This window comes from Pinus tabuliformis, chromosome 4_1 (genome assembly GCF_031772625.1).
Source record: "Pinus tabuliformis cultivar Carrire ecotype Pingquan chromosome 4_1, CPIR1, whole genome shotgun sequence".
Classification (NCBI taxonomy): Eukaryota; Viridiplantae; Streptophyta; class Pinopsida; order Pinales; family Pinaceae; genus Pinus; species Pinus tabuliformis.
Window position 1 is genome coordinate 323,114,422 of NC_142303.1, and position 72,089 is coordinate 323,186,510.

The following is a 72,089-nucleotide window of genomic DNA, read 5'->3' on the forward strand; positions in this document are numbered from 1 at the left end:
GTGCACAAGATAGACAAAATGTTAAGTGTGACCTAGCAGTAGGTACTCATCCTCTTAGGTGAAGGCCTAACTCCCCTTACCCAAAATCCTTCATTGACTGACAATATAACTCACATATAGAAAAATATACCCACTCTTTCTCACAACCTTGGGCAACATAGAAATTTTGTAGTCTTATCCAATCAGGAGTGGGCCAAGGTCATGCTAGGGGAGGGTTGGACTTACAAATCCTACAATATATTCCATCCAGGAGAGGCCACATGCAACTTAAAATGAGCTCTAGATATGTTTAAGCTACGAGGAAACGTGTTATGGGACAATACATGCTAGTAGACATGAGATTTTTATGGAGGATGTTAGTGCTCAACCACCTATATCTTCTTCATTGTGTGTGTGTGTGTGTGCGCACTTTCTTTATATATCTAATTATATGTTATTTACAATTGTTACACCTATATAGCACATCCTCAAACTTGACATATGCATCAATGTCAATTTATGTTGTTGATGTAGTAATAGCTATGACATGTGCTCACTTGGTGTATCACACACTCAAGTATTATGATCCCTTGAATATTTTTTCATATGTATCTATTCCATATTATATAGTCTTTTAGTTTGAATGTGCTTTTAATTTGTGTATATAATTACAACATCCATTTGTTGTTCACATATTGTGATGTCATTTGGTGAGGATCCATGCCCACCTAGAATGGACATATTACCACTTTCCCAAGTATCATGTGTAAAATTAATTTTTTCTTAAATGTGATTTTGTTTATATTTTTTTGGTTAAGTAATTAAAATAATATAAATTTTTATATAGGTTGGAACATTGTTTTATAGGTCTACAATATCACCCTAATACCCTTCACCACCACCCACTATATGCCCATCATTTTCCCCAAGCTATAGGGAAAGTACAACCTTTTTCCATGTTGCCCCATTTATTTATATATCATTTTACTCCCATAGGGTACTTACATATTTATCAAAACATGCGGGGGCTTATCACCACCCACCCCCATTGTGTTTTCCATCCCATCTATTCATAGTGGCTACATCCATACACAATCCCCCCCTCCCATAGTAGCAAACATTGGTTCATCTACCATGCTTTACACCACCTAGCACCCACACACATCCACAACCATCATCCAATGATGCTAATATAGTGGATAAAACAAAATATATTTCCTCTAAGTAGGTTATGTAATTGAGGGCTCCACCTACTAGTAAATGTTTGTCATGTCCTTAGACATTCATGCTGAGATCACTAGTAAATAATTTTTTTATATATAATTAATTAAATTTATTTTAGGATTTTTTATTTAAATTCCATTCTTTGATTCTTTTAATTTTTATAAGGGGAAATAGTGAAAATAGTATGGTTGCAGAAGAGGGTAATTCCCTCGCAATTGATAGTATCATCTACGTTCAATTTTGTTTATATTGAATTAATAAAATTATTTATAAGTGTGGTAATTCATTGTGGAAAATATATTATGAAAATACTGTTTCTTTGTGTAGTTTCTAGAGAAATGAACCACACCCAAGAAGAAATAAATTAATCTCCTTCTTCTAGTAAGAGAAATAATTGACTTGAGGGATGTAGTTGATAGTGTCGAGGGTGGAAGTGATCAATGAGTAACCAATTAGTTCCATTTTGTATATAGGGAACCATATTCGATACTTCCATGTTTGGGCACAAGCTCCCATTCTATAAAATATGTATACTTGAAACAATTTTGGATATTATATATATAGATATATATATGCACACACACACACATATTCCATGGCACATGTTCAATGAATTGAAGTCTTTGTTTATTTGAGCTTGAACTGTTGTATTGCTAGTCTGAATTTGCATGTATGTTAAGTTAAGGTTTCAAAATTGAACTTGATTTCCTTATCAATATTTCAAAACGCTAACCAAAGAATCAATTTCCATCAAGACAAATACAAAATTATATCTATGACATTCACTCTTTTGTAAGAAATAGCAAGTGGAATTATCATCATGAGATCTATGCAATGTAAGTGTATACTTGGATAAAATAGCATTTTTTCCGCCTTCTATATGGATGCACGACATTATTAATGAATTGATGCAGGAGAATCCTTAGCCTCGGGAAATCCTCATCAACCAAAAACAAGTTTCTGTTGTGTTTGTAATAAGTGTTGTTACTCCCATCTGTTTTAAGTTGTTGATACACCGAGTTGTTAATTGTTGCTCCTCCAGTTGTTAGTTCTTGCTACAGAGAAGTATCACAGCATGGTTCACCCCTCGGACTGGATGGGTTGTGTGTTGGTCATGTATTCATGTCGGTTGCATATGTATTTCTTTTGTTGTAAGACCATGTGCTTATTGCATTTGTATGGTATGGTTTATGGTTAGAGTGAGGTCGCTATGGGAGGTTGATGGTGTCATTGTGGAGTGTGTCGCCATGTCAGCTAAACCAATGTATCCTAGCATAATTCGAGGAGGATACCTCGTCTGCAGGATCAACAAATCAATGTAATACATGTATAACATAATCATGACAACATATAGAAATGTAACACATAAGAATATACGTATATAACCATCATTCTATCTAGATTCAGTGATCAATGCATGACCATATCAACTACACATACCATGACCTAGTGCATGACAACAACCACCACATCATTATACACTTGACCACATGTGAATACTAATGTGCATAAACAATGCATAATCAACCATACACTCATGACGACCCACTCTCCATGATGATGGGTAATCCTTTCTCAAACTCCACGTATGAGTAGTTAGAGCACAATATTTCTCTTGAACTTTCCATATACCATTAGTTTTTAAATCTATCTTGAGTTATATGTTTTAATAGTTTCAAAAAAATTAATATGAAAACCACCTATTTTACAAGAAGGTATTGATACAAATAAAGTTTATAATTAGATGATAAATGAAGAAAGTAGTCTCCACTTTGGCAAGTTCATATCCTGGACAATGACTTGGACCTCCACCAAAAGGCATAAATTGTTTTGCACTTGATATCTTCCAAATAATATGTATGCTCTCTTTCTACTAACATTGTATAATATAATTTTATTAATGAAATACATATAAACCTAAAATTCCTAACCTACCATCTCAAAGGGTTGAATTTTGAAGATTTTTTATAAAGATATTCATCCAAATGCACCATAGTTAATAGGGGAAGCACCTTCCACCTTGAAGAGATTTGGAATTCTAAATAGAAAACTAAATCATAATATAATCTCTTTATTTCTTAAAAAATGTAACAACTAACATCAATAATGAATATAGTGATTCAATATCATCAAAGAAAAATGTCTCTAATCAAGGAGTAATACCCTTAAATTTGATTTCCTTCAATGCTTTCCTATGAAAAAATATGACTATATTGCTTAAGGGTTTGACATTTTGCCCATATATTTTTTTGTTATGGAAGGAAACCAATAAGGTAACACAGTCCCATCTCTTGAGCGAAAAAACTATTTTTGATTTAATTACTTCTAACTTTGAAAATTTAAAGTGTCTTATAGATGCTCCAATCCTTGACCTCTCCCATCCTTGATTGTGTAGCTTGTATATGTAACCCAACCACATTTGTGATATCCAAGAATGCTTGTTGCAAGTCTTTCTGGCCATCAACTGATATACATCTTCCATGTGAGAAACATGTGGAATGAAAGGGCTAAGATATGGTAACTTAGCTTTTCTTGTTTACCAAACTTTTTTCTAGACCCTAGCTTTGTCTTTAGGGAGAGGCATTTTATGAAATTGTTAATGTTTGTTGGGAAGAAACCAAATTATGTATCCTTGGAGTAATGCTTGTAAACCTATAATTGTGTCATTGTGTCCAATTATTAGACATCCATTAAAGTTGATGAAATAGACAACAATGAGTCACATCCTTTCTTGCATATTATTGATCCACAAATAAGGAATTACTGAGTTCAAATCCTTCATTGGTTCAATTTCTAAGTATAAGTTTCCCATCTCATCATGTTTCTCGGGGTTTTACATTCTCCAACCCATGTGTTGAGGTAACTTGATGCTTGTTAGCATTGTCAATGGTCACTAATTTGATGGAATCCCAAGCATTAAAATGTGTTGCATTTATCTTTGGATTGAAGCCATGGTTGACAGAACCATAAGAAATATCTAACTGCTAAACTTGAAGTGATCCCTCTTAGCCTTGATTGTGTATTGGTGGATATTTCGCAACCAAGTTTCCATATCCATGAATGCTTGTTGCAAGGTTTTCTATCTATCAACTAAGAAACATGTGACCAGAAAAGGCTAGGATATAGTAATTTGACTTTGCTTATCTACTAAATATTTTCCAAGGCCCATATTTATTTTTAGAGACCTTCTTTGTGAAATTGTAAACATTGGGTGGGAAGGAAACAAACTTTATTTATGTGGAAAAATTGCTTGCAAACATATAATTGTGTCCTTGTGATGTAAAAATTGCACTGGGTATGTCAATAACTTGGTGGAATATTACAGTGGAGTTAATATGCATCTAATAACCCTTTTGGGTGATCACTATGCTTACACAATCAGAAATGTTGATGTTGGCATTGATGGAGTCTAACTTCTCCAATTCAGTAATTTGATTTTGGTTATCTACTGAATATTTTTCCAAAGCCATTTTAATCTTTGGAGATATTCTTTGCACATTGTAACATTGTGTCGGAAGCAATCATAAATATTGATGTTCACATCGATGGAGCTTAAACTATTTGATTCTTTAACACCCATCAATGTTTATGAAATAGAAACCAATGGGTCTTGCTTCCTTCTATATCATAATCCACAAATATGGACCTGTGTAAATTCACTTCTAACCACAAATTCAACTTCAATTAGAAGCTTTTCATCTCATCAATCCTCTCTTATGAAATTTGATATTTGTTATCCCATGTGTCAAGGCAACTTGATGCTTGCTAGCATAGTTAGTGGTGACTAATTTGATGGAATCCCAAGCATTGATATTTCCTCCTTTAATATTGTTCATTTTGTTGATATAACAATGTGTAGCTCCTTTCTATTTATGGATTGGTTTGTTTCCAAACAATAGGTAACATCATTTTTCTTCACTAATATGATAGTTTTTTTGGCTCGTCGATTTTTATCTTTTCTAATCGTAATAACACATTTCTTTAAAGGGTGCTAAATCGATGGAAGAGCACATGCCTTGCAAGAAGGTGATTAGTGGTTCGATTCTGTCGTGCCCTAACATGAATAAATCATTGAAGGAACAAAAATATTCACATTCTATATTTTGTTTCTAAAGAGATTTTTTTATTGTTTCTAGAAAGACAATAACTGTGATTAGAGACAAATTGTCTATATAGAGACATTATGCCTTTAATCGTAGTTATAGTATCTTAGAGACAAAAAGTAATTCTCTCTTAAGAGACAATACCACTTGTGTTCTATATTTTCTTTATAAAGACAATTTTTTAAGACAATAATTTGAGACACTCACTTAAAGATAATATTTAAGACAATTTACAAAAAAAAATTGTCTCAAGTTAAGACAATTTGTTCAAAAATAGTCTTAAATATTTTCCTAAAACTCCCCTCTGTAGTAGTGAGTCAACAAAACTATAGTAGTGTTAGAATATTTCTCTTAGTGCTTTTCCATCATTAAAATTAAAATGCTAAATAATCTAGAGTAATCTCTTACCTTCTTCAAGTCCAATAAACCCGTGATGGATGTTAATTATCCTCATCATTTTATAAGTAGATATCTTTTAAATATTAAATATATCTAAAATTAACATAAATATATCTTCATATATATCACATATAGTTATTTCTATGTAAAAATATATATTACATATAGTTATTTTTGTGTAAAGATATATATCACATATATTTATTTCTATGTAAAGATATATATATCACATGTAGTTATTTCTATATAAAATCTTTGAAATATTTAATAAATCTAATCTTGAAATAGATTTATCTAGTTTTCACTTCTTTTATATATGTGTTTGATTTCTTCTAAATAATTAATTAATAATTTTTACTTAATTTAGTATCATTATATCAATGCTTATTACATATATCTATATATTTAAAAGGATTTTTTTCTTTATTAGTTTTTAGTAGTCTAGAATCAAAATCTTTTTATTTTTAAAAGGAATATTTCACCTTTGATATATTAAAGGTGAAATTTTTATTTAATTCAATTCTAATTGATGATTAATATTTTTTTTAATCAATTGTATTAGGAGAATGGGTGATAAGAAAAAAACGCACTTACATAACTGAGACCAATTTTTTCCACTGTTATTGCAACACTATTTTCACATCCAAAGCCAACACTCACATGAATATGTTGATGAAACTAACTCGGTGATTGGTAAATTTACACACTTGTTAGCTTAATTTTTATATCCAAGAAAGATCATTTCTTGCACAATCAAAGGAAATTCCAAGTTTTGCTTTTAATATTATTTGATTATAGTTAGTATTGGGAAAAAGATCAATTTTCCTGGATCAAAACCATATGCTATAATTAAAATAAGAAGACAAATTTGATGAATGAACCACGCATCTCTCAGATGATAGAACCTAAATTCTACCAAACAATATTTCCTCTTCATTAATTAGAAAAAAAATCAATACATATCTTATAGAGTTACACTCGATTAGGGAGATCAAACCAACCCCTAAAATATATGATCTAAGTTCTAAATAAAAACAAAATCGAACAACCTAACAGATTATTTCTCCATTATTTTCAAGTCTCCCCTTTAATGGAGAAATGATTTATTTCCACACCTAATATCTCCCTAAACAACTCAGATTTCATCTTCCCAAGAGGTTTGCTGAAAATGTCAACAACATTTTCACAAGTATTACAATATTCAAGAAAAATATCTTTGGACTCTGTCTTCTCTCTAACAAGTGAAACTAAGCAAAAACATGTTTTGTTCTTGCATGATAAATTGAATTATTTTCCAACTTTGAGCTTTGGTTATCACATGTGATCACTATATCCTTCTTTTGTTCTTCTCCAACATCTTGAAGAACTCTCGTCAACCAAACAAATTCACAAGTTGTTGCACAAAAAGATTTATACTTTACCTCATTGGATGAAAAAGATACAGGGGGATCCTTGTTACTCCTCCATGAAACAATCTTGAATCCAATCTTAAAAGCATAACCTGTAGCAAATCTCCTATCATACAGATTACCAACCCATCTGAATCTAAGTAACCTGTCAACTCAACATCAAATGAATCAGTGTACTTAATTCTAAAATTAATTATTCATTTACGATACCTAATTACTTATTTCACCACTCTCCAATGGATTTCTATAGGTCTCGCCATAAATTGACTTAACACACTAATAAAGTATGCTATATCAGGTCGAGTTGTAGTAAGATAATTCAAGCTTCCCACTAGTTGTCTATAAGTTGTACCATAAACCTCCTATGAGCAATCATCACTGTGAAGGTTCACATTTTATTGCATTGGAACAAAAGAAACTTTACACTCATCCATTTTAAACTTCTCAAGGAATTCTCTGGCATACTTACCTTGAAAAACAAAACATTGAATGACATCTCTCCAAACCATTAGACCTAAATAGTAATGTAACTCACCAAGATCTTTCATCCCAAATACTTGTGACATCTACGCCTTAATTCCATCAATTAGTTTAATTGAATTTCCTATAATAATTAAATCATCAACATACAAAGAAATCAATACAACTTGCCCCTTTGAATAAAATTTGATATATAGGTTTGGATCACTTTGACTCCTATTAAAATCCTATTGAAGAAAGAAGGAATCTATCTTCTCATATCACGACCTACGTGCCTGCTTCGTCCCATACAATGCTTTCTATAATCTGCAAATCGAATATTTCTGCCCCTTTTTCACAAACCCTTTAGGTTGTGTCAAATACACGTCCTCCTTTAAGTCACCATTCAGAAAAGTAGACTTTACATATAATTAGTGAAGATTCCAATGGTACTTTATAGGTAATGCAATTAACAATATTATAGTTTTAAGATTAGCTACAGGTGCAAATGTTTCTGCATAATCAATGCCTTGTTTTTGTGAGTACCCTCTTTCCACCAATCTATCATTCATGCATAATGACATATATAATGAATGATTGGATTCGAGAGCGTAATTACTGCTATAATAACAGCATTTTCTGGTGTAATGACATATATAATGAATGACTGGAAGAAATGCATAATGACATATGCCCATATATGCATTGTCTGCTAAGGCATAATGACATATATAATGAATGATTGGAACGCGGAGAAGGTGCCGTAAGGCCGCTTGCCTGTGAAGGGAAGGTCCCGGAGGGGCTTGCGCTTCCTAGTGCAAGGACCCGACAGGGGGCTCGACTGATAAGGACCCTTTAGGGGGCTCGACTGAGGTTACGAGCTTTGTATTTATCTATACTGCCATCAAATTTAAACTTGGGTTTGTACAACCATTTACATCCTATGGGCTCTTTACCTTTAGGTAGTTCATTCAATTCCCAAAATTTATTTTTCATTATTGAATCATATTCTTCCTTCATTGTTTTCCTCCACACTTCATATTCATTAGCTTCATTAAAATTCATGGGTTCTATGACATTAAAAACACTACCCATCAAGGCATAGTCCTTATACCTTTCAGGTAGGTGAATCTAGCGTGAAGATCTCCTTGGAAATTCATCATCTTCATCTTTGTTCTCTGAAGGTCCTTCTCCATCTCTAGATGATCTTTAACTATTGGTAGTATCCATATCACTGAATTCTTCCTCAAGCTTCTACTACTCTTTGTCTTCAACTTCTTTTGTAGTGTCTTCAAATTTAGGAAATATCTGCCACCTTTCATAGTTGTTTTCCTTGTTGCCTTCATTTGTTGACTCATGCAAAATTACATCTCTGCTTGCAAATACTTTATGAGTAGAAGGATCAAACATTTTGTAAGCTTTAAATCATGAATAGTATCCTACAAAAATACATTTGATAGATTTAGCATCAAGTGTCTTTCTATTCTCCTTTGGAATATGTGCAAAGGTTTTAGACCCAAATACCCTCAAATGATGAATTGTTGGTTTAAAACCATATAAGGCTTCAGATGGAGTCTTGAGATCAAGATACCTTGTTGGACTTTTGTTCTCTAAATAAATAGCAGTGCTAATGGCGTTAGCCCAAAAATCATTTGAGATATTCTTCCCTTTAATCATACTTCGGGCACACTCTACCAACGTTCTATTTTTCCTTTTTGCAACATCGTTCTATTATGGAGTTGTAACCACCCTCCTCCCACATTTACCTACATTAAATGTTCCACCAGTGTAAACATGTGATGAAAGGCTACTATGATGTGATTCAACTCCTCATGTATAGTTAAGGAAGTGGAACCCACAAAATAAAACCATTATGACCTTCCACACATCCTATAGAACCTTTAGGAGCCAACCAACCCTTCAAGGTGACTAACGCCCGAGAAAACTTGACATTTCACTGCCATAGAGCCTTAGTTGCTCCCATGACAAGGCATTCATGTGACTGGGACCCTCCATTCGCTCCCACAGCAAGGCATCCATGTGACTGTGGACTTTTCTAACTATTTCTAGGTCAGCAACCCCAGATTCCGTGCCACTTTTTTAGGGACAGGAGTGAGGCTACTGCCCAAAACTTCATGAAAAATTCAAAAATGATTAATAACATCGAAAAAAGAGTAATATTGCAAAAATTGTATCAATGAATTGACTGGAACCCTACTAGACATGGCAGGAATTTTGTCAAACATGTCACAAATATTTGAACTACATATTATAACAACAAATCTAAGCATAGGGGTCTCATACTTATATGATATTCGTAAAGAAGCATTGTTTCTCTATCACAATAGATGCAGTATCATTTATTAGGTCATTTATTCACTCTACTTTCACTTACTAATCTAAACATGATAAGAGCCATACATTAAGACTATCATAAAATATCCTCTTAACCAGCATATATTCAACAGAAATAACAAAAATATAACAGCCATAAAAACCACATATGAACAAGTATATTTATCCATCAAATATAAGAGGAAATGAGTTCTTATTAACATATTCAAAATGCAACCAGGTTTGGGACTTCCACGTACCGACCGACCATAGATTGGTTGAACCAAATTTTTCTTTCAACCAATCACCCATGTGCCATATTCCAAGCATGAATATGGGATATCATAAAGAAACTTAATCAAAACCAAACCAGGGCTTCCAAAGGCCAAACCAACTCAACCCTCAACCAGTGATTCCACCTCATAGTTGTACATCACTAACCATCACTAGATTTGTCTCAACCCAAGTTGTCAAGGCCTCTAGAGCATTTGTTCCAACCAGAGCTTTTAGGACTAGGACTAGTAACTCAACCCACAGATGTTGTTGAGCTTCTAGAGTTTTTTTCCAACCAAGGCTTCTAGGACTATTAACTCAACCCACCAAGGGATTCCAAGTCATTTTTCCAACCAAGGATTCCAAGACTTGTAACTCAACCCAAAGTTGCAAAAGGGCTTCTGGAGCATTTGTCCAACCAAGGCTTCCACTAACTAATAACTCAACCCACAACCAAATGAAAATGGGAACCAACCATAAAACAAAGATAAAACCCACAACACCATGTCTATCCAGGATATGGCAAGGCTAAGAAAACCCATTGTCAATCCAGGCAATCCTTCATGCTAATGACAGATCATAACCAAGAAACCACATGCATGTTTCATGCATGCTAAACCTAGCAAGGAAATCATATATGAAACTCAATACCTGCAAGAAAAAACCACTGTAGTTGTTGATCCCAATGTCCTCTTGTGTTTTACTTCTCTTCCTTTTCCTTCTTTCTCCAAATCCCAAGTATGCCACACTTTTACCAGGGTTCTCCAAGAAAACTTTGTGTCCAAGAGTACGAAAGAGAGAGTAGAAAATGAGAGCTCCAAAATTGAACTAAGAAAAAGGTTGTGAATTGATCCTCATAAGCCTTTTTATTAATGAGGCCTCTATTTTATTCAATTTTCCATTATTTTCTTTCATTTTCCTCCTCACGTCCAACCTATGACATTTCACCTCCCTTTTCTCCTAATTTCCATTATTTTCATAAATAAAATGTCAATTAATACCACTTTTCCTTTCCAAATCCTTTGCCATTGCCTTTGTCAATTTCCATAGCCATTAATTAATCACAAGGGATCCCCATCACTATGTTTTTTTCCCAACATTCAGCTTGGAATACATGTTCGATGACCATGGTTATTATTTTTCCTTTATTAACTTTATTACATGGATTTTTGACCAGGGTTGTTACATGAGTGTCTGTTATTGTAAATTTTTGCACTACTCCATGATCCTTGAAATACTTCATGAAGTTCCCCAACCTGTACCCTCTCCCTTGATATGAATGGAGAATTCTTATGAAAATCCTTATTTGCTTCTCTACCATGTTTTTGAATTCTTTAAAGTACTCAAAAATAACACTCTTTCTCCTAAGGAAGTACACCCAAGTGTACCTTATGCAATCATCAATAAACAACAGAAAATAATAAGCACCTCCTAGGGATCTAGTCTACATGGGTCCACCAACTTCAGTATGCACAAGTTCTAATATGTCTCTTCTTCTCCTATTAGAATTAGATGGGAATTCATCTTTGTGCATTTTCTCTAAAGCACAGCCCTCATATGAATCATATTCATTCTTTAACATAGGGAGTACTTCAACCATTCTTTATTTCTACAACAAGAACAAATCATGAAAATTGATATGACCATACCTCTAGTGCCAAATACTTTCTGTTGACATAGCTATAGAAGTCAATGCTTGATGACTCTTAATAGTGACATCAAGTTTGTACATGCCTCTAACTCTGACTCCTAACACAACCGATTTGCAGTGATTCAACAAGTCCTTTACTATGCAATGTGTTTTGAAGAATTCAACCCTTAGATTATGATCCGTGATTGTGGACATAAAGATCATATTTTTCTTGATCTCAAGCACATACATAACATTATGAATGCAGTTGACACTGCCATTTGGTAAAGTCGCTGGAATATCTTCGTATCCCTTGATTTATGTGCATGATCATCTCCAAGATAAATGTTGCCACCATTGCTTATTTCCTTGAAGTTCCAATACCAGTCCTTATTACATGTCATGTGGATTGAAGCTCCATAATCCACAAACCATGCATTGACATCATTGGTTTCAGCATACAAATATTATTAGACACAAACAACTTTAGATTCTTAAGATCATAGTTCAAGGATTCTCTAGAAAAAAGTCTTAAATGTCTTATTTTTTTATGCCTCACTTCATCACTTTCCTTATTATAACAGTCCCTAGAAAGATGCCCACTTCTACCACAATAAAAACATTTTATTCTAGAATCATTTCTAGCAAGTGGCATACCTTGATTTAGCTTTGGAGATTTCCTTCTCTAAAACGTACTTCCACCTTTACTTCCTTCTGTTTGTTTCCCTTTGAAGAATTTCTTCTTCACCACAAGTGTTCAGTCTGGATTTTGAGGCTTCAAATTCCTACATCTCTCTTCTTCCCGCATCAGTATCCCTGTCCACTCATCAAAAGAGGGAGCTTTCTCCCTTGTTGCAAGACATTTAATGAACATTTGATAGTTCTCTCACAACCGATTTAATGTAATTGTAGCAAGATCAGTACTAGGTATTGATTCTCTTGTGTCTCCAGACTTATCTTTCAAGTCTTTGATTCTTGAAAGAAAAGTACTAACAGATTCATTTTCTTCGATTGTGATATAAAGGAGCTTACTTTTGAGGAAGAGGATGTGATTGGTATTTTTAGTCTCATATAGATCCTTAAGTGTAGTTTAGGTTTCATTAGAAGCCTTGCAGTCACAAATGTTAGGATTTATATTATCTTTCACAAACATTCGTAACAGTACATTTTCTTTAATCTAACCACTTCGCCCAGTCTTGGATCGAGCAGTTTTCGTGCCTCCGACCACACTTGGTTTCGCTTCTTCTCCATTTGTAATCATCTATATGTCATAACCATCCATTAGGGTTTGTAGCTTGAATTTATAATTAACATAATTAGATCCATCTAATTTACTGGCCTCATTTAGATATGTTTCTACAAGGACATTTGTCATCTTCAAGAAAGCAAAAAAATAAAAAATCCTTAATCCTCCATTATAACCAAATATGGAGGACTCGAATCCCTTTTGATTTTATTTCACTTTTCACCTAATTTTCTAATTGGGATCATATTAGCTTATCCAAACAAAAAAAACATGTTTCTAAATGTTGGTAGAGACTCTATGCACACAACAACTATGCCCTTGGCTCACACTAAAATTATTCATGGCCTAGACACCACCAAACTCAACGGATCCAAACAACACTTAGACTCCATGGCTCAACACAACGCTCAAACTCCATAGTTCAACAAAATAGGCAACACTACACCTTCAAAGCATAGCTCCAACATGGACAACCCAACTTAGATTTCACACTCATACATCAATCTACTACTCTTGCAGGCCTTGAGGTAGGGGATTAAACCTAAGGCTCTCTCCTCTGAGACCAAATTAAAAATAGAAGACAAATTTGATGAATGAACCATGTAGCTCTCAGTTGAAAGCACCTAAAAGCTGCCAAACAGTGTTGCCTCTTCATTAATTAAACAAACAATCAACACATCTCTTATAGAGTTGCACTCAATTAGGAGATCAAACAAACCCCTAATAAATAAGATAAGTCTTAAATGCAAATAAAATAAGAACAACATAACAAATGATTTCTCCATTATTTTCAAGTGTTATTCATTATGTTGCGGGGCCAAAAAAATCCGCTAACAACGGTTTTTTTGTATAGGTTAAGCCCCCGCTCATCCAAGCAACCAGCATAGTAGATAGTAAATTGGGTGGGGAGCCATCAAAGTGGGCTAAGCCCCCGTTTTTCCAAGCAACCAGCATAGTAAATTGGGTAGGGAGTCATCAAAGGTCATGAGACAAAGACAAAGCATTGTAATAACTTTTTTAATGTGAATTAAAAAACAAATTGTCATCTAACCATTTTTTATCTGAATTAAAAAGCAATTCTATATGTGTAATTGTGGAATTTTAAATATAATATAGCTAATTCAAAATAAATTGTCATATAACTTTTTTCTATTTGAATTAAGAAATAACTCTATATATGTAATTGTGGAATTTTAAATATAATGTATCTGAATTAAGAAATAACTCTACATATGTAATTGTGGAATTTTAAATACAATGTAGCTAATTCAAAGGAAAAATATCTAAAATAAATAATATAAAGATAAGAATAGGTGGTTTCAATATATTGGAAAAAGAAAACAATAGAAAAATTACCCTTAGATTACACAAATTTATAAAAAACAAAACAAAACATTTTTAGATTTCACAGTAAGTTATATTTGTTGACATAGAGATCATGTTTGCAAACGATGGTTATCTTTATTTTTTCAAAAGTGTACCTGCAATCTTTTTCACAGTCTAATCAACCTTAAATGAGCGAGATTGTATATGCTTATTATTATTAGATTTTACCAACAGTGGGCCTATACATCGTGGGCTAGGCTCATTTAATGCTGAGGCCACAGGTTTGTTATCACATACCCCAGTAACCTCGCATGTAAAAGTAGGGAGTTATAATTTTTCTATACAAATTACCCACAAGTAATTATCCAATTCACAACTCCTCAATTCATCATTAACCATTAGATATAATGTACATTACCACATCAAGTAAATTGCAATAGAAGACAGTAAGTTGCTTAACCATTAACCACCACTGTGGGAGTGTAATAACATAAACTGTCTCATGAATTCTTGCATCCATTTCATGATTTCCTTAACCATATTAGTTAATCACATACTTGGACAATATGATTATGCCATCAAATAAAGAACCATCAACATCAAGGATTCATCATCATCAAACTGACATAAAAGGCAAACACACCATTGAACACCAATATACCCTGGAAACCCCGTAGGTGAAAACTAGCAAACATTTAATCTCATTATTAAACGCTCGTTAGGGATTTCACCCCACTCAATGGCTTATAAGAGATTCCATCTCTTAACCATTGTTATAAAATCCTTACAATGAATTATCATTAAGTTGTCACATAACTAGCTAAAAGCTAATACAGTTTCCATGTAATCTTTTACTTACATACCTAATCTTTTACTTACATACCACCACATACAACATTCCTTGTGGCATGATTGTTCTAGCAATGTACGATCCTGCAACTCAAACTCATCTGCATGGACCATTAATCCTTTTCCTACCACAAGGTTAAACATCACTTTCCTTTGGCACCATCCACCATCGTTTCCTGTCAATGTAGTTGTCAACAAGCTTGCCAACAAGATTATATACCATATTAATCAATCAATAAGCAACCTCTAAAAGAGATCTTTTAACTTCTACTCATATGCATGAGCAAGCATGGCATACTATATAGATAGTACATATACTCAAGTATATATTGTTTGACCTCCATAATGTTTATTTACACTAATGCATAAATCTCTTTAAGAGATCTAACTCTTTAGTTCTACTAACATGTATAACATAATCGTTATATCTTCCTACATGTAATACACTGTTATTTCCATGCTTAAGCACACATGTTCTTTTCACGTAGTTATTTTTCGAGAACTCAACATAGTCTCTCTAACATACAAAGAACATAACTCCGTATCACAATGACTATTCCTTGTTCATACCATTGCTTATCATATTAACCCTTCTTTAATGTATGCAACACATATTCACTTCACTAGAATACTACCATCATTTCATGCAACAAACCACATACTTCTTTTTTAAAGGAAGTCATTATAACCTCATTTCTCTATCGTCCTATATGAGGGTTTCACAAGCTTCCCTTTCAAGAAATTATTAAAGATATCCATCTTTATGCATAAAAAATCAAGATACAAAAACAAGGTTAACTTACCCTTTATGCATCAAAATCAAGAAGTCAACACAACTCATCTAACAAGACAATATTTTCAAAAGATTACATTTTTCAAGAAAGTTAACATGTTCGCTTTCTCTATGTACACGCAAAATCATATCTTCAAAATCACAATAGCTACCCTTATGTGCATGCAACATGTGCTTTTTTTCCTAACACAGTTACTTTTACTTCAACGCACAGTCTTTTCATGAAACAAGTATGGATTGTTGGTTCTTGTATGAACACTATTCATATCTCTTTTAAGAAAAGAACCTCTATTTTTGTTTCCAAGAAAACTCTCATAAAAGCCTTCATCTTCATACATGAAGTATGCACTCTTTCTCCGAAAAGAAACTATAGAAATGAATATCTATGTGCCTAGAAACACATCATTAACTATTTCTATCATGCATGTAATGCATAATCATTTTGCAAGAAACTTAGAGATTAACTAGTATCACTATGCAATAGCATATATCCCTTTTCAAGAAACCTTTATTAATAAAAGCACACATTTTAATTCAAAGAAGACTTGGCCACTTTTCACACATTTTAATTCAAAGAAGACTTGGCCACTTTTCACGCTATGTCCTCACGAAGTTTCTATGTCTCATCTTCTTTTGTCAAGAAGATATTTTGGCTATATTTAGCAAGGATTTTAATCCAAGAAAATGACAAGAGACAAGCATTTCACACACAAGACTCACATGTAGTTTTTCTAAGAGGAACTACCTATTTTCTTCACCAAGAAAACATATATAAAATAATCAATCTTTAACATATTTTCTTTACCAAGAAAACATGTTAAATATTCAATCTTTTACTACATGCAATAACATATTTTCTTTATGAAAAAAACATACAAAACAATCATTCTTTCACTGTATGCATTAACATATTTTCCTAGACATACAAAACAATCATTTAATATTTTCTTACCAAGAAAACATATAAAACAATCATTCTTTTACTACATGCACTAAAATATTTTCTCTACCAAGAAAACATATAAATTATTCAATATTTTACTGCAATGGGTTGGTGTGAAACAATCATTCTTTACTACCTGCACTAAAATATTTTCTCTACTAAGAAAACATATAAATTATTCAATATTTTACTGCACATAAAATAGAGTGGGTTGGTGATCGATGAAAACTCTGCGGTAGGGAGCATAATTGCCCCTGAATGCAGTTGCCATATAGTTGTTGATGCCCGGATCAACGGTCGATTCATCAAACACAAGGAGAGCCGAAACCTTTGGCGAGCTTGTAATTTTCATATGATTCGACTAAGCAAACGAAAGAAGCCAAGAAACATAGGAACGCACGGTTATGGACGGCCAACGCCATTCTCTTTCCTAACAGGCAAGCTACAAGAAATCTGCTGAAGTGGTGAAGTGGTGGAGGCAATTGAAGGGAATCCGAATTCCATTATAATCTTAGCAGTGCCTGCTTAAAAATAAAACAAATCCTGAACAATGGAAAATGTGAATCAACGCCCGAAAATGGTCGAGGGCACGAATTCCTATCCATCGCAGGGCCAGCGACAGTATTGGCAGTCTCTGTAATCTGCGCTCGCTTCCCAGGTCTAACATTCTAGTTTCCCCAACGAATGTCAAAAAATTCTTAACCCTTTCACCGTAATTTTCCTTATTGATTTCATCTACATTTAATTTCATGAAAATCAAGAATTAGTTTAATAACTGATTTGTAACTTTTCGAATTACTCCTTCTCAACTGTATAATTTTACACCCAGTTACATTTGTTGCCCTGGATAGTAGAGGACGGTGGCACTGCAATTGGTCTGCGTCTGATTGCAGCTTTCCCAACTCGTGTGGCAGGGCTTTGACAGGCTTTTTCAGATGGAGGCAGGAACATGGTCAGCTGCACTGAATTCATCTCCACCACCCATCTCGATATCGGCCGCAATTTTAAAGCCCTCGGTCTTTCGACCTTCTTCTCTGATTCCTTCTCGCCTGGGATTCCCCTTTCTATAAATCATGTACACGACGAGCTGTGCAGCTCCAAGGCCGAAGCCGATTCCATTGGGGATCTGTACATTGAATGGCCGGATTTGTTCGAATAATTTACATCATATACAATATTCTATCTGAATAATTCAGCTCTTAATGAAAAGTTTGAACACTAACCCCAACATATATATCATGATCAAGCACTGCCCAGACTGCCCACACTCCTGCGTTAAGCAACAGGAAGAATGACAGGAAAAAGGGCATGAATTCCACGCTTTTAGTTGTTATGACTGTTCCCTGTTATCATTCAGATGCAGGCGAATAAGGTAAACTAATTTTGATCGAGTTATTGCCATTATAACTGCGCATAAAAGGTTCAAAGCTTGCTCCAAGAATCAGGTTTTTTTGGAAGGCCTGGAGTGGAAAAATAAGCTTACCATGGCTGCTAGCGGGGAAACATACATGCCTAATGTTAGACACACACAGAGAACTCCTATTACAGATATTCTCATATGTTGATCCAGTGCCAGAAAGGTGACCAAAAACGCAGTGATAAAGAATACTATATCCACAAGTACCACCAGCACAACAGTCTTGACCTGCACAACAATAACAAGCAGATATAGCATGAATCATATAAGTTATAGAGGAGAGGAGAGGACTAAAAGTTAATATAGAATCAATATTGATTCATTTAACTGTGGGATCTTGTTGAGCTGCACAGCAATAAAATTCAGATATATCCAACGTGTCCAGGAGACTAGATAAAAGCCAATATACATTTATTGGTTCATTCTAGATGGGGGATGTTGTGCTGCACGTCAAGCATAATCAGATACGGAATATTGAAAAATATAAATTCACATTAACTGTAGAACCGTAAGCTCCATAACAAAAATTATGGGATATATCTATATCCATGAATCATATAAGTTATGTAGAGACTAGGAATTTTAAAATTCATATATATTATTTCTATATCCATGAATCATATAAGTTATGTAGAGACTAGGAATTTTAAAATTCATATATATTATTTTTATTGTAAAATTTGAATGGATATTATTAATATTAATTATATAAAGGATATTTTATAAAACTAAAAATAAATTAAATTAAAAAGATTTTATATATATATATATATATATATATATATATTTTTTGAAACTAGGATTTATTAAGTTAAAGTATAAAAATTAAATTTTAATTTTAAAATAATTTTTATTTTAATAAAAAAAGATAATATCTATATATATAATAATTTTTCATCTTAAAAATATTAAAAATTAACTAATTTAAATAAAGATTTTATTTATTAAATATAAGCATTTTATTTATGGTTAATGTTAAAAATCAAAATGAAGTTTGGAGAAATGAAAAAGACGTGAAATAAAAATTTTGAATAAACATTTTATTTAAGGTTAATGTTAAAAATTAAAGTGAAGTTTGGAGAAATGAAAAAAATAAATATAAATTTATTTATATCTGTAAAGAAATAATAACAATGTAGTTTAACTTAGGGATGTGTTTACTCTTTTTATTAAAATAAATGTATTAAAATATGAAAAAAGATAATAATTAAATGAATTAAATTCTTTAGAAAAACAAAAACTAAATTCAAAAATTAATTAAGTTAAAATTTTAAATAAATGAATAAAGTAAATAAACAAAATAAAGAATAAATTAAAAAAAAAAAAAAAAGAGATTATATATATATATATATATATGTAAGTGTGTGTTATTTGAGGTTGATGATTTAAATGTAAGGGTGAAATGAAGGTTTTTGTAGGATATTGAGGAAAGTACAAGAGTAGTGGTTTTAAATAAGATGACTATGCAACAAGGGTCCAATGGGTTAATTTTTTAAATCTCCACCAAATGTAGTATCTCTATGGAGACTAGGTATTAATCAATGGGGGGAGATTGAACCACTTCTCCATTCTTTAGATAATGTAAAATTAAGGGTTTTTTAAGTCCACAGTTAAGTGGCATAGTAATGATAAGATCAGTAGTATAGATGCCAAATCTTGCCATATTTTGGACCATTGTAACAACCCTCCTAAACATAACACATCTTTGGGTGTATTTCCTCTAGTCAATTCTACTAGCATGAGAGTATGTTTGGGGGAATAAACAACCCTCTTCATGCTCAAACATCTAGATCTACAAAAAATAACTGACATTGTAGAAACATTAAAGGAACATCTAGTTCACTTGGATTTTGAGGCAGGTTTTATGTTCATCATTTCAAGGGTTGATGTGAGTTGCAAGGGGCGTAGCATAGAGAGAGCACCTATTAATGGAAGAAGAAATAATTGAAGGTCATTTGAAGTTGAGGAGGGAACATTCCCTTAGCTATTAGAGAAGATATTTTAGTCAGTCAGATCATCGACCTTTGAAGGCACTCTTTTGTAGGGAAGTTTCTTATTCTAGTTTCTGAGATAGATAGAGGAAAATAAGGTTTTTGCTAGGATATACGCAAGCAACTCATCTATTCACAGGAGCCTAGATTGGGTTCTTCTTCTATAAGGAAGAAGATGTAGCTCTTTTATTAAAAGAAGCTTGGTTTATGAACATGTCATACATGTCCATAAAACCATAGCACTCTTTCTATGATGCCAAGGAAGAGACCATGTTGGCCACCCCAATCTAGATAAAACTTCTAGGTATCCCCATGGAAATTTGGATTGTGCGGGCTTTATTGCTAAGCAACTTGTAAACTAAGTCTCATTGATGATAACTTACTCTTAGAAAGATACAATTGATTCTAATTATTTTAGTTGATTCGATGTAGATTGGATCATTATATTGTTGTCATCCATATCGATGCTTTAACAGTATAAAAAGTGAAGGAATTAGCTCATAGGAATTTTTTTATTGGCATGCCCCAATTTGGCAAGTTGGGGCCTAAAACCTTTAAGGAGAAATTTGAGGAATCAAATGGTGTTTTTCGGGGAATAAAATTTTTTTACTTTACCACAAAACCTTATTTTCCTATTCTACACACGAAGACCTTTCCAATGGCACAAGAATTGTCTCAATTGGAGTTTTTATGTTTGGCCATCATAATTCGAGAGGATACAACATCAGCCCCTATTATTCATGAGAAATGGGCTAACCAGATTATCATGATGAAGAATACTTTAGAAGAGTTCATATTATAACTCTAGTTAAAAGTTGAAGGAGTCAAACCTAACCATTATTTTGCTATTTAATTGTGTTATAACTAGTCTACCTTATTATGGCTATTAACACTTTATTATTTTTTATAATTATATATTTTCTCAACAAATTACTTTCATCATTCACATAATTCGATTTTCTAGGGCCATATTGATGCTAAAACAAATTTCTTGGATTATTCTTTGGTATAAGGGCATTCGCAAGCCTTTATATGTTTAAGTTATTTATATGCTATCCCATTATTTATAAGTATTTATGGAAATATGATTCTGAAAAGAAATTTTTGTTGGTCATGCTTTCTGTATTTTTGTGTCTATTGAGAAATGTTTATGGTACTACCACTACTCATTGGCTTTTGAAAACTTTTTCATTCAACAATTCAAAGTTCCTTATAATTTTTATTTTTCTACGCACGGCTAGAAGAATCCCTACCTAGAAGATTTACAAAGATGTTTTATTCATTTCAATCATAGAAGAAAAATCCCATTAGCATAATGATGTCTATCAATCTATAATAGTATGTCTATCAATCTATAATGGTTTTAATAGACATTTTAGGTTCTCAATATCATTTAACAAAAATAAATAAAAAATTGGAAACTCATTTTTCTCTTGCACCAAAGAAAGTAAAACCCAACATATATCTTTGATTGGAAAATAATTTGTTCCTCCCTCCCTCCCTCCCAAATAATGTATAGTACTCTTCATCATTATTTTTTCTTTACATGAAAATAAATAAATAAATCCTGTTACAATGGGAAATTCATGTTTATGGACAAAATACTAATAAATCCTGTTACAATGGGAAATTCATGTTTATGGACAAAATACTATTGTGGATAAGGAGGATAGAAATCATGACAACCTCAAAGACTTTATAGAGCATGACGATAGTGAAACGATAAGGCTGGAAAACCCCACACCTAGGCTCCAAGAGCTTAGAGGGTTGAGTAAGATTTGTAGATGGCTCCATGAGCTTAGAAAGCTGAGTGAGATTTGTCGATGGTTTTAATAGATACTTGTGGTAAAGTTGTAAATTTGACTAATCCTCAATATGCAAATTATAAGATATTTCCCTATATTTATTTAATCTTATAATAAATTTATATATTTTTTATAAAACTCCTATAAAAAGATTAAATAAATTTATATATTTTTTATAAAACTCCTATAAAATTTTAAGAAAAAAAATAAATTTATATATTTTTTATAAAACTCCTATAAAATTTTAAGAAAAAAAATAGAAAATAATTTTATTAGAACAAAAAATTAGCCCATATCCTAAATTTAGTAAAAAAAAATTCTAAAATTTTTCCATAATTTATGAACGCAAATTCTAAATTTCAAATCGATTTCGCAGAACTATTTCAAGAGATAATTAAAAAACTAAACACTCACAATTAGGGTTTTGTATATGAGTTCTGTAAAGAATTCCTTAATTTATGAACGCAAAGTCTAAATTTCAAATCAAATTCCAAGAACTATTTCAAGAGATAATAAAAAAACTAAACTCACAATTAGAACTGAATACTCACAATGAGAGTTTTGTAAAGAAAAAAGAAAAAGGTGTTTGTCTAATGACTATTTATTGTAGGGAAAATGGTATTGCTCGCATTAGTATTAGAATCCGTGACATTTTTGTAAAGAATATTGTGTTAGGGAGGTAAGAAAGGAAACAGTGTTGAGCTTAGGATGAAGAAGAAAACATAAATCTTTGATGATTTGGTAATCAGGGTATTAGTATGACATCTTACTTAAGTTGTTGTTACATTAAAAATTCAGACACCCGGAAAAAATGAACTTATGAGTAGAGTGAATAGTAGAATTTGACATAAAGATATTTATTAATATAAATCTTTTTACATCAATTTTAATGAAAAAGAGAGTTGTCTCATTGTTAGATAACTCTAATAGTTTCCCAAGGCAAATATCTTCTGAAACTATAGAAGCCTATCTCTGGATTGAAAATTCTTGAACAAGATAAACATTTAAAATTCAATTTTTAAGCTCCCAAGATCTTTGGGAACACTTTGCTACTTTGGACAGAACAAAACCTAAAAATAATACCTACCTTCAGTTCTTTAGGGGCGTAGGTAATAAACAGAACCACATAGACAACTTCCAGTGCAGCACCTGCCCCATTAACCGTAGAGATCAACAGTCCCCCGGGCTTTATTAATCCATAATATGTCCACAACATAGTGCTCAGCAGCGTGCAGACATAAGGGAGAGATTTGAACTCCTGTGTGGACTTCTTTTTCACTATACACCAAAAAGTCTTCCTGCACATCAAACCATAACCAGCCACACGCAATAAATTGATAAGAATGTCTAAGAAGCTACACGTATTGAACGATTCAAAGCATTTCATTGCTTACACTGGCGAGATGAAAACAAGGAGCGCTATAACATTTCCTGCACCATTTTTCCCAAACTTCAGATAAATGCGAAATATCACACCGTAGTCTAATTTCTCAAAAGCCCACGTGAAATCTTAAGGTATTTATGTTCAGACGAGAAAGGGATTAAGTCAATAAAGCTGCATTATATATAACTCTGATCGGATATTTTTACTGACCTATAACGCCCAGAATGAAGCTTACTTCTGCTTTCTCCATTATACGCTCAGAACCAATGCAGTCCTTTTTTCTTCTCGTGTATAATTCACGATAAAGGCATTGGACTGAGGTTGAAGTTCTATAAATACAGAAATGACCTGACCCTACCTATTGTCACGGGTATAGCCTGGACACGAAATCAGCTACTCCGAAGCTTAGATTCAACGCTACAGGTCTAGCATTTATATGTCCTAAAAAAGGCTCCCAGTATGGGATGCTCATTGCTTACCACTCCTGTCTTTTTCCAGTTGATAATCATATTACCAATGTCACTCCTGTCTCCATCCATCCATCTGGCTAGGTTGAATAAGGGACATTTTGAATGGGAAGTCCTGTCTCCATCCATCCATCTGGCTAGGGTGAATAATGGAAATATCGTGACAGTCTCACTAACTCGATCCATTCTCTTGAGTAACAAAAAAAGGACAAAATACAAACTTCACTCCTCGGTGGGTATGTTGTTTTCCACACTATAAAGGCCACGGAGAATATGGAGGTCAATTTCCCGATATGTTATTTCAGCATATTTTTCTTGCCCCCCACCCGTTGGATTCTTCAGCATATTTTACTTGCCCCCCATCCGTTGGATTCTTTAGATAATCAAGTTCAGTGGATGCTTTCTTTTCTCTTGACTTTCAGAGGTAAGGAGCTCAGCTTGTGCAGTCCATATTCGATTTATATAAAAACACCTTCATAATGCGTTTTGCGACTGTAGTCTATAATCTTGATTCATATCATGAGACCACATAAATACGGAATATTTCTATCTGTCTATCATCATTGTGTCAATAAAAAACCACATTTCATGGCATGTATCGCATAACCTTAATTCGAATCGCGGTGGTCCTCTTTTCCTCTTTAAAGTTATTTCTGTTAAAATTTTAATAAGATTTATTAAAATTTTAAGTTTGAATAATAAAATTTATATAATATAATTGTTTATAAAAAAAATTATCAAATATATTTAAAATTTTATTTTAAATAGTTTTGCGAGTGCAGTTTAATTGGCTACCGCTATGATATGAAGTATAATTGGCTACCGCTATGATATGAAGTATTGTGTAAAGTAAGAGATCCAAGGTTCAAATCCCCTAGAAGTATTGTGTAAAGTAAGAGATCCAAGGTTCAAATCCCCTAGAGTAGCTTGATTTATGAAGAGGAGAATAGATCATAGGCCCGAGAGGTATAGTAGTATGACTAGAATTGACCCAATGTCACACAAGTACAAACCCAACCCGGTTATTGATTACTCTGGTTTCCAAAAAAACACACTCATTTTAAATAAGAAAATAACTAATTTTACTAGTTATATTACATTTTTTTGTTAACAACAACAACAGAAAAACATTCAAAATACTAAACAAATGTTCAGCATGATACATCTGTTGTTGGAGTTCTGACTGCTTCTAGTCTCTTTGCTAACCCTCTGAAGCAAACACACTCATTTTAAATAAGAAAATAACTAATTTTACTGGTCATATTACATTTTTTTGTTAACAACAACAATGGAAAAACATTCAAAATACTAAATAGATGTTCAGCATGATACATCTGTTGTTGGAGTTATGACTGCTTCTAGTCTCTTTGCTAACCCTCTGAAGAAAACACTCATTTTAAGTAAGAAAATAACTAATTTTACTAGTCATATTACATTTTTTTGTTAACAACAACAACGGAAAAACATTCAAAATACTGAACAGATGTTCAACATGATACATCTGTTATTGGAGTTTTGATTGCTTCTAGTCTCTTTGCTAACCCTCTGAAGCCTCTGCATTGCTGTTGACTCTACAGTGTGGCAACTGCACTGCTGCCAACTTTGTTATGCCCTTCTCGCACTCCTAGCCACTGCAAATTTCACCCTGGGTCCATCCTACTACTTCTGATATGGACTCCCATAGCAAGGTATTCATCCAAGAGGTGGACTCCTCAAGGACCCTACCCAACTGCAGTTATTTCAAACTATAGTACTAGATCATCCCATTTCTCCCCTAGAGGTATCTCGCCAACCATGGTAAACTCCTCCTCCTTGATTTTTGCGGTTGCAGCCTGCGGATCATGTTTCTCATCCTTTTCGTTCTTCTTGAGAGGACATTGTGTAGTGTAGTGACCAAATTCACCACACTGGAAACATTTGATTTTTGAGACATCCTTCTTTCGCCTCTACTACTCCTGTTGCACCTTTGATGCAAGGGTTTCATTCTCTTCCTCCTCCTTGGGCTTCGTCCCACTACCGTTGTTGCTATCAAGTTTGCACTTGACTAAGTCTCGCCTCATCTCTTCCTGCTAAAGAGTGGCCCACATCCCTTCCCAATCTAGAAATCTTTCTCTGCCCAGGGTATTTTGTACAAATACTTTCCATTCTTCTGAGACTGAATTTAGGGCCAACCTCACCATCTCGATGGGTTGAGGTGCTGATCCTACAGCTGCCAATGAGTCTCAGATCTCCTGAAGATTCGATAGGAATGCATCAATGTGTTCCCCCTTCTGCATCCTCGTGGATCTTGTTTTCTCCTCCAAGTACATCTTCCGCTGCTTGAAAAATCCATGATACAACATAGCCAAGGCATCCCACATTTCCTTGGCAGTCCCTTTGCCATAAATGTGACATACAACATGATCCCTCACTACGTCGAGGATCAACCGCTTGGCCTTCGTCATTTCAATCTTGTACTTCTTGAGTGGATCTACATCTGCAGGTTCAAATATCAAACTATTGACATAGGCTTTGAGATCATGCTCATCCAGAAGGCAAGAGATCATAACCTTCCAGATCACATAGTTGGATGCTTTGTCCAATTGATCTTGATCTCTCAGCCCATTAGTTGCCATCTCTACCAACAAAAAGTCAAACTACCTCCTCTCTCATGCTGCTCAGCAATTGAGAAATCGAATTCCCTGGCTACGAATTCTTTGAGGAAGAAATTCCCTCAAAAGTCTCTCCTCCCTTCTTCTGATGTTTTTCTACCCTAGTGACTGCTGCAGAAAACTACGTCTCACCTGAGACTGTTGAACAGTATATCTGTTGTGCTATACCCTCTACCACTACCAAATCACAAACTGAAAATCTTATCTCTCTGTCAACTCACTCAGAGAGAGATTTTCTTTGAGAATCTTGCCCTCCTGGCTTAGACTGTGCAATCCCTCTGGGGATTTGATCTGCTGTCTATGAAACACTTCGATCTCTGTCCTTCTCTTCATTACTCAGCTCTTCTAGTCTGCTCTCTTGCTTCACTTGCGCTCTGATACCATGTGAAAATTTGGAGACCCAAATTTCTAGTGCAACAACTGATTAAGTTTCTTCCATTTGTTCAATAACTGAACAAATTATTTATTTTTTTCTATGGTAAATATCGAAACCAATACACAGCATCCTTCACTAATTAATTATATGTGGAAACAAGATGTAAGCAAGAAAGAAATAGCACACACAAGTGACATTGTTGTTTTTGGAAAAATGTCCCTGGAAAAAGCCAATGCGGGAAAACTGGTTTGGTAACTGAGGCTTTGTATTATTAGGCTATAGTTTCTTAATACAATTCTTTGGATGCCCAAAATGGAAATCCTATACAGATATGATCTCACCTTGTCACTAGAAGATCTGACACTGATCTGTGTTGGAGATGAGCCTTTGTGTTGCCTCTGCGCAGTACTGTGTCACACCCATGTAGTCACTGTGTCACTGATGTTGGGACTGCACTGTACCTCGTCTTGATCCTATGTTAGCTGGAAACTTCAGCCCTCTGGCCTCCCAGTCTCACACCCTAGCTTTGACACTAGATCTCGATTTCTCCTCAGCAGAATTTATGGAAACTAGATCCTACAACTGTTGATAACATAAAAAGGGTGGGTAATTATGGATTTTATTCATCTGTATTGTTTTTTATTCAAATATACATTCTTAAAAGTTTCTTTAAAAATATTATTGTGACTAGGGGCTCTTCAATTTATTGTCCAAGCTTGTCTGACTTTTGGTGCTTTTGGAATTCATTTAGTTAATGATGATCTTTGAGGTTGGACTTATTTTTATCTTAGGAGGGGGGATATATATATGGAATAATCCTTAAAGAAGAAGGACTCCTAGCATCAAGTAAACTCTCTTCCTTCAAATCACAAACTGGTTTCATATTTGAAACACAGAGCGAGAGGAGAATTCCAACCTTTTTTGAAAGAAATATAGGTGATCGCTCCCCGACCTGCAAGGTGTACTGTTGAAAGGACATTACCTACTACTAGAATTACAATATCCAAACAAATAAAATACGTACATACACCAATGCATGCAAAGGAAGCAATTTCAATTATCGATGGGGTTAACGCATATCCCAGTACATCTAATACATCTCAAGCTCAAACACAGAGAAGGGTAGAAGGTGTTGGTCACTTGAACAACATGCAAAGAAAACAATTTCAGTTATCGATGGGGCTAACACATATCCCACATCAGCTAATAAAACTCAAGCTCAAACACAGAGGAGGGGTAGAAGGTGTTGGCCACCTGAACTGCATTAGTGTTTTATAAATGTTGTTCAATAGCTTGGTGGCTCACAAGGTGAGGCTTTTCTTATAATGGCATTTTGTTTATTCTATTTATGTATATCACATTTTATATATATTTGGGATGATGATTTATATAGTTGGAGTATACTTCTAAGATATGTTCATCTACTCCTATATATGCCTTATTTGGTTAGATGATACATGGTATCTAATACATTTGTTTCCATATTAAAAATGTTTTTTTTTTCCCATATAAATGATGATTTTGTTATGTTTTGGTGTTTTGTTCAATTTTCACACCAAAGAAAATTAGAGAGTTGATGGAGGTCGATAGTCTTACCAATAACGAGGTCAAAATCCATTTCAGTTAAACATATTTTCCAAAACCCCAATTTATCCCATCTGTCATTTTGAAAGATATTTCATTGAAAATGAGACTTTTTGTTGACTTTATATTTTGGATTTGGATAGAAATATCACATGTGTGCTAGAAGGCCCAATCCTTCACCACTAAGCTCAAATCCCCAAGCACCTCAATTGGTGGTTGTGGGGGAATTTGGGTACCTCCTGAATATGCATCACATGCAGCTATTGCAACCCAGTAAGGGTAGGGTGGGATTTACAATCCATTACCTACAACTGTTTCTTGCCCACCTCTAATACATCACTATCAGCCCTCCATTTTCCAAGGCCATTATTATTATTTCCAAATGAATCCAGTAACTCCATGCACAATTCTCATTTCCAATAAACCAATGCAATTTGTTAGACTGTCAGGCCTTTTTGATTTCTTAGAAATGGGTTCCAATATGTCGGTTTTAGAGTTTTTTCCATTATTTTGATTACATATACTACCATATCATTTTACTTCTTGAATTTGTTTAGAAACCATGAGCCACTTAACTTGCAGGACTCAAAACATTTGTAGTGCCTATGTATAATTATCCACCTCTTATGGATTATGGGACTATAGCTTCTTTGCCTCCAAAACGTCTATAGAATGGTCCACCACCATATCTAAGCAATTCTTAGAGAGACTGCAACCTCCCCTTTTAAGCATATATATTCCCTTGCCTCAATCATAAACTATAATTGTGTTGTCAGGTAACTAAGTAGAAGGATTTTGGTTAGCAAACAGTGACACTAATTCGTTCATTGTTGAAAGTGATAGGTCATTTTTGCAACTATCTACCTTGTACTTTTCTTCAACGACCAAACTTCCTCCAAATTTGTCCTTGATATCTCGATCTTGGACTTCACCTTCAAATACAAGTGTTGTCTCTTTTGTAGGATTTAACATCTTTCCCATATCTTTATTTACCATTTGGCTACCTCTAAATGGACTTTTTCAAATCTTCAACTACATATGGATCATCTATGGAATCAAGTGCTTCCATGTCTTCATCCTTATATGTCTTCTCAACTAAATGTACTAAGCCTTCAATCCTACTTGTATCAACTTCAAGTTTGTCATTACTTCATCCCTTCTTGGCATCCCTTGATGATACCCAGGCTTCCAAGAGTTTTGTTACATTTAAGAATTCTTGGCTATAGTATTCAATTTTTTTCCTATTTACCTTAGACATTATTATTCTAGTTCTAGAATTCTTCTTTTGAATATGTTCTAGTCCCATAATTCGCCAGGAGTAGGCTCTGATACCATTGTGATGTACCACTTCTAAATTATGCAAATTTTTCCTCATAAACAAACTTTATTTGACATTTTTTTACAAATAGTTAGAGTGTAATAATTTCATCAAACACTTGGCTTACACAATAAGGGAAATACTATAGCAAGAGGAAATAAAAGGAAATCATTAATTTTATTACTTAATTCAGAGGGTTGTTACAATATAGGAATATTAAGGAAACTGGAGTTTCACTTGGTGATAATGTTTGACCAATTTTGTCCCACAGGTATAAACTCAAAAAGAAGGTTCAAAATGTTAGCCTCCTTCACAAATTTCGAACCCTTTAATGATGATTCTCAATACAGAGAATTTTGCCTCAAATTTCTCTAGGAAACATATGTATTATCTTAGCTTCATAATATGATGATTTATCTCGGATCTGTCCTACTAAAAACACTAATATATGGTGCCAAATCTGAGAACAATCACCCCTGAAATCTTAGCCCTCCATGAGAAATATATTATTAGCATATTAGTCTTGTTCCAAAATTCTTCTATTGAACCCCATTCCCAATACATATTTCCAATAAAAAACCTTATTTTTACTAGGTATACTCTATTTTTACTAAATACATTTTTCAGAAACCATAATACATATAAACGCCCCCATATAATTGCAGTATATCGAATCTATTTTTTAGAATTGTAAAACCCCTTTATGAATGAATGTCTTGAGATAGTGGTCAACAAGGTGAAGTACTTGTGCACAAAGATTGGGTATGTTTGTTATAAAAACTAGTTTCTAAACTTCAAGTAATCCATGGAAAATAAAAAGAAAAATAAGTCTTGAGCCGTAGGTATAGGCTTTGATTATTCCTATACCTCATGTCTCCTTGGATGCATTAGGTGTTCTTATCGATGTGATGGAAGCCTTTTCCTCCTCCCTTATTAGCCCAAATATCTTTTGAGATATTTCTCATGACATTGTTATGCAGTAGATGATGAACCCCAACAAGATGAAAGTAGATGGGGTGCCAGCTAGAACCTTAGTTCATATTTTAAATATAGTAGTGTTAGCCATTACTTTGGTCAAAAATTTTTGAATTAATTTTCCACTCTCTGAATAACCATGTCTAAAATATTCTTGTATCAATACTGGAAGTTGAAGGGGATACCAATGAATTTACATCTCTGCAACTACTAAATTCAGGATCAGAGTTGACCAGCTAAAAAATCAGTGTGGTAGCACAGGTATTATCCGTAACACTTGGTTGTTTTTTGACACATTGAATTCATGATCCTAGATCTGGGTAGGTTTGAAGGTAGTCCATCATATTTTCCACCCATTCATGTTCCTCAGGGATGTGAGGAAGCATCTGTAAAATGCCCATTAATGGTTTCTTGGTTCCTTGTTTAGGGAAGGGAGTTCCTTTGATTAAATCTTGTCCACTCTATGTGATATATATCACGTATCCCAAGGATTCAACTGCCATTAATTACAGAGTTGGGGTTAATAGGATTTCTTGTTAGATAGATGTAGCATGCCCTACTTATGTTTTGCTTTTGGTGATACATAGAAAAGGGTAAAAGGATTAATAATTTCTTCATTAACTCAAAAAACTCAACAATTTGTCTTTTAACCCTGTTACCATGCAATATTGTGGCAAATCATACCAGGTTTTGAGGTTTATTGTCTAGGAAATATTTTCCATGTTTGTTATAAAAGCTAGATTCTAAACCAAGAGAAATCTACAGGACATAAAACAAGATATAACTTATAAGGTGTTGAATTAGATTGAATGAGAAATTTATAAAGACCATCCAAATAAGGTGTAGGAGGCAGACAAAAAATGGAGCCAATACTCATAATAACCCATTTTTTTCTTTGTATCAAAACTTGCTTTTGAGGCCAGGCTATTCTTCCATGATGTAATTTTAGTAACTTAGTTGAGTGATGAGACTTAGGCCTAGTTTATTTGGTCCAATATTTATTATATATGTAAGTTTATTACAATGAGGTGGGTGAATTATTATCACTCTCCTAACTCATAAAATATTTCTATCCACCAATTTTATACTCTTGTATATACCTAATATAATATAGAGTGTACAATTTGATTTTCTCTCGCACTTTCCTTCTTGTGTGATTGTTCTCATTGATTTTTCAATGCATGCACATATCACTAAGGTCTATTTTCTTATTTCTATTGTAGTATGATTTTTGTTTTGGGTTGAAGTATTTTTTTTGTTTTTTGTGATAAAGTGTATTCATATTTATTCAATTTAAATGTCTTGTGTTCAATTCTTTCAATGAGTGGGTATTGCCTACAGGATCCACAGACATAGCAATGAAACTTTTTTATCTGTGCAAGATAACTAATGCTTTTCATACCTTTTCTTGTCGCAAGTATGTGACTTTTCTGGGTCTAATTCATTTTCTTGTTTATGGAAGTATCATCCTAAATTTCTATGATGTATGTGGAAAGTTGATATGTTATATCTCTTTATGTGGAGGTAGTTTAGCATTAGAAAAAAAATGGATTTCTTAAAATAGAATATAAGGAATTGAATATCCATTTATTCTTCTTAAAATGCATTGTAAAGAAGAGAGTTTTCCTCCAATATTTTTAACATTTTATTTGGTAGAACACATGGTAGAAAATGATGCACTGCTCCTTTTCTCATTATGTTAGAATGTATACCGATTGACTGAGTGTTTTTTGTAGCTTCATTGTTGTTTGTTTTATACTAATAAATTCATTTCTATTTTGTGTAGTTACCAAAATAAATTAAGCTTCATTATACCAATAGAAATTAAGTTTCGTTGTGTAGTTTCATTGTTTGTTTTATACCAATAGCTTCATTTTTGCTTTATACGAATGGTTAGTTTTGTGTAGCTTCATTGTTATAAAATGTTGATGATAAGAGAGTATTAATTCTTATGGTTTATGGCAAATATGGATGAACATTAGGATCTGGAGATATTGGGGTTATCTTTATTTTTGAAACAAATATTTTTTAGGATGTAAATGAATATGAAATAAGAAAATCAAGTGGGTAAATTTTGTTAGATACATTGGAAGGGGGTATAAATGACATAGTTTTAAAAACAATTCCAAAAGGCCATTTTTTTGGCATATATGAAATTTTTGGTAGGTATGTGGAGATAACATGCAAAAATGATAATACAGAGTACAACTAGTTAATGATGGACTTATTAATTTATTTTTACTCATAAAGGAAAGGCAAGGCCAAGATGCAACCAATCAATCATTATGTTAGTAGGAGGTTTACTTCCTCTAAACCCTAAGGATCATGGAATATTGAGGCATGTTACCCACCCACATGTATAGGTAATCATAGTAGAATTTGTTTCTTCTATGATGCAATTTTCCAGCTAGTTGTCATACATTATTTATTATATGTTGTCTTTTTCTTTCCATTTGTTTTCACAAGATATCTACAACTTGATCTTTTTAGATTATAACTTAGCTGACATGATTGTTATTAAGTTCCCAAGGTCTTCTTTTTCTATGGTGATCCTTTATTTGTTTTGTTTATACATGTCATATTCACGCATAATGACCACTATTGCCCAATTGAAGAAAACTTGTTCAAGTTTCTTGCTTTTCTAGGGGAAAATAGCATTGACATCGCTGATGTTGAGGTATATGTCGTATAATTCCTTTATAGTATAATTTATTTTATATTCCAATGTTCATCGTATTTCATGTCTTATACTTTTCATTATATCTTCTTTCATTTCAGAGGAGGAACTCAGTATTGATGGTCAAAAGAAGGAATTGAAGAAAGAGGAGAACAATAACCCTGGAGCGACAAATGTAGAAAGAGAGAGAAAGAGAGAGAAGAGAATCGGTCTAGTGATAACCTTAAATACAATATCTCACATGAGACACACACATACAGACCAATGATCAATTCCTCAAAGTTGATGAATTCACCTACAATTCCTTGGCAACACAATGATAATGTTTGAAGTGACGAAACAATATTTCATCTGTAAATTGTAGTCCAACCAATATTAAGTTGGAAACTCTATTGTAATTCTTGCCATTTCATATAATATAATTTATGTGGTTGAAATTGTGTATAGTTACACTTGATATTATTTAGTATTGTAATTAATGTATGTATCTTTGTTTTTTCATATTAGATGAACATGAACATTTTATGACATTTTTTTAATTTAGTCACAAAATCATATTAATTAATTTATGTTGATTAATAATGAACACATAAAATCAATCTAAAACTATTAAATTAGTAGTTTATATTGATTACTGATGAACACAAATAAAATGAATATATGACTAAATTAGTCATTTTTAAAGATTATTAATGAAAGTAAATGAAATGAATATAAACTACTAAATTAGCATTTATATAATGAATATGAAATTACAAAAAAAAATGACTACTACGAATGATAAATTTGTGATTACAAATGACGACTAATGTTTGCATATATACAACTATTAGTAGCTAATTTACAATATCTTATAACACGACCAAAATTTACTCATATTTCTTTGGTTATTAATTGGTTTCAAACGATGACTAAAAGTTGTATATATATGACTATTAGTAGCTAATTTACAATATATTTTAACACAACCAACACTTTGGTCATATTTTTTGCTCATTAATTGGTTTTCTCGGGTGATCATATAGTAATATAATTTTTTGTATATTGGGTCATTAATTGTGGAAATTAATTATTAAATCAATGACCAAATTAATGACTAAATATACTACTAGACAATAAAATTGATACAACCAATTAATGACTAATTTAAAAATTATTGAAAGTTGGACGCGTTATAAGATACTGTAAATTAGCTACTATTGATCATCGAGTGAAAAATGGTCATTTATATGAAAAATTTAGTCATTTTTTTAGTAAGTTATTAGCAATTTTGTATAGTGTTCTTGTTAGTCTACTTGGTAAAAGCATCGTGGCTTGTCTGGTAGATTCTTCTATCCAATGAGATGTTGTAAAGGATTCTTTCACATTATAGACCTCTATTGGGAAAAATATTGAGAGGGGGCTGGGTGAATTGATATTTTAAAATCATTAACTTTTCATTTCATATTGTGATTTTTGTACGTGATTTTACAGAAGGGAACCTACATGTGTACGCGATTGTTCTTAAGACAACTAGCATATATCCAATAAACTTACTTAACAGTTGATTCATCTTTTGTTTATTTTGAGCTAGTCCATCAATACTTCATTAAACATTGAATATACAATAACCATGTGCAGTAAGAGCAAAATAAACCATCACACATAAGAAACACACATGAACACCAAGATTTAAGGTGGAAACCCAATGCATTAAAAAACAACCTATTGTTGTAGTCTTTGTTTTCATTTTAATATAAAGAAAAGCTTTTACAATATTGTACTAGCGTAAACTCATACTAGTACACAAACACCCACCTGCAGAAGGACACAACCTTCACTCATTCTCTAGCTCCTATTGGAAGGGAGCTCCAACCCCGTGGATATTTTATTCGCGTACACTCATACCAATACGTAGGCACCAACTTGTAGAAGGCTACAACCTTCACTCATTCTCCAGTTCCTACTTGAAGGGAGCTCCAATCCCCTATCTAATTTACTAGCTACCACTAGAAGGAAGCTGCATCTCCCTCAACTCTGGGGACCACGTTTCATAAATTTTCATACTAGATCCACCTACTACAACACATCATAACTTGTAGGCGATGTTTCATCGAATTTTCAGACTGGATCCACTACCAACATTTAAGCTCAATATCTATCATCAAATTGTAACTCATCATTGTAACTGAATCAACCAATCATTGAAACCCAATCAACTGAAACTCAACCAATCAGAATAGTCAAATCAATGTAACCGAATGCAAACAACATACTATGCATCACATAAACCAAATTCTGTTACTGCAAACCATGATTAACCATCTTTCAAAATATGTACATTAATTTTTAGTAGCAAACCCGCGTGTGTACATGCCTTTCATGAATCATACCTGCGTATAGATCTTAAACTTATCAAAGATAAAAACTGAACAACTATTATTCTAAAACAAACACTAAATCATACTTAGATCTATTGCATCATTCTAAACCAATCATGGAACTTACCTTGGTCTCTAATCACAATCAACAAGTAACTTCAACATTCTTTAATCAATCAATCCATAATCAAAACATCATTGCTTAAGCACAGATCATAAACAAGACTTTATTGACAGACATCAGAAACACATCAAGACTAATTAAATTGATCAGACATCCTTTTCATCAAAACCCTACTTTCTGTACCTGCTTTCTTCAAAGCATATCTGTGTGTGTATGTGCTTCTTAGAAACCAAATCTACGTGTATGTAACTTACTAGAAACATCCGCGTGTCTGTGTGCCTTGAAGGCTATAAAACCCATGTACAAATACTTAAATTCAGAGTCAAATCTTCACTGTGACACACAACTTTAGACATACCCATATCTCGACATACATAGACAAATCATGCATTAAGACACCATCAACACAAATCAAATCATCCCATAATCATGATTGTAATGTCATATCTACTGGATTTGATCCATCATCAATCTCCCAGGTGCATACTTAATTTAGATTAAGTAAAGCATCAATAGCTTGTTATAAAACCAGCTCATAAGAATATAGAAAAGATAGATAAATGACTTCAAAATCAACCTCTTCGAGGGGGAAACCTCTTTTACATTACATAAATGGAAAATTCTTCGAAGATACAAATGACAAGACCTCCTTTCTATATATAGGAGTCTAAGGGGTCCTAATACAATGAGAACCTACATAACAATAATAATGTAGGGGCACAACAATAACAATAGTGGGCTTCTATGTGGCATAACAATAACAACATGGGGACTATATGGGTACAATAATACAATAAGGGAGTTGCACTAATAACAATAAGGGATTACACAAGTAGTATAGGGACCTAACATGACCCTCTCCTTCAAAAAGTGTTGTCCTCAACACTTGAGTAGTTCTAGATGCTTCTGTATAAAATTCTCATCCTCCCATGTGGAATCTTCAATGGTAAGTTCTTCTAGTTGATGAGATACTCTAAAATTGATCAATTTCGTACCTGTCAATTTCTTGTTTTTGTGACTGCTTCAGGTTCCAATATGATTTTTCCTTCCTCGACAAGTTTTGGAAATATTTTTGAGCTGAGATCTTGTCACCTATAACCTTCTTCAAGCATGAAACATGGAAAACTAGGTGCACTTGAGAAGATGCAGGAAGCTCCAAGTTGTATGCCATAGTACCAATCTTTTGTAACACCTTGTACATACCATAATACTTTAGTGATAATTTATTATCCTTCTTAACTTGCTTTAGGCACATTTGAGTGTATGGTTTTAATCATAGAAATACGCAGTCGTCTACATCAAAACTTCTTTCACTGCGATGTTGATCTGCATGTTGTTCCATTCTATTATGTGCTAAAGTGAGATTATTCTTTAAGAGTTTGATAACTTGTTGTTGATGATATATGTGATCTTCCACTTCTTGACCCTTAGAATTATCTTTTAAAATGGATGTGATGGATGGTTGATAATAAGATGAGCTATGAGCTAACCGAGTACCCAAATATTCCACCTCTTGTACTCCAAAGAAACATTTGGAGATTTTTGCATATAATTTTTTCTCCTCCAATAGTTTGAGCACCCTGTCAACATGTTGAACATTAGCCTTCCAAGACTTATTGTAGATTAGTATATCATCAAAAAATACTAACACAAATTTTCCAATGAAGGGTTTGAAAATGGAATTCATCAAATCTTGAAATGTATAAGGTGCATTGGTAAGGTCAAAATGCATGACCAAAAATTAATAATGACCCTAGTGAGTTCTAAATGTTGTTTTTGGAATTTCTTCAGTATTCATTCTGATTTGATGATATCCTGAATGAAAATCCAACTTGGTGAAGTAAATTGCTCCATGTAATTCATCCAACAATTCATCAATGACAGGAATGGGAAATTTATCTTTAATAGTAAACTTGTTGAGCTCCCAATAATCTGAACACATCTGCCATGATCCATCCTTCTTGTGTACCAATACCACTAAAGCAGAGAAAGAACTTTGACTAGGTTGAATTATACCAACCTCTAGCATTTCTGCAACCATACACTCAATTTCACTCTTTTGGGAATATGGATATCTGTAAGGCCTAATGTTTGGGGGAACACATCTTGGAATAACAAATGAATAGAATGATCGTAATCATGAATAAGTGGGAGGCCTTTGCGAGTCTCAAATACCTTGGAATGATTGTCCAAAACGTTTTGGAGATCTGTTGAAATAGATGATTTCGATGTGGGAACCTCTAGCAAACATAATTGTGCAATTATGCCTCGTTGTTCTTTCTTTAGAAGCTTTTCCATGCCATTAGATCTGATTATATTTCCCGGTTTCCCTGCAATACCCCTTAATTCAACTTCCTTTCTTTCTGAAAATTTTTTCAAGGAACGTTCTTGAAAATTAAAAGCTATCATACCCAAAGAATGTAACCATTGGACTCCTAGTACAATATCTGCACCAACCATTCGAATGGAAAGAATTATACTATTCAAGACATATGCTCCCATGGATAGCTTGATATTGGGGCACCTTCCAGAGAAATTTATGGTTCCTCCATTTGCAACCATTACATGACACTCTGGTGTTGGATATAGGAAGCAATTCAATTCCTTGGCTATTTTACAATGAATAAAATTATGGGTACTACTTGAATCAAACAACAATATTACCTTTTTCTTCATGATATGCCCTTCTATCTTGAGAGTTTGAGGAGTGGTAATTATTGTCAATGCATTACAAGATATGGTCAGATTCATTTCTTCTTTCTCTGGGATTGGTTCCTGGTGTATATCCTCTTATTTTGACATTTCGTGTTCCTTTTCTTGTTCCTCTTCCCCATCTATGTAAATTAATTTCTTCCCAGCACACTTATGACCTTTAGTGTATTTTCTATCACAATTGTAACAAAGCCTTTTTCCTCTTTTTTCTTCCAATTGTTGTGGTGTCAACCTTGTAGGTCATGAAAGGCTAGGAGAAACAACACTTCCATCTTTATAGTTGTGAGTGGTAGGCTTCCTTGTTGCCATAATTTTGCTTTCCATTTTTCTTGCCTACCTAAATGCCTTCTCCAATGAATCAGGTTCCCAAAGGCGAACATCATGTTGGATGTTATCCTTTAAAGTCCCTATGAACACATCAATCCTATGCTCCTCTCGAATATCTTTTACCCTTATATTTATTTTTTGGAAGTCCTCAATATGCTCCATCATTGAACCCTTTTGTTTGATATTTATCAATTGGCTAAAAAAGGTTTTTCTCTTTGTATCCTCATAATGTGATATCACTTCTTCTGTGGTGATAAGTGGCCTATGAGAAAAAAACCCTTTATACCATAAAAATTGATTTGGTTCTAAATATAAAGATGAAATATGTACCTTTTGTAACAGTTGCACATCATGTAGATAAAAATATTTCTCCATCTGTAGCATCCATGTTATGGGATCTTTGCCATTAAACTTCCTCATATCAATATTTGCAATATGGTGGGCCTTCAATCCAATGTTAGATTCTATGAAATCGTGATTAACATTTATTTTTTTCTCACCATGAGTTTCCTCTACTACCTTTTCATCATTAGGAGGCCTTTCTTGTAGTAGTTTTGTCCCACCTTCCTTCAAACCTTCCATGCCTTTCTTGAAATATTCTTACATGGCACATATAAAACTATTTATCTTAGCTTCGATCACATTCTTCAAATCATCCATCCAATTTTTCTTACTAGGTGTTTCTATTTTCTTGATTCGAGTCATTCTGTTTCTTGCTTTTAGAAGCTCAATCTTGAATCTATTGTATCTCTGAAATTTTGGATCTCCAAGGTCTAGAATTATGACCTATAGTACCCCTCTACATCTTCTTTCCAATGCCACTAGTTTGATTGAAATTGGGTTCTCCAAGGAAGAGTTATGCCCAATCTCCCATGATGACCTGATTATATACTTTTTCATTAGAGAGAACTTGTACGAAGTCCCACATGTCATAGTTTAAACCTTCGGACCTGAAAACAATACACAGAAAATTATCATCCGTCCTCTTTCTGTAAATTCTTTCGAAATTTCAATCTGATACTCAGAGAGAAATTTATGACGATTTTCCCAAGATCACCTGTTTGGGATGTAATTCGGGAGCTTACAAAAACCCTAACTTCCTTGGATCATATCTTCGATAATATAGCGCGACAAGCTCTGAAATGCAGACCCGAGATTCAGAGAGATTTCGTCTCAAATGGGCTTTTTTATCTTCTAAAATGTCGTAGACAAAAAGTTATAGCGCAAATTCCATGATGACCTATTTGGAGCAGCGAAACCCTAGAATCCAAAGCTCTGATACCAAATGTTATGAAACCATCTCACAAAAATATAGAGAAGATAGATAAATGACTTCAAAATTAGCCTCTTCGAGGAGGCAACCTCCTTTACATTACATAAATAAGAAATTCTTCGATGATACAAATGACAAGACCACCTTTCTATATATAGGAGTCTAAGGGGTCCCAATACAATCAGAGCCTACATAACAATAATATTGTAGGGGCACAACAATAGCAATAGTGGGCTTCTATGGGGTATAATAATAACAACATGGAGACTATATGGGCACAATAATAAAATAACAGGGTTGTACTAATAACAATAACGGGTTACACTAGTAGTATAGGGACGTAACATAGCTCATAACATGCATATTTGCTTTAGATCTAACTATTCATAAGATTTCCATCACGTGCACACATTGCACACATTTTACCACTTTGATCTTCATCACCTTACATATCTTAGCCTTTTTCAATACCATAGGTCAAAACCATACTCCAACTGATAGTTTTCTTAGACGAGATCAATACCACGGGGAAATACCATGGTAAGGGCCCTTGGTATTTAGAATACCATGGTGCGGAAACTATACGTTACGTTTCTTCTTTATACTCGCATGTGTATGTATATTTTCTTAACAGAGCCCGTGTATACTTCTTGAACTTTCAACTTTTAATAATTTGTGGCATCGTAAGGGATAATCGAATATAAAATAGCAAGTGGCGAACTAGGTGGGAGCCAAGCCATGAGTGTTCCCAAGGGTGAACTAATGCTAAGAGCCAAGTATGTGTTCTCTAGGGTTGGTATCTTTTGAGGGATTCTAAGAAAATTTGAAAGCTTCTTCCTATAGCTTTCATCATATACTAGTAGTAGTAGCAATTCAACAACGATTATATTCTCAGATGTTGGTTTCACTCAATTGAGATGCTAGTTTCTCTCAGGTGAGGTGTGTATATTGTTTGAAATCTATTTTTTCCCTAATTCAAATGTTCCAAAGTGTAAATCACATTTGAGTGTATGTTCCTCTCTGTTTTTAAGCTTGCATATAGTAAACATAATTATTTCATTTATAAAATTTTATCCTATGTTGTTATTTCAATAGTTGTTCATATCATCATAGCTCATGTAGAAGAGATATTGACATTTATACTAACGCCAATGTCTAAAATTATATTTCCAAGTTGTATGTCATTACATTAAACTTCACTTGCAAGTTGAGCTTCACAATATACCTGAGTTTTGAGAATCGTTGATATAAATGAGCACGTCAAGAGCCCCCATAAAAGACCATATTTTATCTTGTATGATGATATAATAATTTTTAACTAGAAATTTGACCCGAAGTATTGGCTATGTTATTTTACATATTTACATGCAATAAATTGGTAATAGAGCTCTGATGTGATATGAAATAGACTCTCTAGAAATCAATGTGTTGTAGACGAGTTTTGTTTTTCATGCCCGGACTAATAAAAGTGAGGCGACTGATTACTATAGTCCTTTCTTCCCTATGGGAGGGAATAAAAACTAATAGTGAACTTTAGGACCTTGTCTTATACAGAATTGAGATGAAAAATTATGAAGTGTCGTTGTAATCTAGAGAAGGAGAGAGTAATTATTATTAAAGTTAATGGGAAAAAAATAGGGTGTATATTGAGGTACACTAGATCTAGATTTTTTTTATTAGTTAAAAAGTATGTAGAATGAGTTGAAGTGAGTAAGGAGAATAGGGTCAAAGGATAGGAGATAGTTGAGCAAGGTTAAGGGGACTAAGGGAAGTTTTAGAGGAAGAAAGGAAAGGGATAATTAGCAGTGTTAATAAGGCCATAATGATGTAAAATTTTGTTTCTAATAGAAATTGTGTGATTGTCCTCAACAACTGGTGTGTAATATTTCTGTTTCAAGAAATATGATTGATGCTTTATAAGTGTTAATTTCATGAGTTCATGGTAAAGTACTATGTATGAAGATACTTTAACCCTCATAGGTAAACAGAGGGATGCACAAAGAGTTAGAGTAGTGAAGTAGACCTAAGAAATAAACTTGATGAAGGGACAATCACGACAAACCAATCAATGGTCAAGGTTTGTATAATTACCTTAGCTATTAAAGATGCAATCTTGGTGTTGATTTGAGGTTTGTAACGGAAACCAGTCTTTAATGGCTCCAATAGAAAGGAATATCCTTTCTAATTGAATTTTGTCCTATTATCATGATTGCAAGAAGGTTTGCAGTTGTAGAGGTTCAATATCCTTTTAGAGCTAAGATCTGAGATCTTGACATGAGATCTCTATGACATAAACAAGAAAAGGGGAAGGTATACATTAAGTTTCATGGATGGTGGCATTGAGCTGACATCTAACATAATGGAATGATCATTGGTTGATTTTTAATTCAAATAAAACCCCAAGATTCAATATCTAAGTGCCTTCGATCACTAGTGGTGGTTTCACGCAAGAGGTAACCACTCAATGCATAAATTTTGGGCTTTTAACATAAAGTGAATTCACTAATGGGCAGGGATGATAGGCTTTAGTGTCATTTGGCTAAACCCACATCCTTTTTCTTGATGCTAGAGAAAGTCTTGGAGCTAAGGGCTACATAAATTTGAGGTCCATGTGTAAGCATCTCGTCGATTTGGAAAAAATCTCAACCATACAATAAGTTCCACACCAAAGTTCATAGATGAAAGTTGGAGTGGTTTTGTCACAGTGATTTCTAGTTTTGGACCCCAGCTTTTTAATCTTGCAATAGACCAGGGGTGGCCCTAGGGTGAATTAGGGTCATAGATCACATGCATATTAAGTGCACACCATAGGCATGTCATTCATAGGTAGTATCGCTTTAACAAGGGTCCCAAGGCGGGAGTTTCAATAACAGAAAACCCATTTGTTAAGTCATGGTAGACCTAGGGGGACGTGGATAAAGTTGTGCCATTTATTTATTATGTCTCTAACCATGTCATTAAAAGAAGGTTGCTCGATAACAAAAAGGAAGACTTGGTAGCAGTGGGTTGTCCCATCAATCGATGGCTTTGACATATGGAAATGTTTTCGATAATTGCAGTTATCACCACTACCCACATGTAAAGCATTAAGACTTGTGGCAAGTGTTGAGTGGCGAGTGGTCCTATCACTAAATGAATCTGAGAGAGAAAATAATCCTCGACAATTATGAGTGCCTTCTAGGCTTGGATAGTGAATTCCAAGGGAAATTTGACATCGGGAAATGAGAAGATAAAGGAGTGGAGAGGAGTAAAGAGTCACCCACCATCATGAAAACAATTTGCATAATTAAAAGTGGTTGGTATAGACAATAAACATCATTAGAGATTGGTTAAGATCAACAATATTTATGGTTGTGCTAGTTATTATCATGTTATTAATGTGTGATGTAATAAGCATTAATTTAATTAATAGACATATCAGTTTTAAATGACAGAAAATTGTTGATTAATGTACATCAACCGTCACTTTTAATTATGTGCTTGTGTTACTATTTATCAATTGTAAGTAGATAAACACTATGACATAATGAAAAATAGTTGGTATAATCAATAAACATGATTATTTTTAAAACTTTGGAAATGATGTAATTAATTAAGAATGGAAGAAAATGGTATTTAATCTATGTATATCAACCACCTTTGATTTTGATTATATGGTTGTGTTAGCTATTATCATGTTATTAATGTATGTTAGCTATTATAAGATAAGTAAGACTTGTTAGCAACAGGAAGTCACATCAATAGATGGACCCGACATATGGAAATATTTTTGACAATTGTAGTTATCGCCACTACCCACGAGTAAAGCATTGAGACTTGTGGCGAGTGGTCCTATCACTAAATCTACATGAGAGAGAGAAAATAATTTGTTACAATTATCAGTTCCTTGTGGGCTTGGATATTGAAATCCAAGGGAAATTTGACACCAGGAAAGAAGAAGATAGAGGAGTGGAGAGGAGTAAAGAGGAACCTGCCATCATGAAAACAATTCTCATAATTAAAAATGGTTTATATAGTCAACAAACATAATTAAAGTTTGTTTAAAGTCAACCATATTTATGGTTGAACTACTTATTATCATATTATTAATGTGTGTTGTAATGAGCATTACTTTAATTAATAAACACATTAATTTTACATGACAACAAATTGTTGATTAATGTACATCAACCATCACTTTTAATTATGTGATTGTGTTAGTATTTATCGATTGTAAGTAGATAAACACTATCTCATAATGAAAAATAGTTGATATAATCAATAGACATGATTGAATTTGAAACTTTGAAAATGATGTTATTAATTTTGAATGGAAGAAAATGGTAGTTGATCCATGTATACCGATAACCTTTGGTTTTGATTATATTGTTGTGTTAGCTATTATCATGTTATTAATGTATGTTATAGGTAGGAAAAAATAATTTTCAAAAATAAGGATTATTATATAATTTTGAAATATAGAAAATGACTAATCGAGTGTATATATCAATCACCTTTAATTATGTAATTGTGCTATCAAGTTCCCACAATTAAAGTCTAAACTAGAATTATTCATGGAAATACATGTGTGTGAATTCTGGAAGGGAGCCTAAGTTGTTAGTATTCTTGGCCATGTGGCACATTGTAAAAGAGAAAAGTAATTAGGCTAAGGTAAATTTTAATCCCTAAAGAGGAGGACAGGTGTAGGAAATATGTTAGGTAAAGTGGCATTAACTTCTAGAAAATGTATGTTGGTAGATTTATGAGAGGACTATTACTAGCAACCTCGATGATGTAATCTAGATATTTTTTATTAGTTAAAAGGTATGTAGGATGAGCTAAAGTCTTTAAGTGGAGAATAGGAATAGAGGATAGGAGATAGTGGAGCAAGGATAAGGAGACTAAGAGATGTCTTAGAGGAAGAGAGGAAAGCACCAATTAGTAATGTAAATATGCCATAATAATGTGCAGATTTGTTGCTAATAGAAACCGTGTGATTTTCCTCAACCATTGTTGTTTGATATCTATGTCTCGAGTGATATCGTTGATTCTTTGTAAGTGTTAATTTTGTGAGGTCATGCTAGAGGACTATGTATGAGGGTAGTCTAACCCTCGCAGGTGAATAGAGGGATGCACAAAGAATTAATGTAGTGAACCAAACTTAAGCGATCAACTTCATGAAGGGCTTATCATGGCAGACCAATCAATGGCCAAGGTTAGCATAATTATCGTTGGCATTAGTGATGCAGTGTCGACACCGATGTGAGTTTTATAAGGACAACCTATATTATAATGGCTTTGAGAAATAGGAATATCCCTATCAATTGAAGTTTGTCTTGGTATCAAGACTATGGGAAGGTTTGTACTTGTAGAGATAGGAGATCCTTCAAGAGTCGAGATCTGAGATCATGTGTTGATATATATCATCGTCCTTTGACATAAAATGGAAATGGGGAAAGAATACATTAAATTTCATGGAAGGTGACATCAATATAATGTCTATCAGAGCAGAATAGGCATTTGTTGATTTGGCTTTGAAAATAAATTGAATTCATTAACAAACATGGCGCGTAGGCATTAATTCCATTTGGCTAAGCCCACATCCTTGTGATTGACATTAGAGAAATCATTGGAGCTTAGGGCTACATAAATTTTGGGTTTGTGTGTAAACATTCAGCTAATTCAGAGAGGAGGAAAATTGTTGTCCCTATAAGTTCTACATCAAAATCTCTAAACAAAAAATGGAGCATTTTTCTCACAGTGGTTTATGGTTTTAGACCCTCCCCCCTTCATTACATTGCAATGGAATAAGGTGGGCCTGATGGTTAACTAGGCCCATAGATTAGACCCATATCATGTCCATAACATAGTCACGTCATTCAAAGGTAGTTCACCTTTAAAAAGGGTTGTACGGTGGAAGTTTCAATACATGATCCCTCCCTTATTAAGTTAGGGTAGACCTGGAGAGGGTCATCATAAATTTAGGCCATTGATTCACTATGCTCACAATTGTGCCATTGAGAGGAGGCTAGCTAATAACATAAAGTAGACTTGCTAGCATTGGGTGGTGCACGATGGGAAGTTGTATCAACAAACGACCCAACATATGGAAATATATTCAATAGTTGTAGCTACTTCCATCACCCATGGGTAAATCATTGATATTTGCGGCAAGCACTTGACAGTGAGCAATAGGTGGTCCTATCAATAAACAGGCCTAAGATATCGGAAAAAATCCGTGACGATTGCCAGTTCCTATCATCTTGGATAGTGAAGTCTAAGGAAAAATTGGTGCTAGTCAAGGAGAAGACAAATGAGCAGAGAGGAATAAAGAGGCACCTACCATCAAAGTGGTATTAGAGTAGGGTTAAGCCTACTTATTTTTTATGATTGAGGAAATTTGAGGTAGGAGATCAGATTAAATTGGGACTTCAAGCACACGGGAAATGAGTTTATTTTTTAATTGAATTTGAACATGTGGTGAGTGGAAGTGGATAGGTAAGAATTTATTTCTACGAAATTAGAGGTTTCATAAGAGCACAAAATATTTGGTACAAATAAGAAGATAATTCTAGCGAGGGAACAGAGTTGGAAAAATTTGTTGATGATACTTAAAGACTAGAAATGTTTGAAATAAAGAACCCAAAATTACTTGGAGAGATAGATCCACTAATATTTGACAGGTAATATGATCTTTATGTTTAGAATTTAATTGGATAATGAAATTGTTGATTATAGGTAGCAACCAAAGAAAGGAGAATAGTGGCATAGGACCCTTGAAATGAATAAATTGTGATATAAAGGCAAAGTTCCAACTAAAGTGGAAGTGAAGAGAATAGAGGAGATTATCAAGATGAGTGAAGAGAACAAAATAATTTTTTAAGAGGCAGTGAGAAGAGTGCAGAATCATAGAAGAGCAGAGGTAGCTTGAGAATTTGTAGATGAGAGAACCACTGATGCCAAATGACCAAATTTAGAGGAGAGAAGCTTGGTGAGGTGTCTTCTAGCAAGGTGAAACAAACTTGTTACTGCATAGGCTTGTTTGCAGCTCATAGTTGATCATGGAGAAACACATAGAGGAGAAGAAAGAGATGACTATGAATAGATGATGGAATTTGTTGAGGAAATTAAATCGATGAGGAGAAAGAGATCACTATGAATAGCTAATGGAATTTGTTGAGGAAATCAAATCGATGAGGAGATTGCTAAGAGAACCTAAGAATGAAATATCATTCAATTATTGAGAAAGGATGATGCAATGTACAAGAAGGATCTAGCACGTTGAATGAGGGATGAAAACCTTATAAATACATAGTTTCATGAAGATTTTAGGATGTTAGAAGGAAGGTTAGTCAATGCAAGGATTAAGAAAAATTGCATAAATATTGGAGACAATAGTAAATGTCATCAATACACTACAAAAGGTGAACTGGAGGCTAAAAAATAGACTAATGCATATGGAGGGACATTAGAATATACTTTTGTAGGGAATGGTAAGGTGAAGAAAACAATCATCTTTATGACTAATGGTGATTTTTGGAGATTTAATATTTGTTGTAGTAGATTTGCTTCATGTGCAAATGTATGTGTGGGAAGCGAAATGAAATCATTCAAAAGAATACATGGAGGAGGTAGTTGACTCACTTAAGTATATTTTGGGAAATGTCTTCTAAAGAGAAATAGAACTTGAGGGCAATTGAAGCCATAAAATTTTTATTTTTTGATGCAAAGTTGCAATTGAGAAATGCTAATAGTATGTACTAGAAAAGGATAAGCTAGACACTGAAGTTGATGAGTTGTGTGTGTTGATGAAGAAATTCCCTAAGAAGGGGGAAAATGAAATGGTAAAGACAAGAAACAATGAAAATTAGTTGAGTACAAGAGAATACATCAACAAAACAAGTGGATCATTGAAAATTAAAGTATGGAAACCTAAAATATTAGGGATAATAGCAAAAAATCAGCAAGTGTAGGAAGTGAAGGAGACAAACCTAATGAGGAAGTTCAACCTTAGAACAAAGCTCATTGAATATGTTCTCTATAAGGAAAATGGACAACAACAAACTAAAGTTTTGGATCTTGGAAGGTGTCAAGCAACATCAACAACAAAACCACAAAGTAATCAAGCATGCAAACAATAACAAAGTTGAGTTTGGGAACTAGGAGGACTTCAATTGAGGCACATGACCAGGAGGCCATGAATATTTTTCCCTTTGGGATTCTGATGCAAAAGCATAAATCCAGTCTCCAAATTTCTTTCCCAAACCAAAGGGGTCTTGGGATTTCATAAAGGGATTGAATTCCCTCAATTAAAATATGTATAAATTAGTATTTATCATGTAAATACAAGTGTAGAAATTCTAATAAGGACTATAATTTTTTAGTATTTGTTGGCCATGTGGCACATTGTAAAACAAACAAGTAATTAGGTTGAGATATTTTGTAATCCCTAGTGAGGAGGGAAGATGCATGAAATATGTTAGGTAAAGTGGCACTAACCTCTAGAAAAGGGACATATGTATATTTATGAGAGGAATGTTAGTTACAACCTCCATAATGCAATCAAGATATTCTTTATTAGTTAAAAGGTATGACGGATGAGTTGAAGTCAGCAAGGGGAGAATAGGTATAGAGGATAGGAGATTGTAGAGCAAGGCTAATTGGGCTAAGCAAAGTTCGAGAGGAAGAGAGGAAAGGACCTTAATAATGTGAATAAGGCCAAAATTATGTAAAGAATTGTTGCTAGTAGAAATTATATGATTTTTCTCAACCATTGAAGTATGATCTTTGTGTTTTGATTTTTCTCAACCATTGAAGTATGATCTTTGTGTTTTGAGTGATATGATTGATGCTTTCAGGGTGGTTTCTAGTTTTGGACCACCGCCTTGTTAACTCGCAGTAGACCAGGGGGCTGGGATGAACCACGATCATAGATCGGACCCATATTGGGTCCACACCACAATCATGTCATTCAGAGGTAGCGCCCCATTAACAAGGGTCCCATGGCAAAAGTTTTGATACTAGAACCCCCTCCCTCGGTTAAGTGACAGTAGACCTTGGGGGCCAGGATAAAGTTGGTCCATCGATTCACCACACCCGCAACACGTCTTTGAAAGGAGGTTTCCCGATAATAAAAGGTAGACCCGGTAGAGCTGGGTGGCGAGCAGTCCAATCAATAGATGGCCCCGACAGCTAGACATACTTTTTTATAGTCGCAGTTATCCCCACCGCCCACAGATAAAGCATTAAGACTTGTGGTGAGTGTTGAGCGGCCACCAGTAGGCAATCGCATCACTAAATGGACCTAAGGGATGAAAAAAACATCCCAAACAATTGCGGCTTCCGTCTAGGCTTGGATAGTGAAGTCCGAGGGAAATTTGGCACGAGGGGAGGAGAAGATAGAGCAGCGAAGAGGAGTAATGAGGCACCCCAATCACGGAAGCAATTCACAGAATTAAAAATGATTGATATAGTTAATAAACATCATGAGAGATTGGTTGATATCAACTAACTTTAAGGTTATGCTAAGTTATCAGGTTGTTTTTGTGTGTTGTAATAAGTGTTAATTTAGTTAATAGACATATTAGTTTTAAATGACTAAAAAATGTTGATTAATGTACATTAACCATCACTTTTATGGTTCTGTTAGTAATTATGAGTTAAAAAGTAGATAAACACTATCTTATAATGAAAAATAGTTATATAAGTTAATTTTAAAACTTCAAAAATAATGTTATTAATTTGAATGGAAAAAAATTAATCCAGGTATATTAACCATCTTTGATTTTGACTGTATGGTTGTATTAGGTAAGAAAAATCGATTGTAAACAAATCTTTCATTTAGATTAGATAGTTGTGTTAGGTAAGAAAAATCTAATTGTAAAAAATAAAAACTATTATAGAATTCTGAAATGCAGAAAATGACTAATCGAATATATAATTATGCAATCTTACTATCAAATATATTTCGTGACTAATCGAATGTATATCATAGTAGAGTTTAGGCTTCTGTGATCCATATCAAGTTTACAAAAAATATTTTCGGCCAAGATCACATGAGACATCATTTGTCAACGCGTTTCGAACCAACCAGTGTGGTTCATCGTCAGAACAAGTTCAAATGTATATCAATTATATTTAATTATATCATCATAATATCAAATATATTTCGACCAGTGATTGTAATATTGAAATGTAACGTAACTATCTGTATTGATGTGACTCTGCTGGTTGTTATCAATATGGACTGTTAGTTGTTCATTGTATTGGAGTTGGTTGTTAGGAGGTGTAGTTTTATAACTTTTTGTTTAAAGTATACATTCAGGCAGTCAGTATATATAGGATGTCTCAGAAAACAACACAGCTTCGGCCTTTTTTTTTTACGTTTATTTTAAGGTTGTGTTAATTAATTTTTCTGCAAAATTGTCTGTGTCTATAATGGGCTTATCAGAAACATTTCTGCATCCCAAGCTCACTTCAGACTTTTTGTCTGCCAGTTATTTGGATAAGAAATCAGAACTGCTCGCTCCAGTCAAGAGGACTATTTTGTGGCCCAGCTCCGCACTAATAAGTCATAATGGAGGTAATAAATCGATAACACTTCATCGATTTTGCGGCTCAGGACCAGAAACATATGGGTCAGCATTGATGAGGGGAAAAAATGAAGCGTGTACGTCAAAAGGCACTTTCTTGAACGAAAGAGGTGTATTACGGGAGGCCACAGTTGCTGGGAAGAATATTGAGAGCACTGATAGAGCTCCATGCATGGGTATGGGTCTTGGAATTGTAGATTTTCTGAGGGAGAAGAACTTGCTCATCACAGGTGCCACGGGTTTTCTAGCAAAAGGTATGGGGCACCTTCCTCAGCTTATTAATTATTCTCAGTTATATACTTGGTAGATTTAAGCTTGATCACGGTCGTTTCTTTATATGTGCAGTGTTGATAGAAAAAATTCTGAGGATGCAACCAGATATCGGAAAGCTGTTTTTGATAATCAGGGCTGACGAGTCCAACTCTGCGTTAAATAGATTGATGAATGAAGTATGACAAGTACTTTTTTTTCAGTATAGTTGTGAATTTTTTTCCTAACGAAAAAATCTTAATTTTATTTAATCTAAGGAACCAAGAAAAAAGCATCCAATCAAATTATCCTTCTACCAATGGACAAAAAGATAAAAAACAAAAACAAAAAAATAATAATCGCATGACATAACAGGTTTCCCAATCTATTTATTTATTGTGCAGAGCAATTTAATTTGACATGTTGATAATGCAGAATGCTGAGTTCACCCCTAATGATATGTGAAAACTAGGTTCTGAACACCGACTTATTTAATCGGTTGCGTGAAATTCATGGCAATGAATTCCAAGATTTCATGCTGAAAAGACTCGTCCCTGTCGCTGGAGATATGACCAAAGAAAATCTGGGAATTGAAAAAGATATGGTCGATGTGATCTCTAGGGAGGTGGACATTATTGTCAGCTCGGCGGCCACTACAACATTTGATGAAAGGTATATATATATATATATAAAACAGCTATACGTAACCATTTTCTTCTAACAAAATTCTGTGTTAGATTTTCATATTATACAAACAGTTTCAGTGAAAGCGAGAATCCAAAGAATTATGATTCTTTTGGCTGTACATTTTCATGTTATGTCCAAACTGCTCACCGTAGATACAATTAAAATCATACAGATATGATGTGGCCTTGGAAACGAACACAAAAGCAATTATTCGCCTTCTGGAGTTTGGCAAATGCTGCGAGAAATCCCAACTTTTCTTGCACATCTCTACTGGTAACCCATCGATCTCACTCGCGGTTTCTAACAGTAACTCGTCGATCTCATCATCGGTCGGGCTTATTTCTGATCATTCTTCATTTCATTACAGCATATGTCAACGGGCAGAGAGAAGGTCGATCATTGGAGGAGCCTTTTGAGATGGGGTACAGTATAGCCAGGGAGAAATCAACCTCTGTTCCACCTCTGGACGTCCAGGGAGAATTTCATTTAGCAAACAAAGCTCTCGAAGATTTCGAGAATGAATTTTCAAATCTCCAAAGCTGCAAGTTGAAGAAAGCGAAAATCGGTCAAAGGATGAAGGATTTAGGAATGGAAAGGTGATGTTATGAAGATAGTTGTTAATCTTCCTTTTCGATCAAAACGTTTCTTTTTTTTTTTTTTCAAAAAAGTTATATCGCTGTTTTTCTTAAATAGAATAAAATTTATTGTTTTTCAGTATTAAATATTATATTTATGGATAGTTTTTGAAAATAAGTAAAGAAAATTAACCTTTTTGTTAACTATTTCATTTTTATTGAATGAGGTCATGGGTAAGTTCTCTTTCAAGCTTTTCTCATTAGGTTCGCTGGTGGTCTGATAAATAATAATGGTATTTAATTTTTTTTTGGTTTTAGTATAGATTTATTTAAATTTTGGTTATTGTGTCAGAGACCATTTACAGTTTATTATGGGGGAGATGTGTAGGTGTTTAAATTTTGGTTATTGTGCGAGATACTATTTACAATTTATTATGGGGGAGATGTGTAGGTGTTAAATGTAATGTAAGAAAGATTGTATGTCAACATTTTTTAAATATTTTATTTTAATTTAATTTTATAATATTTTTAAAATTTAATTTAAAAGAAAAAAAGTATGGGGGAGATGTATTGGTGTAAAATAATGATGTAACCATATTTAAATTTAATTAATAAGCACATAAAAACTTAATGCTTACAATAAACTTATAATATAACAAGATTCATAACCATGGATATTCATCCCATTTTACCATGGATATTATTAACTTATAAATAGACTTTGTAAATAGGCTTTTTTACAATACCATGGGCCAATACCATGGCTTATCATGAATACCTGATGCCCAAAAACCATAACTCATTTCAAAATCAAAATATTTTATAAATATTTTATTTTAATTTTTTTAATAACATTTTTTAATTAAATCTAAAAGGAAAAATGTATAGATTTATTTAATAAGTCATAAACAATTAATACTTACAATATAAAAAGATTCATAACCATGGGTATTCATCCCTTTTTCCCATGGCTATTATTAACTTATAAATAAGCATTCTTACAACACCATGGGTCAATACCATGGCTTATCATCAATACCAGATGCCAAAAACCATAACTCATTTCAAAATGAAAATATTTTATAGATATTTTGTTGTAATTTTAGTGCCATGAGAAGCACTCTGGAGCTCAATATGGTAGAGATGTTGAACATCTAGGTCAAATTACATAAAAAGATTAAAAAAATAAAATCAAATAAAAAATGATTCTAGGTTTTGACAACCTATAATTTTTCCCATGGTATTCTTATATAAGAATATGTAGAAAATAAAAAATAAATTTGATAATTAAAATAAAATAAAGGTAAAATAGTCAATTTACCATTCATGGTTTCATAGTTAAGTTTTGATAGTCGTTGTTTTTTCCCATGGTACTCTTATCTAAGAATATATATATATATATATATATATATATATATATATATATATATATAAGAGTACCATGGCAACAACCCAAGTATATATATTAGATAAGAGTAGAATAGGCATAACCCATGTATATATAACTCCTAATACCAAGGCTGAGAGGGATCAATGTGCAAACTTCTTTTAGAGTGAAAATGGATTTTATCCCTCTCGACCTTTAGTAGATCTCGAGTTAAAGATGGATCTAGGCTGGTACTAAATTTCAAGATGGAGCAAATATGTTAAGTCTAAATCCATTTTTGAGTGCAAAAATTGAGATATTATTTTTCCTTCAAGAAATCTTTGGAAGCCCTCGAGTTAGTCTATGGTTAGTTTGACATGATGGATGTGATCCCTTAGGGTTGATCTACCTAGCTTTCCCTTGGAAAATAATGATAATAATAATTGTATTTAAATATTTTTTATTTATTTTACTGAGTACCTGTCCATTTAATTTTTAGAAAAACCAAATTTGAAGAGGGATCAAATATATTAAGTGTAAATATTTTTGTGAGTGCAAAAATTGAGATATTATCTTTCTTTTGAGAACATTTCTCTAGATAATTGTTATTCCAAAATTAAAATAAATATATGCTAACTTTTCATAATAATCTCTATATTATATATAAATTTCAAATGTTTATAAATTTCTAAAACATCTGCCATAGTACCACATTGCTCTATGAGCAAAACTATAGTGATCTAGGAACTCTTCTTTCCCTCCTCTGTGATCATAGAAATAAAATATTAAAAAGTCTCAATTAATATCTTTCTTTCTTAAGGTCTAATAAATCTCATTGGTTTGAGTGGATGTTAATCATCATCATCAGTTATATAGAAAAATTCTTATTAATAATATATATGACTTTTCTTTTATTAATTAATTACCTTATATTATATCATAACATACAAAGTTCAATACTTTTCCTTTTCAATATGGTGATCTACCACAAAAGAAACTAGACTAACCACAAACTTTTCTTATCACTTTTTTTTGTCAAAATATCAAAATTGAAAATATTTCTGAGTTACCATATTTTTTTAATTACCCTATTCCTAAACATTTTTCATATTACATAGTGACAAATCTTAGGTTCATAATTGTAGTTTATCTATAAAAATAAAAGAGAGTTTCTTAACCAAAAGCATAAAATAGAAGACGTGTGCTTGCATCATTCAGCTAGAAACTTTTGCAAGGATGGATCCTAATTTGGGCGTTCTAAATATTGATGCCCAAGCTGAAGTTGTCTCTCAGTATGGGGTGGATAGGTATCTACTCTTATCTTGAAACAATGTTGGTGGGGTTTGAGGGTGAAGCCCTCGAATTGTAACTCCTACTCTAGGATTCTACAACTTATACCAGGTTACAACTTTAATTTCACATCATTTAGATCAGTCATTGTTCAGTCGTAGGAGATTTTATATATATATAATTTTCATTTAATATATTTTATATTATTTTTAATATAATATAAATAACTTAATTTTATATATAAATTTGAATATAATTATTTATTATAAATATTAAATTTGAAACATTACCATTACAGATATAAATGATCATTATTTTAAACGTTATTTTTCAGAACGTGATTGAAACCTAAGTAAAAGTGATTGAAACGCTATTTTTCAGGGCAAAAGCATCCGGATGGCAGGATACTTACGCATTCAGCAAAGCAATGGCGGAGATGGTAATATGTAATCATACCAAAGATTTACCAATTGGTAATATGTAATAGGTAAGTATCACTATTGGCCAATTCTCAACAGAATATTAATATATTACAGCATCATAACAACAGCTAAATCAAATATTCAACTTACCTGCAGAATGATTGATCCCATCATTACGCACTATGGCAAAGGTCAATTATCTTGCTTCTTGACCGATCCAGATACTGTGCTCGATTTGGTGAGCACCTCTTAACAAAAAAAACATTTCTTAATTAATTTTAGATTTTTTTTTGAGTATATCCACACTCTTTAATAAATAAAAAAATATTAGATTAAGTTTTTTTATCAGATTAAGTTTTCTATCAAAGTTTTCTATCTATGTTTTGAGAGAATGACAATGAATGGTTCCAAATTTTTATTTTATATTTATTAATTATTTAAATAGAATTGATTTGATTTTTCTGGAGCTTCTCTACACTATTTACTTCTCTGGCTAAATCAAGTCTTCCCTCTGTGTCCTGAGAATAACAACAAATAATTTAAAACTTCGACTCAAAAATTTGATGTGATTGATCCAAAAACACCATTATCTAAACATCTTTTTTCTCTTAAACGTGTTATTTGTTTTGGTTGAATTCAAATGGCAGATACCGGTAGACATGGTTGTGAATGCAACCTTAGCAGCCATGGCCAAACACGCAGGAAACCGTGGTTTAAAAGTTTATCACGTGGCTTCTTCAGTGGTAAATCCCCTAACAGTTCGAGAATTTTTGAAAATAATATTTGAACATTTTAAATGTAATCCATACATTGATCGCGAAGGAAACCTAGTAAAATTGCTGAAGCCATTGACCTGCGTTAATACTATGGAGACTTATGAGCAAGCTCTGGAGACAACTGTGAGTACACCAAACAACGTAAGTTGTAACGATACTCTGTGTTTCTTTCTAGAGTCTCTACTAATTTGATTATGTATTCAAATTTACGTAAATTTTATTTTGCATATGATCTTAGCTTAAAAATAAACTAATTACTTAATCCAGAAAATTATCTATTCACCCTGGCTAAACAAATTAAACTACATAAAATGAATCGTTGCAAACTGATAGTCGTTTTGCAGATAGCCGGGTTATCTAGTTCATCTACAAAATATATGTTACAGCAATTGAAGCACTTAGCCAAGATCTACGAGCCATATTCATTCTACGAAGGAAGGTAAATTATGTGCAATGGAGATGAAATACAAAATTGTTTTAAACATTTTGATTGGTAATCACCCAGCATACATTAATAATTTGTTTAATATATTTGTGCAGATTCGATATCTCCAATTCTGAAAAACTGTTTCAAGAGCTCTCTGGAGATGAACGAGAGAGTTTCGGATTTGATGTTAAGAATATCGAGTGGAAAAATTACATCGGAAATATTCATATTCCCGGACTTCGTGAATATGTCTTAAAAGGGCGCGGGCGCGGTACAGGAAGCAGCCTCACAAAAATCTATTAAAGCTCTAAGTTTTAAGCGGAATGTCAATGCAATATAAAAGTAATAAGATGATTAGGTATACCAATGAATGTAACGAAAATAATTAAAAGAATTTCCGGATTTTGTTATACTTTAACAGAAAATAATTATATTTGATTCTATATTTCTACGACCGAGTAATTGTAAACCAGATTGCATTCAGCAAACTGATCTAAACGAATACGATGATGGATATGCCACATGTGTTTATCCCATCAACGATATTGGAAGTTCCTTAAATGATGTTACAAATATTTTTCCTATATTTGATATATTGAATTGTTCCGGTAAGGGAGGCTTATCAAAGTTGGTTACATTTTTAATGTACTATTTGTTCAATTTTATTGTTATGTCTTTTCTTTTTTTAATTGTTCTATTGATATAGAAAATAAAGTGGTTTAAATGGATGGAAATAAAAGATTTTATAACAGGTAAATATACTTTTATTTCATATATCTATAAAGTATATAGATAGGAATTAATTCTTGCCAGGTGAAAATCCGTTTTTTAATGTAAAACTTCAAAAAAAAATTGTATTTTTAGAATTTGATAAAGAGATAAATAGGAGGTTAAGAGGCCTTTATTTTAAGTCACACAGAATTAAATTATTCAAATCTTACACGGAAGGGTTGAGGATGTAAGTCACCTTTTTAGCGGAATTAAACTATACTAAGAGGCGTCAAAACTCAACTAAGCTTTGCAAACATCTTATTATTGGGTAGATGGTTCTTCCATCTAACATTAAAGTTAGCCCAATCTAAGCTTAGTTTAGTCGTACTAATTCCATGTATATATTTAAATATTTTGTTTATAGTCCACACTATCTCCCTCATAATCATCCTAAACAACATAGATCCATCTTAAGCACGGATTTAACATGAGCCTAGAGGGATCAAATTTCTTAAGTGCAAACTTATTTTACACTGCGTGTAATTTTTCATTGTTTAAATTGTACTCCTAAATGATATATATTTTCAAGTAAAGTCATATTAAAATATTGTATTCATAACCTACTTTAGATATTTTTTTATATATAACATTAAAATATTTTCTTTTAACCTTCTTTTCTATATATAGATATATATGAAGTTGATATTCATATAAGTTGGTTAACATAGATCTTCAAATAATTTATTTAAATAACATGTTAAAATACTTTTGAAAAGTATAAAGGTTAAACATCTTATTCACATATTTTTTTTTACTTCTAATTACTTTACATGAAATTATAATAGGCCATATGGAAACATGCATAGCATATTTATTTTTATTTTTTATTATGGCCCACATTGCTTTTCTATTTAGAGAATATTTTTTTTTAGTTTAAGAGGACATGTGTTAACTCCAAATTGAGCACGAAGATACTTACACATCGCCTTCCAGCGTCTCAGCTCAACTAGTAAAACTCATATATCCATGTAATAAGAAGTATTTTACTTAATAAAAAATATTGAAATATTTTACTCAATGTGTATATTTTGATATTAAAAATGAATAAATATTTTAATGTCAACTTACTTATATATATATATATATATATATATATATATATATATATATATATATATATATATAGATATATATTATAACTGTAGAAATTATGATGTAGAATTGCAACTTCTTATGAAGTTTTAATCAAATCACAAGACACAAAACTATTTTACTGAACAAAAATATCAAACATGCAATAATAAATCACACACATGCAAATAGTAATTTTCCCGGGGAAGGCAAACTACTAAAAACCTCAACGTCTGCTTGCATTAATCTGATGAAAAAATATGTAAAACAATTGCTTTTCTCAACAATGTCAATGATCACAACTCCTTTTTGTGTCACTAAACATTGGCTCATTGATCTTCCCACTAGAATCCTTCTAACAGCATTAAGAAGTCTGCACATAGGGTCTTTTAGATCTTCCTTGAACTAGGGCTCCATAACTCTACCTCCTAACAACTCATTAGTTCTTTAATGATCACTATACATGAGGCTTTCAAGGACCGGTTCTAATGTGAATCCTACTCTGATACCATGTAGAAATTATGATGTAGAATTGCAACTGCTCATGAAGTATTAATCAACTGCAGAAGCTAATTCACAATTTAGAACAGAAATATCAGACATGCAATACAAAATCACACACATGCAAATAGTATTTTTCATGGGGAAAGCAAACTGCTAAAAAATCCAATGTCTTCTTGCATTAATTTGATGAATAGAGATGTATTAAAATTTATTTTCTCAACTAAGCACAACCTACAAGTGAATAACCTATGTCTCTGCTCACTGAGAAGCTCTGAACCAGACTCAGATAAATTTTTCCTCTGCTTGAGCCCCTATTTTCTTGTGCAATTCCTGAGGAAATAGGTCCCTATTATTTAGGAATTTTCTCCAAAAAGCTTACACAATTCCTCAGGGTTGATCACCTAACCAATACAATAGCTATACACTCAATCTAGTATATAATTAATCATACACTACCTTGGAAACTCCACCACAATTGGGCAACTCATATTCTTTGCATGCATGAGCTAATTAGTTGATTGATAAGTTGACGAGATGATCTGTGAGTTAGATTGATGTCTCACTACTTAACTAGTCGCCAACTAGTTCTATTAACAGTTAGAACTAGTTAAACATCACAAGTGAAATTAACTCAACCTAGGCTACTGAATTTCATGCCCTTAACTTGAATTAACTGAGCTAGACTCCAATTTTTTTAGGAATCAACACAAGAAAACTAAACTTCAACTCATTAACTAAAATTGAGTGTTCTTAACTTAGTGACAAAAGCCATGTCCCCTCAGTTAACTCCTCCACGTTGTCCAAGGTTGTCCAAGTTGTCGTCTGCTGATGCAGAATTTCGAATTTTCTCAATTTGATTAAGGCAAAATCAAATTTGAAACTTTTTTTCTTCATTTTCAACAATAATATAACTACACTACTTGCTTTATATTATAGAATTATCCATAAAATAAAATAAAAAATTAACTTTTAAAACTACCTATCTCTATATAAAAATTTATTTAAAATGAATATTAATTTATTATTTACAATTATATTAAATTAATATATTATAAAATTATCAATAAAATTAATTTTTTTTAACTTTTAAATATAAAAAATTATTTAAAAGGAATATAAATTTTTTTTTACAATTATATTAAATTAATTTTAATTTTTAATATAAATATTATTATTATGTTATTAATATATAATATAAATCTTATTATTATATTATTATTGTAATGTTATGTAAAGTAACACTATTTCCTTCAATCTCCTTCAAACTGTTTATATATGTATTTTTTACAATCTCCTTGATTATATATATATATAGGTGGCAAGCATCTTCAAAATTAAATGACACTATTGTGTTTAAACAAAGATATGGAAAATTTAAAAGATAATATGAACTTATACATTACTAATTTTTTAAATATTTTTTAAAATGCTTTTGCCTTTAAGAGATTATAATATAAGTGTAAGTTTATTATTTTAAACCTTAAAATGATTTATTTATTTTTAATATATAAATATTAATGGGTAATAGTGTATTATATTATTTATTTTTACAATAATATAAGAAATTATAAATTATTGTAAAAAATAATTAGTAATTTATAATATATGTTATAAAAAAATATAAATATATAAAAAAAACAAATTCTTAAAAAGAATTATGTATTTGAAATTTAAACAACTAGATGTGTCTCATTAATTTATTTATTTTATTTGAAAATATTTTTAAATGTGAATAAGGTGTTAGTAAGCTATTTAAAATGGTTTTAGGTTAATTTATAGTTCAAGGTGATTATTAAATATGGTTATGTCTTTCCATTTTCCATACACATTATTTACATGCATGTTAAAGGGGTTTGGAAGATCATGATGGTTTCAAAAAATGGTTTTATGTTATTTATGTAAATTTAATTTAATGTTTCTTATTAAATTTAAGATGCTTATTAAATAGGGTTATGTTTTTCTATACATATTTTTTATATGCATGTTAAAAGGGTCAAGAAGACCATGATGACCTCAAAAGTGGTAACAATGACATCAGTAATACACTCACCTCCTAAGGTGTGTATTTTATTGAGAATACCTATTCATAAGCATTCATATTTGGTAACCCTGAAGTCATTGCTAGAAGGCAAGGCATAGGAACATATGCATGTTTTTTATATCACACAAGCATATTTTGAAAATTCCCATGTGCTCTTAGGAACATGTGCATGTTCCTCTTAGTTTTAATTTTTAGACAAGATTGAGGAGATATTTTAATGGGATATTACACAAATTGTTGGATAACTCTACAAATTACATGTTCAAGGCATTCCAAGTAAGAATTTAAATGAAAATTTTCTTTTGTTTTTGTAATTTCGCTTGACAAAAAAAAAAAGGAAAAAAAATTCATTTTGAGGGAAGGGGAAATATTTGCCTCATTACATAGTATTTTATTAAAAAAAAAATCATTTTATGAGGGAAGGGGAAATATTTTCTTGATCACATGGTATTTTGTTTTGAAAATGTATTTTACCTTAGTCTATTGCAAGGCACTTAATTATTATGGGTTCACCCAAACCTAAAGTCACTTCATTCTGACACTCATGTTGATGCAAGTTTAATTTCTTTGAGCACCCACATACATAACCTTCAAAATATAAGAGATCCTTCATGATTATTTCTAGAAACTTATCTACATTAAATTGTAGCATCAATTGCAAATGCCAAAATCTTGTTCATTAATATTTCTAATTATGGGGAAAAATGTTTGAGTACTATATATCTGGTTTAAATAAATAGTAACTTAGAGACTTAAACAATACCAAAAATTATTTGATGGTAATTTTATGACTGACATGCCAAATTATAACCATAATAAACAAAAAATGCACTTGTATGGACTCTTGCACCTTCTAATAATTTCTAGTTCATTGGATGGATGGGTCGTTTATGTTATATAATAAAATTTCATTTGGTAATAGGGTGGTGCCTTTGTATATCCTTAGGAAATTATGGGAAAAAATATTTTAGGTCCCCAAATCAATTGTTTTGACATTCCATTATTCCAGGGAGTGGGTTGAGGTTGTGCACAAGATAGACAAAATGTTAAGTGTGACCTAGCACTAGGTACTCATCCTCTTAGGTGAAGGCCTAACTCCCCTTACCCAAAATCCTCAATTGACTGAGAATATAACTCACATATAGAAAAATATACCCACTCTTTCTCACAACCTTGGGCAACATAGAAATTTTGTAGTCTTATCCAATCAGGAGTGGGCCAAGGTCATGCTAGGGGAGGGTTGGACTTACAAATCCTACAATATATTACATCCAGGAGAGGCCACATGCGACTTCAAATGAGCTCTAGATATGTTTAAGCTATGAGGAAATGTGTTATGGGACAATAAATGCTAGTAGACATGAGATTTATATGGAGGATGTTAGTATCTCAACCACCTATATCTTCTTCATTGTGTGTGTGTGTGTGTGCACTTTCTTTATATATCTAATTATATGTTATTTACAATTGTTGCGCCTATATAGCACATCCTCAAACTCGACATATGCATCAATGTCAATTTATGTTGTTGATGTAGTAATAGCTATGACATGTGCTCACTTGGTGTATCACACAGTCAAGTATTATGATCCCTTGAATATTTTTTCATATGTATCTATTCCATATTATATAATCTTTTAGTTTGAATGTGCTTTTAATTTGTGTATATAATTACAACATCCATTTGTTGTTCACATATTGTGATGTCATTTGATGAGGATCCATGCCCACCTAGAATGGACATATTACCACTTTCCCAAGTATCATGTGTAAAATTAAATTTTTCTTAAATGTGATTTTGTTTATATTTTTTTGGTTAAGTAATTAAAATAATATAAGTTTTTATATAGGTTGGAACATTGTTTTATAGGTCTACAATATCACCCTAATACCCTTCACCACCACCCACTATATGCCCATCATTTTCTCCAAGCTATAGGGAAAGTACAACCTTTTGCCATGTTGCCCCATTTATTTATATATCATTTTACTCCCATAGGGTACTTACATATTTATCAAAACATGTGGGGGTTTATCACCACCCACCCCCATTGTATTTTCCATCCCATCCATTCATAGTGACTACATCCATACACAATCCCCCCCTCCCATAGAAGCAAACATTGGTTCATCTACCATGCTTTACTCCACCTAGCACCCACACACACCCACAACCATCATCCAATGATGCTAATATAGTGGATAAAACAAAATATATTTCCTGTAAGTAGGTTATGTAATTGAGGGCTCCACCGGCTAGTGAATGTTTTTCATGTCCTTAGACATTCATGCTGAGATCACTAGTAAATAATTTTTTTATATATAATTAAATAAATTTATTTTAGTATTTTTTATTTAAATTCCATTCTTTGATTCCTGTAATTATTATAAGGGGAAATAGTGAAAATATTATGATTGCAGAAGAGGGTAATTCCCTCACAATTGACAGTACCATCTACATTCAATTTTGTTTATATTGAATCATTAAAATTATTTATAAGTGTGGTAATTCATTGTGGAAAATATATTACGAAAATATTGTTTCTTTGTGTAGTTTCTAGAGAAATGAACCACGCCCAAGAAGAAAAAAATTAATCTCCTTCTTCTAGTAAGAAAAATATTTGACTTGAGGGATGTAGTTGATAGTGTCAAGGGTCGAAGTGATCAATGAGTAACCAATTAGTTCCATTTTGTATATAGGGAACCATATTCGATACTTCCATGTTTGGGCACAAGCTCCCATTTTGTAAAATATGTATACTTGAAACAATTTTGGATATTATATATATAGATATATATATGCACACACACACATATTCAATGGCACATGTTCAATGAATTGAAGTCTTTGTTTATTTGAGCTTGAAGTGTTGTATTGCTACTCTGAATTTGCGTGTAAGTTAATTTAAGGTTTCAAAATTAAACTTCATTTCCTTATCAAGATTTCAAAACGCTAACCAAAGAATCAATTTCCATCAAGACAAATACAAAAGTATATCTATGAAATTCACTCTTGTGTAAGAAATAGCATGTGGAATTATCATCATGAGATCTATACAATGTAAGTGTATACTTAGATAAAATAGCATTCTTTCCACCTTCTATATGGATGCACGACATTATTAATGAATTGATGCAGGAGAATCCTTAGCCTTGGGAAATCCTCATCAACCAAAAACAAGTTTCTAACTATGTAAACTTTGAAACGGGAACTATAAACTCAAAACGGGAACTCTGGCCAAAAAACCCCAAAAAAAGTCAAAAACAATGCTAAAAATGGAAAGTGTGTATACTGGAACGATGATTTTATTTTTTAGGGGTCAATGTTGAACATGTTTTAAAAATGGAAGTGACTACGAAATTTACTACAAAATTTTCATGCAAAATATAGCTTCAAAACAAAAGTGATGATACTGGAACAATGATTTTTCTTTTTTAGGGTCAATTTTCAAACTTTTTAAAAAATGCTAGCAAAACCAAATTTTTATGTGCCAAACAAAGTTGTTTATGAGGAAAAAAAACATTAATTTTTTTGATAGAATATCATTTTTCTTTCCTAAGTATAAATTCAACATGTTTTCAACCATAACATGCTAGATACAAAAGAAATTGAATTTTTTTCAACTATAAAATTAAAAAACCATGACATTATGAACGAATTACATCACTAAATGAATTCAAAAGTCATTATTTGTATATTGAACAAAACATACATTATATCTCTAATTTAATATTGCATTGTAGATATTTTAAACAATAAAAATTATCATAATTAAGACATATAATCCAACAACATAAAAATGCCTCATAACATCTCATTTAACACCATATGGAAATCATTAATTTTATTTCAAGATACGTTGCATACATCAGTTATATAAACTGTCTTAAACAATTATTCAAAATCACTCATATTTTCTTGCACGCCATCAGAATTCACATCTTCAGATGAGTGACTACATGCTAACGAAGATGTTCCATATTCTTCTCTTTCATCAACTAGTGCCCCATCTGAGTCCACATGCATGCCCAACACTTCAAGTTTTGAAAATTCTTCGAGATCTACCACTGGTATCAGTAGACTCCCATCTCAACACTATTCCTTCTGGTAAAAACCTTCTCAGAATCTCTATCGTCTTGAAGAGAAGAGTTCCTCTCTTTGTTAAATTGAAGTCATAAACAAGTATGTCAACATCCTCCAATTTTAATATGTCTGTGTGGTGGCGATTTATATTTGTACCCTTTCTTTTTCTCTTTCCGCTATTTTTTTTGTCAACTACCATCTCTGGCTTATACACACCATTGAATGGGTGTGTATTTGTGGCATACCAATGTACTTCAACACTTGTAACATCCTCATTTTCTGTAAATAACTTTATAACTTTAGCAACCCAGAATGGATAGCCATTGGGATCTCCATCTGCTAGCACTGAAATCATGCAACCCTCCTTAATATCCTATACTGAACCCCTGTAAAGGTCTTCCATGGCTTCACGTTGTGCATGAGATCTTCTAACACCAATATACATCTATCTTTCCTCTACCTGTGACGAATTAACAATACCTTGAGATTGTTGTTGTTCAACAATGTTTATTTCCTCATGTTCATTCGACACATTTTGTGGCCAAATAAATGGATTTTTCAAAGGTATATCTTCATTTTTTGTTGTTGAAATGATATCACTTTGATTATTGAAAAATGACTCCCACCAAACTGAATTAGCAATGTCAAAGTACTCATATGTATATCTAATACATTTTTTAATTTCTTCCAGGCAATCAGAATAATCTATATCTCTATTTTGTCTGCATGCATTCTGAACTTCACCAACTAATTGTAATAACGATATTTTTGATGCAAATATTGGATGATCTGGAATGAACTTCAAAAATTGCAAACCTGATGATGGTGCCCATTTTGCAGTAGTTGAATACTTCTTACCCCATATTAGTATTTTCCCATCAATTTTTTTGATATGAAATTGATGTTGGAAGCTAATGTCATTAAGTTGTTCAATGCATTTCCCCTCACCATATGATCCTAGAATAAACCTTTGCATGTCAACAGTTTCTTCCAACACATCAAAAGTAGGCTTTGGCATTTATGATTTCTTAAGACATGCAATTAGTGATGGCAAGCTCCCAACTTGCTTCCTCCTCAATATGACTGAAAAATGACTGAACATCTGATCAATATGGTCATGAGTGTGCCCAACAAGAAGGAAACCAACCTTTACCTTTTGAAAAATTCTCAATTTAACAAGCATGTTTAGATATCCAAAAAAAACCTAATTTTTGTTTTTACGGTAAGTGTTGTCCAATTGTAGATACAAAACTTCAGGAAGATTACCAGACCAATGAGAAATCACATCATGAATTATGGTTATGGTCAGATTTGCATCATTATGAATATTTGGAGCTGTGAAGTACACCCTTGGCAACATTTTCCCATTGAAGACCATACAACTGACCAAGTGAAACTGAATAAAATTTTCCTCCTGTAAATTTTTGGGTGTACGAACAAAATGTGGTAAAAGTGTTTTCTTCTGGTCCATACCATCAATTATCAAACCCAAATATTTATTTGGATTATCATAACACTTCTTTCCATGCTTGTACAACTTCTTCCTTTCGTTTGTTTGTTGTTTGCGATGATCCTGGAGTTCTTTGACAATTAAATCTACACAACATAAAAGAAATTCATTAAGAAATATTTTTTCATAGTTGATGACTATACAATTTTAAAAGTTAAAGTTATGAATGCTTACCTCTTTCTGACCCTTCACATTTGTCCCTTTCTTATTTAAGAGAAGCACATGTACTGCAAATCCCCATCCTTGTCTTCTTAGGAATACGGACATAATTGAATTCTTTCTTCCATACTTTCACAAAATATTGATATGTAATAAACCGGCCATGTCCCTCAGCACCTTCTGCATATTCTTTGTATAAGTTGTAGATTTCTCATCTTGAAAAATTATCTGGAATATGTATTGTCCCTCTATTTGGCAACACTCTCCATGCTTTGAAAAGAAATCTTTCATCCATGACATTGTAGCATTTGATAATGGCCCAAATTGTCTTTTATGACATACTTCTGAATAAAATGTGGGATCTTTTTCCAAATTTTCTTGAATTCTCGAGAGACAAAAATTCCCAATTGAATGAAACATTTTGAAAGCTTTTCTACAGATAAATAAAGTCCCAATATGATAATCATAACCTGACAATGTAGATTGCATGCACCCAACTAAATATGAATTTTGCATGCTTTTATTCATTGACAAATATCTCTTCCTGCTTTCTAATACAAATTTGAAATCCATATGTTTCAAGCAATCTTTTTGGCAACATTCACTTGAAATCAGAGCACTGATAGAACTTCTTCTCATCAGATATTCTGCTCTACCCCTTGTATAACTAGAACAGCTTGCATTGATATGAAAAGGTCTGCTCCTACTCCTCGATACAATATTTCTTGGCAACATCTCCATCATTGGATCATCATTTGTATAAGGATTTTCATCATCATTAAGAGGAATGTTATCCACACTATGATCAGCTCTACTTTTCAAATATTGACTTGGAGGATATTCTTCATCTTCCCCTTCTTCAGTGCTACTGTTGTAGTCCTTAGAATTCAGATTGAATGGAAAATCTGACTCGATGTTTAATGGATATTCTTCCTCATGTGCATTGTCAGTGCTACTCTCATAGTCCATAGAATTAGGACTACGTCGAAAATGTGACTGTTTACTTATTGAAGATGCTACATCCTGTCCTTTGTCACTGCTACCTTTATACTCATTAGAATTAGGACTAAGTGCATCATCCTGTCCTTCATCACTGTTGCTCTCATAGTCCTTAGAATTAGGACTAAGAGGACACTGTGACACTCCATTCTTTTGAAATTCATCATCACGCTCTTCATAACTATTGCTCTCATAGTCCTTAGAATTAGGACTAAGTGGACACCGTGACACTCCAATCTTTTGAAATTCATCATCCCACTCTTCATCACTGCTGCTCTCATAGTCCTTAGAATTAGGACTAACTGGACACCGTGACACTCCATACTTTTGAAATTCATCATCATGCTCTTCATCACTACTGCTCTCATAGTCCTTAGAATTAGGACTAAGTGGACACTTTGACACTCCATTCTTTTGAAATTCGTTATCATGCTCTTCATCACTGCTGCTCTCATAGTCCTTAGAATTAGGACTAAGTGGACACCGTGACACTCCATTCTTTTGAAATTCGCCATCATGCTCTTCAAAACTACTGCTCTCATAGTCCTCAGAATTAGGACTAAGTGGACACCGTGACACTCCATTCTTTTGAAATTCACCATCATGCTCTTCAAAATTGCTGCTCTCATAGTCCTCGGAATTAGGACTAAGTGGACATCGTGACACTTCATTCTTTTGAACTTCACCATCATGCTCTTCATTATTGCTGCTTTCATAGTCCTTAGAAGTAGGACTAAGTGGAATTTGTGACTCTTTATTTATTTGAAATTTTCCATCCCCTCCTTCATCAATGCTGCTCTCATAGTCCTTAGAATCAGGACTAAGTGGAAGAATTGACTTTCTATTCATAGTGGAAGAATTCCTACTATATTCATCAATATGAATAGAGTTGTTACGCGATGAAGATGTTGATGGTGTATAAATCGAAACTTCACTATCAGAACAATCCATCCATTTCAAATAGAAGATGTTGAATGATACAAATGGAGAGTCTCCTAAAGATATTATATAGCTTAAATAATGAAATTTTCCCTCCAAAAAGTTTAGCGAAAATATTTCCCTCCAAAAATTTTCACAAAAATATTTCCCTCCAAAACTTTTCACAAAAATATTTCCCTCCAAAAAGTTTGCTAGATTTATTTACCTTCATTATTTTATTCTACAATTTATTGAAAAATGTAAACTAAATTTTTTTATGAAATAAATCATTAAAATTAAAATTGTAAACTACAACTTCTACATTAATTATTTTAATAGTTAAAGTATATAATATTTACTAAACAATTGATTTTTTTTTTAATTTTTATAATATATTCTAAAATAAATTAATCCCACATTCAACCCATTGTAAAACAATTCTACAATATTTGCTTTATAATATTTTAAAACAAATTATCCCACATTAACCGTACGGTAAAACATCTCCGTAATTTCACTTATATATAAAATTTCATTATCACTATTACTCACATCACATCCAAGTTTTCTGAAGTTCGTTGAAAGACTTGTGAATTTGTGGAGCAGCTACATTGCTATCAACAACATATTCAACGAAGAATTCTCGCCATTGAGAGGTAAGTTAAATTTTTTTCCTTGAAAATTTTCATATTAAATTAATTTAATGAAAAAGATTTTTTTTTTTTAATTAATAATTTTTTTGAGCCAAAATAACAATTATGTCCGTCGTGAGCATGGTGGGCCCGATCAAACTCAATTGCCCAATAGCCGTGGGTGGGTCGCCGTGGTGTTACGGAGTGGGTGGGGAGGTCGGGCGAGCGGGCAGGGTGTGAGGACGCGGGGGGTAGTAAGGGGTGTGGGGGCGGTTCGGCAGCTTGGCCGCAGCCCAACTCCCCCCCTACCACCCACCCCCCCTCCCGACACCCTCACCCCCTTCACCCCCACCCCACGCCCCTGCCCCCTTACCCCCACCTCCACATTCTGCCCCCTCAACGCCACCCTCATCCCCTACCACCAACCCCCCAGACCCCTCACCCCCACATCCCCACATGACTCGCCAACCCTTCCATCCCCACCCGCACCTGCCCCCCTTCCACCTCCATGTGCCCACGCTGCCCCTATCCCCTCACCCACACCCACTCGCCCCCCCTCACCCTCATCCCCCCACACCCACCCGACCGCACCCCACATCGACCGCCCCACCCATGCCCCCTCACCTGCACGCCCTCCCCCTCATCTGCCCACACCCACCCACGCTCTCCCCACCACCTGACCAACACGCCCTCCCCCTCACCTCCTCCCCCTCACCCGCCCTCCACACACCCTCCCCCTAACCCACCGTCCCCACCCCCGCACCCTCTCCCTAATCCACCCTGCCCACCCCCTCACCCTCAGCCACCCCCTCACGCCCTCCCCCTCATGCACCATCCCCCTCGCCCACCTTCCCCGACCTCTCCCTTACCTACCCTCCCTCCACCCTCCCCCTCGCCCACCCTCCCCCTCGCCCACCCTCTCCCCACACCCACCCCCGCCCACCCTCCCTCCCCGCCCTCGCCTAGGCCCACCCCCCGCTGGATTGGTGGTTGAGCGATTACAGGAAAAAGTCAAATCTTCTTAACAATGAAGATAGCCATATGTCTATGATTTTTAATCGGGTAGATGGAAAGAGTCATAGCCAAATGCTGACTTATGATGCTGTTGTGAGAAAACTAACACATGAAGACAAAGAAGCAAAAGGAGAGATAGTTAACATTTATCAAAAACCACAATTATCGATTAACTATCTTATAGACATATGTTCAAATGAATGAGATTGGGTTCTGGATTTATTTTCTGGCTCAGGTAAGTTTTATTATATGGAATTGAATTTCAATATGTTATTTTTTAATTAATATGTCATTGTACTAATTTAGTTCATTATTTCTTTTATGCTTGATAATTAGGTACAACACTAACATGTTGCCTTCAAAAAGGAAGAAATTGCATTGCAATTGAAAAAGATCTAGTACAGTGCAATTTCATTCAGCAAATAATTAATGCTCTTTAATTTCTTCCAGATGCAATGCAAGAAATTGGGTTGAAGAAAGGGGACTTTAGTGAATCACGTGTGACGAAAAAGGCAAAAGAACCCCAACCACCATTACATGGAATGTTTGGAAAGACATACATTGGGAGATTCGCAGACATCAAAGATCCATTAGAAGAGGAAAATGAGCAAAAGGAAGCAGAAAATATCGTGGAAGAAGACAATGATGAAACTCTAGAGGACGAAGAGTTTGGATTATGTGACATTGTTGATTAAATTTAAGTTATGCTTGGAAATCAAACTTTGCAACGTTTTGACTTTAACATTTTATGAGAAGAATAAACACTCAATTAGGGTTGTTATGCGTTCAATATTTGTAATATGTGATTTTCCCATTGATTTTTAAGTTAATCATTATTTTTTGAAAAAAAAAGTGATTATTATTATTTTTTTGACATGAAATTCATAAAAAAAAAAAAAAAAAAAAAAACTATTATTTAACCATTTTTAGTTAAAATTTTCATATAAAAATTGTGATTTTGACATGTCAATTCTAGCAAAAAATTATCAAAACGTGTAGTTTTTTAGTTATATTTATGTTTAAAATGGTTATTTTTATGTCCATTGTTAAAAAATATTGTTTTTTTGAAACAATTATTTCATATGGATTGAAAGATTAATTAAGGATGTATAAATATGTGGAATATCGAAAATTCAAAATATCAACCTTCTAATTTAGAAATGCAAAACAATAAAAACCTCACTACAAAAAAATTAAAATTAAAATAAAAAAACAAGAAAATATGAAGAAAACGACCACTTCAAAAATTATCAAATTTACGAAATAATTATTTACATTTTATACATTAGAAAATTTAAAGTCAAAAACCAGGTCTTTTAAAAAAAGGGTCTGATACAGAATACCCACTTTTTCAAATCAGCATGAAAATTGCTACCATTCTAAAACATAATGTACATAAAAAAAATTAAAGTGCCAAAAACTATGCTCTAAAAAAAACATGTGTGTTCTACATCACCCCTTTTCAAAATCAGGTCACTTTTTTGCTATCTCTACGAAATGGGTAATAGTATCAGTTCCCATTTCAAAGTTTACATTGATTTCTATTGTGTTTGTAATAAGTGTTGTTACTCCCATTTTTTTTAAGTTGTTGATACACCGAGTTGTTAATTGTTGC

At 33.1% G+C, this 72,089-nt stretch overlaps 1 protein-coding gene and 1 pseudogene across 2 annotated transcripts; one reads left to right on the plus strand and one right to left on the minus strand.

The window, feature by feature from the left end:
- Positions 1 to 17,209: 17,209 nt before the first annotated feature.
- LOC149175596 (bidirectional sugar transporter SWEET17-like) lies at positions 17,210 to 23,884 on the minus strand (annotated as a pseudogene). Its single transcript, XR_016258571.1, has 6 exons — positions 23,775 to 23,884; positions 23,575 to 23,611; positions 23,268 to 23,478; positions 18,451 to 18,612; positions 18,191 to 18,310; positions 17,210 to 18,093 (listed from the first exon to the last, which is right to left on the minus strand). The product of XR_016258571.1 is annotated as a bidirectional sugar transporter SWEET17-like (transcript).
- A 26,940-nt stretch (positions 23,885 to 50,824) lies between these two features.
- LOC149175597 (fatty acyl-CoA reductase 2, chloroplastic-like) lies at positions 50,825 to 57,074 on the plus strand. The gene is made up of 10 exons (XM_089421177.1): positions 50,825 to 51,233; positions 51,325 to 51,428; positions 51,701 to 51,900; positions 52,088 to 52,188; positions 52,283 to 52,511; positions 55,528 to 55,626; positions 55,683 to 55,806; positions 56,216 to 56,485; positions 56,689 to 56,783; positions 56,885 to 57,074. The coding sequence occupies exons 1-10, from the start codon at positions 50,825 to 50,827 to the stop codon at positions 57,072 to 57,074; spliced, it is 1,821 nt and encodes a 606-aa protein (XP_089277303.1).
- Positions 57,075 to 72,089: the final 15,015 nt, after the last annotated feature.

Bases quoted from the DNA above. Each gene is read 5' to 3' on its own strand.
- LOC149175597 (XM_089421177.1), top strand. From the start codon at position 50,825: ATGGGCTTATCAGAAACATTTCTGCATCCCAAGCTCACTTCAGACTTT. The intron at 51,234-51,324 runs GTATGGGGCACC...TTATATGTGCAG, and splicing joins CACGGGTTTTCTAGCAAAAG to TGTTGATAGAAAAAATTCTG. The intron at 52,189-52,282 runs GTAACCCATCGA...ATTTCATTACAG, and splicing joins TTTCTTGCACATCTCTACTG to CATATGTCAACGGGCAGAGA.